Source organism: Lutra lutra, chromosome 1 (genome assembly GCF_902655055.1).
Source record: "Lutra lutra chromosome 1, mLutLut1.2, whole genome shotgun sequence".
Lineage (NCBI taxonomy): Eukaryota > Metazoa > Chordata > Mammalia > Carnivora > Mustelidae > Lutra > Lutra lutra.
Window position 1 is genome coordinate 77,736,595 of NC_062278.1, and position 72,089 is coordinate 77,808,683.

Sequence of the window (72,089 nt, forward strand, 5' to 3'; positions counted from 1 at the left end):
TTCCTCCAGTGTGATAAGCATTGATACTCTCTGAGCGGGGGTGTCTGTGCACACGTGGAAAGGAGCCCCGACTGGCCTGGCCGTGGAGCTGTGTTTGCAGCCCCAAAGCCAGCAGGGGGCCCCGTGTCCCCGAGAGAATGTGAGCCTGCTGGCTGCCACCTGGGGAAGGAGGTCGGACACCGCATAATGAGCGTCATTCCCTGGCGCCTTTGATCCTCACAGAACCACAAAGAAGTCCTGTCCAGCTCGCTCTTCTAAAGGTTACACAGGCCACTGTGACCACACATTTCATCTGAGACAAGAGAGGGAGACAACGTGAGTGCACTCTTCTGAGGACCCAGATTGTATCCTGTTTTATTTTTGTGTGTGGCACAATTTCAGGGATCGGCAGTCCTGCCTCTACTTCCCACCCAGGGACTATTGTTAGTTTGCCTATTAGGTTCTCATTAGATTTTCAGCCGCTGCTCCGAGTTTTCTCTTTGTGCAGAACAGAGAACAACCAGGGACTTGTTTCCTAAAGAAGAGAGCTTGGTGTTAGAAGTTTTTCAAACCTTTGAGAAGAGAGGGAGGTCAAATGAGAATGCGGGGACCTGGCCTTCCGGGATCTCAGGCCAATTACCCACTTCGGGGAAGGTCCTTGTGCCTTCCTGCCCGCTCCCAGCCACCAATGCTTCTGTGTTTAACTGTTGCATGAAGCCTTCCAGCACCAGCTCCACTGGCCTGCGCTAAAATAATCATCCCCTTCATCGCTAGACTGACCTGTGGGTTTTCTAGAAACTCTCCAGGTACGGGGCGCCTGCATAGCTCAGTCGGTTATGCGTCTAACTCCTGGTTTCAGCTCAGGTCAAGATCTCAGGGTCTTGAGGGGCGCCTGGGTGGCTCAGTGGGTTAAAGCCTCTGCCTTCGGCTCAGGTCATGATCCCAGGATCCTGGGATCAAGCCCCACATCGGGTTCCCTGCTCAGCAGGGAGCCTGCTTCCCTCTCTCTCTCTGCCTGCCTCTCTGCCTACTTGTGATCTCTGTCAAATAAATAAATAAAATCTTAAAAAAAAAAAAAATCTCAGGGTCTTGAGATCGAGCCCTGCATCCGGCTCTGCACTAAGTACAGAGTGTGCTTGAGATTCTGTCTGGCCCCTCCCCCACTAAAAATAAATAAATAAATAAATAAATATTTTTTAAAACTTCTCCAGGTATATTTCCTGAATGAAGGCATAGGGACAGGCATCTGGAAACTGTGTTCTGATGTCAGCCTGTGGGCACAGATCACTATCAGAGCAATTTACTCACCACGGATACAAATAGTTGTTTGTTTCTTATAAATTGTTCCAAAAGGGGAAAAGTTTTTTTGATTTTTTTGTTTTGTTTTGTTTTTTAATGAGCACTTTCAGGACGTCTCGTATAGGGCCTAAGTACACAGTGGCTGTGGTGAGGGGACTGGTGGTGTCTTCTGTCTCTCTCTGGGGGATAGAAGGAGAATCTGTTTCAGGCTCAGTTGTGGTCTTTGGTCAGCTGCAGATGAATTTCATGGATAATTCAGGAAAATGAAAATGGACTTGGGTCATGCTTTGTGACAGACCAAAAACTAAGATGCAATGTTACCAATGATACCATCATGATCCCAGAATGTAATGCAATTTTCATAATTGGGAATTAGTGCTTAAAGACACTAAAGTTAGAAACAACAGCCCCAATGAGTCATTTTGTATTGTTTACTAGGAAGAATAATTTTTCATGATTCCTTTGTGGTCCCAGCAATTATGTCTGTTGAAAGTACTGTGTTTCCTTTTTTTTTTTTTTTTCCCTTTAGAGGTTTGCCAATTTTGACCACGAGGAATGGATAATAAGATTGTGCTTTAAACAAACTTTTATTTTTTTTTTATTTTTTTTTTTTATTTTTTAAAGATTTTATTTATTCATTTGACAGAGAGAGATCACAAGCAGGCAGAGAGGCAGGCAGAGAGAGAGAAGGAAGCAGGCTCCCCGCTGAGCAGAGAGCCCGATGCGGGGCTCGATCCCAGGACCCTGAGATCATGACCTGAGCCGAAGGCAGCGGCTTAACCCACTGAGCCACCCAGGCGCCCCTAAACAAACTTTTAAAAAAGTATGTTGGTACTTTTTATCAATGCTCGTTTAATGCACTGTCATTTTAGGAAAGTGATTCCAGCTCTGTTTCCTGATATCTCTGGCAACAAATGTGTGGATATATCAGAAATAGTATTTGTTTGTATAAAAATATATTCCTCATGCCTTTTGATTCCTCCTTGATAGAGCAGGCATTTTGCACTTGATATGCAGAGGGTAACAAATGGTCCATTTTAGTCAACTGCCTAAAGAACCCAATTCACCTGGGGGGCTCAGTCGGTTGAGCACCGGCTCAGGTCCTGATCTCAGGGTCCTCAGATTCAGTCCCGTGTAGGGCTCCTCGCTCAGTGGGGAATCTGTTTGGGATTCTCTCTCCCATTGTCCCTCCCCCTTCCCTGCACTTAAAACAAGCAGCCGCTCATGCTTTCTCTTTCTCTCTCCCAAATAAATAAATAAATACAATCTTAAAAAAAAAAAAAAAAAAAAAAAAGAACCCAGTTCCCACCAGGTAAAACAACCTTTCAAAACCTTCCTTTTTCTCCCCTTCCTTTCCAGCCTGTACCCTTCGTATATCACTTGTAAACACTGCCGTGGAGGGTTTGGGTGCTTTAATTGGTGCATCTAAAAGGATGGACAAAATTAACCATTTCCAAGTGACCAAAGCCAGTCTGCTCCCTTACTTGGAAGATTACAGAAGTATTTGCCTTTCAGTACATTAGATCTGCAGCTACATTAGTTGTCTCTGTGCCTTTGGATTTTGCAAAAGGAAACTGAAATCCAGCAAGTCGTATTAGGAGCCCATTCAAAAAGTGAACAAAAAAGCAAATGAAAACAACCCAGAACGAAGTGGTGTATTTTTCACTTTGCGTTTTGTAGGCATAAGTCCCTTCTTTATAATTTGCTATTTTTTCTGAGAGGTGGTGGATTTTCACTTCAGAGGCAAACAGTATCATGACAAGACAGCCACAGGATCCTGCAACAGAAGGAACAAACAACGTGTTGGCACAAATATTTCCTGATTGTAAGGGACAGGGAAGGGGGTCAGTGTGCAAACTAAAGAAAGCCTTTACCATCATCCTCATTTGCATTCCTCTGCAAAAAATGCATCATTTCAAATTGGTAATCATGAGCCTGATTCTCCAACTGGTGGGTGGTAGGGCCTGAGTTATGTCTCTGCATGAAGACTTGGTGGGAGGGGGAAGGGGAGAGCCTAGCTGATCTCACCAAGGCTGGGAGATGTTCTTTTCTGATGATGAGAAGACTGCATTGCTGGGGACCTTAAGAGCACAGTGGTGGAATGAGGCTACAAAGCAGCCACTGCTGTGATGTGGCTTCAAGAGAACAAATTTATCTATACTTCACAGGCCACATGGGACAAATGTCAGTCATACAGCCCTGTTGTGAAAGAGTCTAGGGCTTCCTTCAGAAGGGCTGCTTGCCTTCCTCTCTCCACCAGCTCCCACCTGGCCATAACTGCACACAGGAGTCCCTAGGCAAAAGGAGCCATAGATAAGGTATTGAGGCAAACCGTATTTGTTCTCCATGTTCCTAACAGAACTCAGGATTTTTACCTGGGCATGTGGCTGCCTTGAATAAAGGCTACATTTTTAGTTGAGGAGGGGTGGGATGTAGGAGCAAGAACGTTTCCTTGAAGTCTGCATGTATCAGCCCTTTCTTTTCCCCCTCCTCCTTCCGGTAGCTGAAATATGGATGCAATGGCTGGAGCTCCAGCAGGTGTTTTGGAGCAGGTGGCCTCAGAAATGCAAGCCATATGCTATAGAAAAACAAGAAAGGCAGAGTCTGGATCCCAGACACCTGGAGCTACCTGACCAACTGTGGACTTCAAATTCTAGGTTTTTATGTGAAAGAAAAATAAATCCCTATTTTGTTTAGTCCACTGTTGTTATTTCCGCCTCATTTACCACTCATCGGTAGCCTAATCTAATCTTGACTGGTGCAGCTGAAGTCTGGGGTGAGCTCTCTTCAGGGAGGGGCTCTTCATACTGAGTGCTGCCTGGAAATTCTGATAGGTCCTCTCCCACTGAGGACGCAGAATGGGAGACCCCCAGATGGGCAGACGGCACAGGGGGCAGAAGCAGGCGACCAGATCAGGAGCACCGTGGGTAGCCCAGGATGCCAGGGACTTCCATGGCTAGTGCTGCTTCCCAAGCCACCACCTTGGGGTTTCACTTAATATGAGATTTGCTGAGATGCCCTTCTGACTTAAGTCAAACCAGTTTGGATTCAGACCCTGATTCTTCCTCTTATTCTGTGAAATTAGACAATTTGAATCTCCAGCTCTCCATTTTCTCATGTATAAAATGTGGATAATAAATGTGATGCCCAATTAGCATTTGTCACTAAAATTGACACATATAAACGTTTACTAATCAGTAGCTCTTCCTATGAATTTTAGGTTTTCCTCTCATCTTGCAAGTCTTTACCATAATCCCTTACCTTGCCCCACCACACACCAAAGAAACCTGACTATACCAGACAGGCCACCCAAAAGAATGCATCACAGTGCCATGTTCCTCCAAACACTCTCCCATTAGGTTTATGACTCCTTTAGGAGGGGTAAGTAAGTGCTCCTCGCTCTTCAATTACAGTTAATTCAAACACCCTGGGAGCAGCAACATAGTGGCTTAAGTTCCCATTCTTTAATTCACTCATTCATTTATTCTATTTGACTTGTTATGTGCCAAGCACCAGGACAGTGGTGGAGATTTCAACATTAAAGAAAACGCATATGATTTCTCCTCTAACAGAGAGTATAGTCGGACAGGGTAAGACAATTATAAACCCGTTGCACTGAGTGTAAGAGCTGGGGAGGGACAGATGGCTGTTACTGAGAGGGTGGGCAGCATCATGGAAGGTTCTTTGGAAGCAGCTACAGGAAAAGTCAGCTGAGTGAAGGGAGGCTGGACTATGTGGGGAGAGTGGTCTGGACATGAGGAGCTATAATGCAAATGATGTCCTCCATTCTTTTCCCAAAGGCCAGGTTTGGGGTGGGGTCGAGGAAGAGAATGGATCGTGTGAGGGTAAGGGGTGAGGGGTGGGATGAGCAGAGAAAAAGAAATCACATTTTTTTCTATTTTAGAATTTCACAGAGGACTGGCCCATCAGCTTGATCACCATATATACCCCCTGAATAATCAAATGATCTCGTTTTCTTGAAACTTCACTTCTCGCCAGCCTTAGAGCAGCAGTTGAGAATATTCCTTTGTAAAACTGGTCAGCCTATTTTTGTATTCTGAACTTAAAACCAGAGCTCTCCCCTGGCAAAACCGTATTATTCCTTTCTTGTTAGAGCCAACAAAAAGGCTGCAATGCTGTTTTCTCTTTATCTTTTATTTGAAAATTGTGGAGAAAATGCCATTGCTTTTACCAGAGAGCCTTCTTTGTCTGAGGAGATGGTGAATTTCAGACAGAAGCGAAACACTGTATTTCCTTCGTGCTTGAAAGGAAAATTCAAGCTCAGTTTCCTTTTCAAGTAGTTAAATATTTTAAAGGTACTACTTTGTTAAGGAGACAGCATCATAGTGAGACTGTATTTCAAATTCCTAAAGTAAAGGTTGCGTGGGGTATCTTCAGACTCACAGCCTTTCTCCACTGCAAATCGTCCAAGCGTGCGAGCTCCCAGAACAGAGTGCATGGTCCAGTAGTTGGGAGAATGGTCTGGGATTCTGCACTGGATTCTGGAGTAGACCATGAGGTCACCCTTGTCCTTTTAAAGGTGGAGCATAGCTACCTAGCTTGAGTTTCTGCCCCCCCTCGTGACTATGAAGAGAAGTAAAGGGAAACGACTCACCGTGACATCAGGGTTTTTTTGCTTCCCTCTGTCCGTGGCTCTAAAAGACATATGGGACCAAGGATAACTACGATTTATGGACCAAAAGATACTCATGAAGTATATCTTCTTTTGGTGGCCAGGCTACTAGGCACATGGAGAGAAGTGTGTAAGGGATGGGAGTGATGCTGGAAATAGGGCTTGGCACTTGTCTAATATGCCCTTCAGTTCCCAGCAAGGGGGCTCCTGCCATGGCTCCCACATTTGGAGGGTACTGCTCACTCTCTCTCTTCTAGAAAGACCCTTCCCACAAGGAGAGGAATCCTTGAAGTCAATGGGATGAGCCCATCTTCTGTCTCTGACCCATGTTCTAGCCCATACCCTCGGGACCTGGGAATTCCCTCCCCAAACAGCTTTGAGCACATTCCCAGGACTGCATGAGCATCTGATCTTCCGTGGACAGATTTTGTGGCTGATGTGCAGAGCCCCGAAGCCTGAGGATGGCCAAGGAACAGCTACTCCGAGGGCACTGTTTGGATACTCAGGGTATCCTGAGGCCCATTACAGGGCAGTGCAGTGGAACCAAGCAAAGGAAGGGAGGTGGACAGACAGCAGCCTGTTGTCCTCCATCACTACATTCAGGTCCAAAATTCTAAATGTGAATCTGGCCTTCCAGGCCTTTATGGAGAGATGTTTGTCAAAGCAGGAGGATAAAACATGTCTCATTGAATAGTTTATTTGCTTATAACTTTAAAATGTTTGGACATGGGGTAGGTGGGCTGTCATTAACACTTTTGCTCAAGGCCTCTCAAACGTTTGGGTAAAATCTGCATGCTTCCTGCTTCCTTCTCCCAGTTATCCAGGCATCTGAGGAGTCCAAACTCAGCGGGGGTCACCGGGACAGATGCCTCACTTGTTCGTCTGACCAACATCACTCCTGCTTATCAGAAAGGTTAGAGCACACGAGATGTAGGAAAGCCTGCCAAAACTTGCTCCAGCTAGAATTTGGAACATAACCAGGCACAGGACCCAGGTTTTGCTGCCTTGCCTCTCACTGAAAGACCAGCCATTTTCCTTTATGTGTTTGATTGCCCTGCCATCTGGCTGGAACTGTAATATTTTTCCCCCTTTAATGACTGATGACTGAGTTAATCCCTGACTGAAAAGGATAGCTGAGGTATACGGCTGTCACACAATGAATTACAGTCAATTAACAAACATTTGTAATGTGCTAGACACTGCACACTCATGACCGTCCTCTGGCAGCTGTCGGGGACTGAAGAATTGGATGCCTCTCTCCTCCAGCCCTTGTACAGAGCAAAGGGCACAGCCAATGGGAAAGCTGCCTCTTCATCTATGGCTGACCCTGAAGGTGACTATGCCTTTAGGGGTGGGAACGTCCTGCCAGGATCCGTGAGGGACCAGGAGACCTGGGGTTTCAGTGAAAATATGTCCTCAGGGTGAAAAAAGAAAAAAAGAGCTTTCATACATTCTCCTATTATCACCAAGATTGTATTTTGGGAAATAATAAATTAGAATTTCAGTTCCATTTAAAGTAATGGCCAACCTTTCCAGAAAGCTAGCACGTCATCTTTAAACTCTCTTATAGATGACAAATATTAGAGGCATTCCATTTCCTCCACAGAATGATAAATTGATAATTTCCTTCTTTAAGGAGTCTTGAAAGATGATAAATGGGGGCGGGAAAGCCACAGCTTTGCAGGTGTAGGTGCTAATTTTCTGTGAAATCATGCAATCTCGGTAGAGAGCCAGCCAGCAAAGGTGAGGTCTCCAGCAATAATTTCTTCCACAAATAAAAGGAGTTCTGGCTGCCAGTGGTATGGAGACCAATGGCTGCCATCTAGAAGAGGGGCAGAGGGACAAGGAAAGCAAGCAAATACCTAAGAGTAGATTTTGAGGTCACGATGGGGAGCAATCTGGTCACACGTTTCCGAAGAGTCGGGTCCTCTCTTTGTCTTCTGGACTGGAGAGTGGAAGAGCCCACCTCCGACTCACGTTTTACAAATGTCACAATGGTGAGAGTGGGATTGGTGCAGAGAAGAAATGACCTAAAAACAGCAGTCTTTCTAGAACCTGAATTGCCTTTCAGAAAAGACTACTCTTTGTTGCCAGGAAAGACACAGAGCCAATTCTGCTTTAGTCGTTTATCCAACAAATACTTATCGTGTGCCTAGTGCATTGCTGCGGGCACTGGGATAGAGCCCCCGATGCCCCCACAGAAATCCCTGTCCTGGGGGCACCGCCAGTGGTGAGGACAGTGGAAAAGTGGCAACAAACAACAAGCCCATCAAGGGCACTCTAGTGCTTATCAGAGCGCGATGTGCTCGAAGGAGAATAAGGGGGGTGGACGGGGCAGGCCTCAGGGACAGGGTGATATTTTAGGCCTCTCAAACAAAGTCAGGGATTGAGAAAGTAGCTAACTGAGGGGAATAGCATTTCGGGGTGCGGGAACAGCCTGTGCGGAGGCCCCAGGGGGCCTGGGCTGAGAGAGAGGCAGGGAGCCGGGCAGAGAGGAGTAAGAGGTGAGTCGTGTGTGGGGCCTCGGTGGGCGGAGGGGGGTGGGAGGAGCAACAGGTGGAGTTTGGAGGTCCTAGCAAGGACTGGGCTTTGGTTCTAGATCAAACAGAAAGGAAGACACGTGTGCATGTTCTGAATAGGATAGGAGTCTGTTTGCCATTGTGATGGAACAAGATTGAGCATCTCCCCTCCCCAGGTCATGGCCCGGTACGGGGCACATGTTGGATGTGGAGTTGGATGGCTCTTTTCTGGCTCCCTCAACATGAGTAACCTGGAGCACTGTCCTCCTGCTCTCCTGCTGCCCCCTGCACCTCCAAACAGGAGCCCTGGTCCTTTGCCATCACAGGCTGGCTAGTATTACTTCTCTCCTTCTGTGGCCGCCTTTCTAAAGTCTATGCTGAGAAACTAGCAGAATATTTTTGTTGCTGACTTCTCCTACCACCAATCCTGTCCTTCCTCAGGTCCAGTGGCTCTGATGCCTGGACATCCCTGTATCTGCTTCTTGGACTTCGGGTAGGTGCTCCTTGGTAAGGATGGAAGTCAAGACCCAGGTAGCCAGTGACCACCGGTTGCAGAATAATATGCCCTAGACATAGTACAAGGGCTGGGATACTAGGAGTACTAAAGCTGATATATAATGCAAGCCTTCTTCTATTTCTGTCCTGCTCTTTATTTTCTCATATGTTTCATGTGTGACTGTGTTTATTTATGTTCTATGCCACAGCTAGAATAATAAGAATTAGGCCCGTATTAGGAACCTTCCCCTTTTATTTATTTATTTTTTAAAGATTTATTTATTTATTGGAGAGAGAGAGAAAGAGCAGGGGGAAGAACAGAGGGAGATGGAGAGAGAGAATCTTAGGCAGACTTCGCGCTGAGCGCGGAGCCTAACAGACGGCGCGATCTCATGACCCTGAGATCATGACCTGAACCAAAATCAAGAGCGGATGCTTAACTGACTGCACCACCCAGGTGCCCCAGAAACGTCCCCCTTTTAAAGGAAGGCAGTTGTTGTATTTGTTCACTTTGCTTGGTATAACTCATAACATGACGCTCTATTTAAGAGAAGACACAGTAAATACAATTTGCACTAAGTCAGCACTTAGGAGGTTTTTAATCACCTCTAAAAGGCCCGAGTCAATACCTTTCATGTCATTTTCAGGGAGTATTTACTGAACTATTTAGGATGTTCTGTGATTGATCCATGGCACGTCTTCTACCTAGCCTGCTCCCTTTTCCTGGCAGATCTGGGACCTCGCCATCAATTGGGAAACTTCTGAATGGAATATAGAAATCATGGAATAGAATGGAATATAGAAAGGCAGATATTCATACGTCAGTGCTCTGATGTGAGACAATGGATCTTCTGTGCTCAGCTGCTTCTTCTCTGGGGCCCTCTCTTTCTCTACCTTCTTAATTTGTGTACATCTCTCTCTCTCTCTCCTGTTGTATTATAAACCTTGGGGGAAGTGTTTTCCCCCTGCTTGACCCATTCTGCTTTCCCTTCCCATTACCTCTCCCTTTTATGCTTTCAAAAAGCTCACCATTCAGCCATTCTCTTGAAATATCCCAGTCTTATAGCCTCAGAAACAACATGGCCTCTTGGTTTTCCTTCCTCCTTTCTGGACACACCTAGTCAGTGCCTTTGCTGACCCCTCTTCCTTCCTCCTCATCGGTGTTCTTTAGGGATTGGTCTCACGCCAGTTTTTCTCTATCTACATTCTCTCTCATGTAGATGATCTCATCCATTTCCATTGCTTTAAATAATATCTATATCCTGACAATTCCTAAATTTATGTCTTTTGTCTAGACCTCTTCTCTGAGCTCCAGACTCATATATCCCACTGGCTACTCGCCATCTCTACTCAGATACCTCCTAGGATCTTAAACTTGACATACCACAAATAGAACATTGATTTCTAGTGCCAAGCTCTTCCTCCCAGCTCTTTCTGGCCTGAAACTCCAAGACCGTTCCTCCCCTTGTCTTATTCATCTTGGCTAATGCCACCACTGTCTACTTGCTTAAGCCACCTGCAAAAGGTTTTGGATTTACTCTCAAAATGTTTTTAGAATCCATTCATCTCTCTCCATGTCCAAGGCAATAGCCTAGTCTTTCGCCAGACATTTCTTAAAAGGTAAATCAGCTCTCCGACATCTTCTTAAAATCTTTCACAAGCTTCTCAGTGCAATTAGAATCAATTCTAAAAGATTTGCCATGACTTTTGAGATCTGAGTCTGACATTAAGTGGGATCAACAGGTCTTGCAAATGATTTTTTTTTTTCTTGGCCATTTCTCCCTCATTACCTACTCCAGGCACATGGGCCTTCTTTCAGTTCCTATGGCAAGCTGACCTCTTTCCCTAGACTGTTCACTTGTGCTTTCTCCTCTCCTTGGCTAAGTCTCTGGGGATCCTCAGCTCCTTTGTATCCTTGGAACTACTTGCTGACCACTGCATCAAAGCCCCCATCTCCCCTTTCCCTTCATTCTCTATTCTAATGTTTATCACCCTTATTGGAATGATTGTCTTCGTTAATTACTTAGGTACGCTTTTGTTTGCCTCTCCCACAAGACTGATTCCGTGAAGGCAGGACTGAGTGCCTGATGGGTTATGGCATTTAGCACTGGTGCCTATGATAATGGCGGGCACATAGCAGGCTGTCAGTCAGGGTTTGTTGAATAAGGGAAATGTATGCATCTCAATCAGTCGTTCTCAACACTGGTCACTCATTAGAATTACCAAGAGAGCTTACAAAAACACCTGTAGGTTCACCTGGGTGGCTCAGATGGTTAAGCATCTGCCTTCCACTCAGGTCATGATCCCAGGGTCCTCGGATTTAGTCCTACACTCAGCTCCCTGCTGAGTGGGAAGGCTGCTTTCCCTCTCCCACTCCTCCTGCTTGTGTTCCTGCTCTCTCCCTCCTCCAGTCAAATAAGTAAATAAATAAGTAATATCTTAAAAAAAACAAAACAAAACAACAAACAAAAAACCCTGTACCCAGACTCCACCCCCAGAGACTCCAATTTAATTAATGTAGCACGGGGCCTGGTGTCAGCATTTTTAGCAAGTTCTTCAAAGTATTCTAGTGTATAGTCCAGAAAGAGAATCACTGCCCAAAATGAAGTAAGGGGGACCATTAAGGTATTACTGAAATCCTAACTTGGGGAAAGATTTCTCAAATCTAGTTAATAATCGACAAGATGAGAAAGAGCAAATGGATTGAGTTGTGTGTGTCTTGTGAACAATGACAGCAGACAGAAATGCAGCATAAAGAAGGCTGAGGAATGTGATGGACCGAATTTGGAAGCTGTGAGAAGTGGCCCCAACATCTGGTCCAGGAGGGCAACAGATTATCAGGCCATGGCACGAGCCAGCTGTGGTGAATGAAATCTATGGTGGCCTCATCCGCAGGTGTATTCCTTTTCCCTCTTTGTCTCCGGGGTCTGGCACGCACAGGGGAACACAGAAGAGGATGCTCAGAGCACTGTTACTCCGGGCTTGTGAAAGGAAGACACCTTCCCTTTCCTTCTCCCCCATCTTCTTGCCTCAGGATGTCAAACCTTGGGTCCCCATCACCAAGGGGGTGGGCAGTAGACCCGAATGATATCAGCACAAGGAAAGGGGGAATCTTGGGGAACCCAAGGGTGAGTGAGAGAAGAAGAGAATAGAGGTCTAAGGTAGAAGGGGTTTTTCCTGCGGATTGTGAGGAAGGCCACCTGGGCAGCGAAACAGGGGAGGACACTTGGTGGAAGGGAGCTGCCCCTCCCCACTTCCCCCACTGTGGGCCTATAAGGGGGTCTCCAGTGGAGTGTGACTCATGCAGGAACAAAAGGACTTCCTCATACAGGCTCTCCCTTCTTTGGGTGTAAATCTGTTGGCTCAGAGTTACAGGGTTTGGGATGAGGCTGTAAGTCCCCATCCGTCCACAGTTAGGATATACAGCTGGGATCTCCATGAATGTTACAACTTGAGATAAACATTTCCAAAATGCCAGGGGCTTCTGGTTACTGTATGTGGACCGAACCAAAGGAGGTAGTCTGTGATTCAAGAGTGATCTGCTTACCCCAAAGGTCACCAACCATCAGTCCTTTTGACCCTTAAACACGCTTTGCTGTCCTGCATAGTTCTTAAAAAGTTACTGGGATTTTTGGCGCTTAAAAGATAAGGATTTGGGCCTAAAAAAGCAGATAGGGTGCAAACAGTAGGATTTTTTCTTCTGCACGACAGATCTGGAGCTAGCTCCTTCTTTTCCTTACTCCTCTTCTCTTCTTTCCCTCATCCACAAAGCTTTATTGAGGACCTGCTTTTGCAACAAGTTCAAAGATAAATAAGATATAATGTAAGCACAGGGTCTGTGTGTTCCCGCATATATTTCCATGCTCAGGTTTTCGTTGCATTAGACTTGGCCAAGGCCAAGATAAGATCTGGGACTTGGGTTAGATTCTGCATTCTCTGAGTCATCTTGCCTTTCAAATACCGGTAGTTCGGTCGTCCATTAGAACTGTCAAATAATTTGTCTTCCAAATGGGCTGCTCTTCTGAATTTCATTCAGAAGCTGGAGTGCGAGATCGTTGTGCCAGTTAATAAGCTGTTGTATTTCGGCTTCGAACCAGCGCTTTTTTCCCTCTGCTTTGTGATGCTGGGTCAAGACTGCCCTGACTCTAGTTCTGCCTTGTCAGCTGCTTCCAGTTCTGCTCTGTCCATACAGCGCTGGGGAGGCGGTGGGGGGGGGCGGGAAGCAGGGTACAGCAGTGGGGGCGGGGCTTCCCAAGCCCTTCCTACTCCCCAGAGCCACCGCTGGTGTGCGACAGCGTCATCTCCTCAAAGGTGTGACACCCAGAGCCCTGGCCTCTCTCAAGCAGCTAAGTTCTGGTAACTCCAAACTCTTCCCTCAGTTCCATAAACCCTGGGAATGGCAGCTGCTTTCTGAGATGACCATCTGCGAGTTAACTTAGGGTCCCCATTCCGTGTCACCAGTCCTCTAACACCTGTTTCACCAGTTCCTGACAGCCCTGGTCCTCGCACCTGAGCTTGCTTCGGAATCACCTAAAGACTTGTTGAATGCATTGCTCCCCCGACCCCAAGTGTTTGATGCCAGTAGCAGGTCTGGGGGGGGACCGGAGAATTTGCTTTTCTATCAAGTTTCCAGGTGAGGCAAATGCTGCCCATCTGGGGGACCCCACTTTAAGAACCACTGCTGATCATTGTATTCCCGTGATCAAAATCGTTCATATTCCCTGTTTTCTGGCTGGCCTCTGACTTAATAGCCTTCACTAAAATAGCACACCACCCAGATCTACCGGTTTGGTTTGGTATGTTGAGGGAGCAGGAGGTAATGCCAACATCTGCTTCTCACCTGGACCCATCCACAGTACTGAATCACTCTCTCAGTCTGTCTGTCCGCCCCCTGTACCGGTGCTCTTGCTCCTCTGCCCTAATTTCAAAGCCCTCAGCCTTCCTTTACAGAGTTCATCCCACCCCGCTCCGGCTCATGTCCTACCACCTCTGTAGGCCGGCTCTGCTCACCCCAGCCCATTGGAATTCTGACTTCTCTAAACTATACTAAGTGCGCACCCGACATCTCCTTCTGGGTTTGCTTTTTCAAGTCTGCAAACATATACTGAATTGTTTACTGTGCGTAGAGCCTCATGCTGGATGCTCTTGCTGGAGATACAAAGAGGAAAAAGACTTAGTCTGCCCTCCTGGGGTCACCATTTCTGCATGATTGAAAACTGTGCTATCCACTGGTGAGAGACATGAGGGAGAATGGCAGCAGAAACCCCACTCGAGAGAGAACCGCTTTGGTGAAGTGAATTACTCGATTGGCAAGAAGTGGATAAGGGAAGAAGCCAAGAAGTGTGCCCAAGTCCGAATGGATGAAGGCTGTACTGCCCTGTGAGCTGAGGGAGCCCCTGTTGACCCAGGACTCTGTTTTCTAGAGAGGGAGACGTGCAAGCTTGTGGCTGGCGTTGATCTGAGCTAGGGGAAGGGAGCAGGGGCCAGACGCAGCAGGGCCTGGGACCCGGGGGCAGCCAAAATGCAATGTCAGAGGAGAAGGAAACAGACTAATAGGGACTTTTCAATCTGCTGTTTGCTGGTGTGAGTTGTAATCTCTCTCGTCTCCTCATGAAATCCTTAAGAGAAATGTGGATACTTCCTGGGAATATGACAAAGTACTAAGTCTTTTGGTAAGTTTAAAATGGGATGAAATCAGAGACCTCCGATAGAAGAATAGCTACATGCAAGTTAGAGGTATAGTCTTGATTTTCTCGTGTTTCTCTTCTCCTGGTAAATATATCCTAAGCACCGTGTGGCACTATCCGGGGTTTCTATTCTTTTCCATCACCCTTGGTTTTTGAGTGGGATGTGTTTACTGATGAACTGGTTTCTGAGCTCAGAGTTTATTTTTTCTCAGTTACACCTATCATTAGGCTACACAAAATATCTGTGGGCCTGAATAGGACAACTCATGTGGGCAGAACACTGGTCTTTACTTTTTGTGGATGACTTTTACTTATTTTCCTGATTGTAAATAAATAAATGCATGCTACTGAACATTTGGAAATACTAAAAAGCATAAGAAAAAGTGAAAATCACCTATAATTTCACTACTTAGTGGTAATTACTATGAACAGAATGGGACTGTGTGTGTGTGTGTGTGTGTGTGTGTGTGCGCGTATCTATATGGAGGCTAGAAAGAGGATATGTACAATCCAAATATTTATATATGCTGTCTCTACTTACACATAATCAAATTCGGTTCATAAAATATTATAATTTTATTTATATTTATAAAATCATATACACTGTTTTAGTCACTTAACTTTTTGATACAAGCATGCATCCTTTTGATGACATCTTCAAAGATACAATTTAATGCCAGCATTTATGCATACAAAATATCATGATGCAGATCTCGAATTCCCTGTTGTTGGATAATCATGTTTCTCTCCACTTTGGCGATCAGATACAATGCTACAATGGACATCTGCGTCTATGTATAGTCACTTCGCATTTAGGTAGATCTGTCTTGACACCTTGGAAGGCACATTTTTCTGTGTGTCAGAGTAGAAGTGCTTTGAAGCAGAAGTAGAATTTTGTACTCAGGGGCACCTGGGTGGTTCAGTGGGTTAAGCCTCTGCCTTCAGCTCAGGTCATGATCTCGGGGTCCTGGGATCGAGCCCCGCATTGAGCTCTCTGCTCGGCAGGAAGCCTGCTTCCCCCTCTCTCTCTGCCTCCCTCTCTGCCTACTAGTGATCTCTCTCTGTCAAATAAATAAATAAAATCTTTAAAAAAAAAAAAAAGAATTTTGTGCTCACCTGAAATGAAGCTCAAAAGATACAATCCTAGTGGACCATGCAGGGTTTCAAAGGGCTTGCCAAAAGCATTGTACATGAAGAAGGCTGTTCCCACCATGGTCAGAACGACCAGGATCGTGGAGAAGAGGATGACATTGACGTGGATGCTCACAGGGATGGCTTGGAGCAAATCTGGGAAAACTAAAGATAAAACAAAGGTTAGAAGAAATTTCATTAGAGGTAGTCTGCAAATGCAGTTTCAAAAATTAAATCCTTCTTTTTAACTTCAAAAATCACTAAAATCCTTCAGATGAATACATTCTTACTTATTAATTTACAAGGGATTTAGAAAAAGGTTTAAACACAGGATTATTTTATAGAACTCACCAGTAAAGACCAACAAGGAGGAGATTTGGGGGAATTTTTTCTGCCCTTGGTCATATGTAATTACTTAACTAAACAAGTGGTGTCTTTATAACCAAAAACTGTACATGTTGATGACCAAACTTTTAATAACATTTCACAGTAGCCTTTTTAAAAAAAAATCTGTCTTGAAATGACATTTTGAGTTTGAGGATATCTGGGGGAGTTCAAACATCAGGAAGCATTTCTGTTTCCTTTGCTCCAAAAAAGAAAAAATTGTTCCTAGTCCACACCAAGATTAAAAAATGAGGTATTCTCAGTGAACTTCAATATTTTGATGTCGCACAAGCTGTGGGAAAATAATTTCTGGTGATACAAGAAATATTTTCCATTTAGAAAACATGCCAAATCTATTTCTAGATTTTGTGTTCAGGGCAAGTTTTTCTCGTTTGCAGAGGAAATGAAATACTTTATAAATGTAGGGTCTCTCTTATCTGGTGAGGCATCAGTATTCTTAGCATCAATAAACCTGGCAAGACCAATCCGGGGAAGTTTAGTTTCCCAAACATTTATCAAGTGCTTCTTAACTTATTTACTGAGCACCTAGTATGTGCCAGGCATTGCTCTAGGTGCTGGAAATAGAGCCATAAAACAAGAGAGACAAGGTCCCTGTTGTCTCATTGAGATTATAACCTAATGGGAGTAAACAGACAAGAATTAAACAGGCAAATTTCATAGCTTATCTCCAAAGATGGCCACCACCAATTCCTTCCTTCTACACACATGGTGCTTCCCCTTTAGAGGAATTTATTCTTCAGTCCCCTTGAACCTGGGCTGGTTTGTGACTGTTTTGGCCAACTGAATATGGCCCCAGAACTACAGCATGCCAGTCCCAGGCTAGCCTCTGAGAAGATCAGCGGTTCCTACGTCTTTTCTCTTGGAGGCTTGAGCAGTCATTCAGGAAGTCCGAGCTACTCTGCTGGAGAGAAAGGCCACCCAGAGGAGCAGCAGACATGGGAGGGAAGAGTCTTGGACGTCCAGCCCGGGAAAGCCTCTGGGCGACTTCAACCCCAGCTGCTATTTAACTGCAGCCCAAATGAGACTAAGGCAGGTGAACGTAGACCTTTTTCTTTCAAGCCCCTGACCTTTGGGGGGTTATAATGCAATAGTGACACTAAGACACTGTCACAAAATGCTGCTGCTATGCAGAAATGAAACAGGGCAATGGAATTTTGAGTGATTGAATGAGTGGATAAGGGTGGTCAGCAGTTAACTCCTGAGCTGGTACCTGAATGCCGGGAAGGAAGCCGCTGTATAAATACCCAGGGAAGAGCATTCCTGGGGAAAGGAACCCCCGCTGCGGGTGAGGCTGGGGAGTGAGAGGAAGGGAAGTGCCATTGCGAGACAGACTGCTGCACCCACTGGGTCCTGGTCAGCTGACCTCGGTAAGGAGTTGGCTTTTCATTCTAAATTCACCAGGAAGCTGCACGGGAGTTTCAAGTAAGAGAGGGACGCAGTCTCCTTCACGATGTGTTCCTGATTAGCAGGAATAAAGGGGGTGGGGGGCAAGGAGGAGGGCAGGCGTGGAAGCAGGGAGACCCAGAGGCACGGAGTATTCACAGTGGTGAGAGACAGGGGTGGACCTAAGGTGCAGCAGTAGAGGTGGCGAGCAGTTATCAGATTTGGAATCTATCTTGGAGATAGAAGATAGGACTTGTTGAAAGAAGGGAATCAAGGATAAACAACCAAATAAGTGGTGGTGTTATTAACTGACACAGACAAGTAGAAGGTGTGAGTCTGGGCAAGGGAGTGGGAAGTGAGGTTCTGTTTCAGATTTCTTTTTTGAAGATTTAAAAAAAAAATTTTATTTACTTATTTGGGAGAAAGAGAATGTGAGAGAGAGAGCCTGAGGGGAGAATCACACTCCCCTTTGAGCAGGGAGCCCCATGCGGGACTCAATCCTAGGGCTCTGGGATCGTGACCTGAGCCAAAGGAAGTTGCTTAACCAACTGAGCCACCCAGGTGCCCCTGTTTTAAATATTTTAGTTTAAGTTGCACCTAAGATATGCAAATAGAGGTTCCAAATAGGATTTATGTATCCAGAGGCCAGGGAGAAGGTGGAGGTATTTAGGGAAGTGGTACCAGGGTGAGGCAAGCAAGGTGCCTAGGGCATGAAATTTAAAGGGACAATCATTCTCTGGGGTCAGCCCCCTCTAGCACAAGCCCAGGAGTGAATCCTTAAATTTTATGACCTAAGGGCCTCCGTGACCTCAGGTATGTAAAGCCAGAGGAATGGCTCTCACCTGTGGAGAAACTGTAGCTAGAGGCTCCGCCACACTGACTTGCACAGGAGAGAAGAGAAACCAGCCAAGAAGCCTGAGAAAGAGAGCTTGTGAGTTAGGAACAAATCTATGGATGGGATAGTAAAGAAGCCAAGGGAAGAAAATATTCCAAACAATGACATGAATCTATAAGAACACGTATGGAATGATCATCAAAATATGTTAGGTGGAAAAACAAACAAATAGAAATGTGCATTCGGGGAAAAGCCAAAGGGGAATGTATGTAATAACAAATAATTAAGTACTCACCTGATTTTATTCTCTCAACAACCCGCCTACTACAGGAAAAACTGGGGCTCACACACCCAAGATTTGTACTTAATAAGTGGCAGAGATTTGAACTCCTGTCAGTTCTCTAAACCAGCATGCTAGAGCAGTCTCAGGGATAGGCATGCTTATCCAGGCAGACATTTCTAGAAGGCTATACACAAAACTTATAACAGTGCTTCTGGAGAAGGAGACTGAAGGATATTTCATTATGTACCTTTTGGATTTTTTTTTCTCTATCTTTTTTTTTTCTCTATAGAGATTTTATCTCTATCTTATTTTTCTCTATCTTTATCTCTATCTCTGTCTTTCTCTATTTTTATTTTTTCTCTATCTTTTTTATTTTTTCTCTATCTTAAGCATTCTCTAGTCAATGAATACATAAATACCTAAAAAATAATAATAATAATAAATGGATAATTGAAGACTGAAAACTCCTGTGCCTTCTAGAATAAAGGAGGCTTCAGAGACTTAATACTAGATGCAATGTATGGATACTGTTTGTGATTTGAACAGATGCTTTATGAAAGTCATTTTTGAGATAACCAGAGAAAATTGAACATGGACTGGGTATTCGATGGTATTACATAACTATTACTGATTTCGTCAGTTATGTTAATGGTATTGGGGTTGTACTTTAGATTTTTATTTATTTCATTTTAGTGATTGTACTTTTAAAATTCCTTAGCAATTAGAAATGATGTGGATGGGTAGGTTGAGAGGTAAAATAAGGAAATTCCTCAGCTACTGGGAGGAATGGCAGAGTGGCAATGTGGACATTCACGCTCTTGGATGGTAAGCCTCTGTTGTCCCCTCCCCCACCCCCGGGTTCTGGGGGCACAGAGTGAAGCAGTTAGTCTTGTTCCGTGATGCCCTGCCCACCTGAGCTCCCAGCTGCTGAGACGTACCATGGATCCAACCTGCTATTCTTAGCTCCATCAACTGTCGATTTGGTTTCTACTAGCAGTTATCAAAAAACGCCACATGGTCTATCTCCCCACCTGTTAAAGGTGGCAACCTCTGCGTCCCTGATAGGGTAGCTAGGTGAAGCCTGTCTGAAAATCAAGGCTGGTTACCAGTGGAACAAAGACAGAAAGAAATTGCACTGATTTGCCTCCTAGAAAGAAAAGCTAGGAGCTAAAACAAATTGTCACATGGAGCATTCTAATTCTTAGGAAGTCTCTTACAATTTCCACTGTGTTGAGAAAGTGACTCAGCAGGACACTAATCTTTGTGAGATATACAGTTACTTATACTTTCTCGGGGTTTCTGTTTTTGGTGAAAATGCTCTGAGTCTGTCATGACCAGCCAGCACTCTGGTAACAACCCTCCATTTTCCAACCAACGTTCCTGTGACTTTTGCTTGGCTGAAGCTGAGAACAGACCGTTCAAATAAATACAGGGAGGTGTCACTTTCATCATATTGGATATGGTGTATGGAGATGTAGGTTGGTTTGGTCTTTCCGTTCTTTTAGGTGTGGGATTATAACACAGGGAAAGGATTTGAACATTTTGAGCTGTGGCAGGGCTGTCATTAAATCCAGCAAGTCACTTCTGGCCTCCAGAAATTACTTAATTAGCTGTTGACAAGTGAAGGGGACATTAGCTGCCTGCCGATGCTGCGTTCGTAGGACAGGATTGGTCCAGTGCGTCTGGAATGACTCCTTGTCTTTCGTTCTCTTCTCACGGATTTCCTCTGCTCTGTGCATGAGTCCATGTATCTCGCTCTCCCCGTCCTCAGACCACCCCAGCCCGAGTGCCTTTCTTTTCTCTGCTCTTTCATCACCAAACTTCCTCAAAGAGCAATACCTGAGTAATAATAATAGGACTGAAAATAACAGCTAAAAATTATATAGTATTTGCTAGGTTCCAGGTCTTTACCTATATTACATAAATGAGAAACTAAAAGTCTTTTTATTTTTACAACATAAATTGAAACATAAATGAGAGATTTGAATTTTTTAATTCTTATGACAATATAAAGAAGGGACTATTTTATCCTCAATGTATAGATTAAAAAAAAAAAAAAAAAAAAGCCCTGAAGCACAGAGAAGTTAAATTGCCTAATGACACAGGGGATTGCTACCTTTGCCTTTTACTCCTCTTCCTCCTCCCATTTTTATTTTTTTTATTTTTTTTAAAGATTTTATTTTATTTATTTGACAGAGAGAGATCACAAGTAGATGGAGAGGCAGGCAGAGAGAGAGAGAGAAGCAGGATCTTTGCCGAGCAGAGAACCCGATGCGGGACTCGATCCCAGGACCCTGAGATCATGACCTGAGCCGAAGGCAGCGGCTTAACCCACTGAGCCACCCAGGCGCCCCCCTCCTCCCATTTTTAAGATTAAAGTAAAATAAACACAGTAAGAAAAGGGAGGAAAAAACTCTCCCTTTTTAGTGGTTATTTCTGTGAATTCTGACACTCGGTTATGCAATCACCGTCTCAATCAATAAATAGAACAATTTCACTGTTCCAGAAACTTCCGGTTTCCCCTTTGCCGTCCACCTGCCCCCTCACCCCACCCCCAGCTCCTGCATATGTAACTTGTAAGAAACTGGCAATTGTTTTCCAGAGTGACTGTGCTATTTCACCCTCCCACAACCGTGTATGAGTCCCAATCTTTCTGCATTCTTGCACTTGGCGGCTTTTAAAAATTGTAATCATTTAAATAGGTGTGTAGTTTACCTCATTTTAATTTTGCTTGGCATTTTCCAAATGACTAATGATAGTGAGCATCGTTTTGTGAGTTTATTTGCTTTCTATATATCTTTTTTGGTGAAGAGTGTTGATATCTTTGTGCATTTTTTATTGGATTGTTTCTTATTATTATTGAGTTCTGAGAATTCTTTATGCATGCTGGATATGAGCCCTGTATCAGATAAGTAATTCACAAATATTTTCTCCAAGTATGTGGCTTGTCTGTTCATTCTCTTATCAGTGCCTTTTGAAAAGCAGCTCTTATTTTTATGTATTCTAGTTTATCAATTGTTTTTCTTTTATGTATCATGTTTTAGATGTCAAATCGAAGAAGTCTTCTTTAAAGTTTGGGATTTGTAAAAGAATTCATCTCAACCCTGAACACGACAAAGCTCTTTTTTGTTAGCAGGGCAGGAGGATTAGGAAAAGATGGACTTGTTCCTCATTGTGTTTCTGTTCAAATGTCCAACTGTTCGTAGAGGAATTTTTAAAAATAAATGAAAAACATTATAACAATGAAATGGAAATTAAGATAAAAATGTCACCCGCAGTCCTACCAATATAAAAGCAAAATTTTTCTTTATTTTTGTTTCAAATCTTTGTCCATCTTAATATGTATTTCCTATATTATAATAATAATGCAATTTTGAAGTAATATTCTGTACTTCTCATTCAGAATATAAGCATTTTCCATGTTGCCTTCATAACTCATGTAGATAACACTGTGGATTTTCCAACAAACTAAGGCACTGCTGTCTGTCATGTTGTCTTCATTGTTTCTTTATTCTGCCTAATGCTGCAGTGAACATCTTCAAGCACATTCCTTCTTTCTTATTATGGAGGTGGATGACGAGCCGGACTAACTTTTCAGGAACGGAGTTACTTGGATCAGAGTGCTTTCTAAAAGAATGCTGTTATGTGTATGGGCGCCCGGGTGGCTCAGTGGGTTAAGCCTCTGCCTTCGGCTCAGGTCACGATCCCAGGGTCCTGGGATGGAGCCCTGCATCGGGCTCTCTGCTCCGTGGGGAGCCTGCTTCCCCCTCTCTCTCTGCTTGCCTCTGCCTACTCGTGACCTTTCTCTGTCAAATAAATCTTAAAAAAAAAAAAAAAAAGAATGCTGTACGCATATTGATAAAATGTAACCTAAAGAAGGTGAGTTATATTTTGTAACACATATGAAACTACTGGTTCAAAGCTCAATTTCTCTTCCCTGCAGTCTGCAAGCAGAGATTTCTGACAAGATATCTAATCAAAAACAGAAAACTAGAAAGAACTAGTCATTGAGGTCACTCTCCTAATAGCAGAATAGAAGGCACCTGTCACAGGAGGTTGGGGGGCAGGGAGGGAAGCAAATCCACATTGCGTAACTAGCCCTGTGTACAGAAAAAGGCTGTCATACCGTCATTCCTGCAGTCTGTTATTACAAAACACAGCTGAGTAAGGCATAAGCAAATGGCTTGGAGTGAAAATGCAGTCCCAGGAGAGCTCTCCATAGAAAATTTACCCTCCCGCAATCATTTGGGCTATGTTCCTTGCCTGTGTGCCCCCATTCCTACTTGGGCCTTTGATCTCTGGTTTACCACAACCCCCAGCCATTCTGCAAAGTCTTCTCCAGTCTTTCCCTTTTCTGTCCCTTGTCATATTCCAGTCCTTCCCCACTCTTAGGCACCTATCACACCCTCGTCTCCATTTCCCTCCGTGTGTGTGCCTGGCTTCCAGAAGGCCTGAAAACAGCCAGTGAATGGAACTCTTCCATTTCAAAGAGGAAATGGAGTCCATCGAGGGAATTCCCTCACCTTGCAGTTCCCTATTGCCATGCTTGGTTTGGTTCTCCCCAGCCTTACCTCCATTCTTAGTGAATTTTTTTCCCTCCTATGCAGTCTGGCCTTCTCCTGGTGCTGTCAGACTCATTTTCTACCTCACAGGGTCCCTTCTCAATCCTTTACCTACCTCTTTGGTCTGTCCTCAGCATTTTCCTCCCTACTGCTTTATCCTCTCAGTATAGAATCACACTCCGGACCCTCCCATTGTGAACATACCCACAGACACACACACACACACACACACACACACACACACACATGCACGCACAGAGAGAGAGGGAGAGAGAGAGAGAGGCATGCACGTGTATATGCTGGGCCATGGGTCGCCTCTAGGATCCTGACCACGGCCTTGCTCTGAGTTCTGGCCTTCTGTTCCTTCGTCAGCTCCTTCAAGGACTTCTCTTCCCCACCACTCTATCAGGACTGCCTTAGAAAAGGTCCCCCTTGACCTTGTGAAATTTAAAAAAAATCAAAGGATTATTATCACTTTCTCTTATTTGACACTGCTGCAGTGTTTGGGACTGCTGAACACTACTCCCCTTTGAAAGTTTCTCCTTCCTTGCTTTGACCTCTGCTGGTTCCCCTGCAGCTCACTGACCCTCCCTTCTCAGCCTGCTTGGCCAATCCCTCCTCCTCAACCCATAAGGGTTGGTGTTTTCTACAACCCACTCTTGTTCCCCTTCTCACTTGATTCCCTTTCCTAGGAGACCTCTCCTTCCAGTGTAGCTCCCACTACCACCTCTAATCTGGGGATTCCCTCTTCTCAACCTTCATTCCCAGTCGTTCCCATGACTTCCAAACTGCACAGCTGATGGACATTTCTTGTTGCTGGCCTATAAGTGGACCTCAGTAAACATGACCAAAAAGAATTTCATCTTCCCTCTAAACTTTCTCCTTCTGTATTGATCTCCGTGAATTGCTACAGCTCTCTGTCCTGCAGAAACCTGGGGTTCACCTCATGTCACTAAGATCTGTTGATTTTTTGCTTCTGCTTATTTGGGAACTACTTCCCCTCCTTTGCAGCCCTCTGGCAATGCTCTGGCTTGGGCCACCAAATAGGGGACAGAGGAGCCCTTGACTGGCCTCCTCACCTCCCTTTTAGTCTTCCTCCATTCATCTCTTGCCTTGTCACATACCTGCTTAGTAAGGCTTCCCCTTGCCTGCAATATCAAGTGCACTGCCTCAGGACAGCACACTCTCCCCTTCTGATCCCTGACTTCCTCCCTAGCCTTGCCTTTCTGCTCCTTTCTCTAACGTCCTCTGTACTCTGGCCACAATAAGCTCTTCATAATTCCGCTCATGCTATTCCTTTGCTCAGAATGGCTTCTTCAATGCCGTGGAGTGAACTCAAACTCTAAACCTTAAGATCTCTCTCCCAATTCCCCTGTGACTTGCCCTGACAAAGAGCAATTCTCCTCGTTGGAGCATTCAGAATAAAAACCATAATGGTGATAGTAATTAGTGCTCTTCAGCCATCTACGATCCCGGTTCTTCCCCATTCTGGGCACTCTTGCATGTCCTGGCCCCTCTGAAGTTAGATGAGGCTGTAGAACAACCTTTCCCAGTAAAGTATACAAGGGGAAGTAGCATGTGTCCGTGCCAGGTCAGAGGATTTCGATGTCAGAGGGAGAGCCTCCATGATTCTTACCCTCCGTTCTAACAGCTGGCGACGTTCCAGATGGTGGCTGCACCCTGGAATGGGCCTCCAGCGGATCCCTGATGAACATGTACTGTGAGCAAGAAATCAATCTTTGCTGATTCACCCATGCGGCATGAACCTCCTTGTTATTAAAACATAATGTAGTCCCTCTTGACTGACGTACCTGTGCGCCTTTACAAATTGTCAGTTAGCTAAAAACCCTTTTGCCAGATTCTTCATTATTCATGGACCGGCACCCTCTCTTTCCCTTCATAACTGCAGAGTCTAGAATGTTTAGGCACAAAATAGACCCCAGTAATTTTTCCCCCCTGGGGGTGGGGGGTGAGGGCACATATACTCTAACTTACAAAGAATTTGTGTCTTACATGTAGAGTCCTGCTGTTTTCAATAGATCATTGGAGATTAATAAGGATAAGATAAAGAACCATGTTTTTACAAACTAAGTATGTTCCTTTATTACTTGCCATTAATCCATGTTTTATTTGCTATCTCTTAACATATGGCTTTCATTTCAGCTGCCTTACGATTTATTTCTATCTGCTGGGTTCCTCTGTTGTGTTTTATCCTGAAACTTTGTTCTCCTTTTTAGCCAATACTGATTCCAGTCTAACAGTCCTGTCTTTTACCCTACAGTTCTTTTTTTTTTTTTTAAGATTTTATTTATTTATTTGACAGAGAGAAATCACAAGTAGGCAGAGAGGCAGGCAGAGAGAGAGAGGAGGAAGCAGGCTCCCTGCTGAGCAGAAAGCCCGATGCGGGGCTCGAACCCAGGACCTGGGATCATGACCCGAGCTGAAGGCAGCGGCTCAACCCACTGAGCCACCCAGGCGCCCTACCCTACAGTTCTTAAACAGGAGTTTAGTCAATCCAATCTAAACCTGTACTGAGGCATTAACCAAGAGTATTAGGTAGTTAGACTATCATGCAACACCAAAGCAAGGACAGAGCAGCTGGTGGGAAGAGAGACAAAGAGCCAGACCTTAACTGAAAAGCAGTATGACAGGTTGAAAAAAAGCTTTTGGCTTTTGGAGTTAGGAAAGTTTGGAATTTATTTGGTTTTGCCATTTACTGCTCATGTTAGCCTCTGTATACCTCGACTCCTTTATGTGTAAATGTGAGTAGTGATGGAAATGTTGCAGAACTTTCAAGAGACACAAGTGAAATCGTTTCTGTGGATGCTCTATGTACATTGGAAGTAACTGCTTAAAATTTTTTTTAAACATGATGAGAATGGCAGGGGAGTTGTATTTTCACCAAGAGGAGTGGATAGAAGAACCCAATGCTGTGAGAGTGTCTGCATTTTCAAATCTCGTGATCAGTCACTGGGGCTGGGAGGGAGCACTTTGGCTCACAGGTGGCCAGAGTACTTATCTGTACATTGAGACCAAAGATTCTTCTCGCCCCCTGCCCCCCATAGGAGTCCCTAGATACATGGAATTCAGGCAAACTGTCTCTCTTGAAGCTCAGTTTTTTACTTTATTCCCTCCCTGACCAGGTGGGTGACTATTCCTGTAAATAATCCAGGGACTTTAGATTTATAGCTAATTACTTATTTGGTACCTGTCACACACTTTCCTCAGCACCTGATATATTGTTTTCATTCTCATTTCTATTTCCCTTGTGCTATTTCTTGGACATTCTCTATGTAATGACTTATCTTAAATGATTTTTAGGCTGATGACACACCTCTAAAGAGGACCCTTGATAATCTCTTTGGAAGGAGCAGAGCCCTTCCACAGGAGACAGGCAGGTGAAGACCAAAATGTTGATTTTATTTCTGAGAAAGTGCTGGAGAACATGGCTTAGATTTTACACCAAGTTCTGTTGAATTAGTCAGCCTCACCCACCCAGTCACAGGTGGGGCTGGACAGCTGAAAGCCTCCCAGTCCGGGACAGAGCTGGCTCCCTTATCCTGACCAGGTAGAGAGCAGGTTCCTATACCTGGTTTTGGGCAGACTTGGAAAGGGGGGAAGGCCCTAGGGCTGAGAGCCTCGTATCCTGTTTCTTACTCAAACTCCTCAATCCAATCTCTCATTCCCTCTGAGGCCAGGAGAGTGTAAGGAAAGTGAGACCCTTCATGGAAATACACAGCTAAAGGAGTAGAAGATAAGGATCCCCAAACTTCCCACCTGTGCGGAAACAGTGCTAAGTACAGCTCCGGGGCTCCTCGCTGCCCTCCTTCTGATGGTCTTGCCCTTCCCTAATGTGGAGAGCGCCAGACCCCTCACCTTCTCCCACCTTTCGTGGCCATCATCCACCTCAGTAATTCTCAGCCTTGGATACTACTGGAATCTCCCAGGGAGCTTCTAAAACCTTCCAATCCTCAGGCCCCACCTCCAGAGATCCCAGTTCGATTTGCCTGGGATGCAGCCTTAGCATCCAAAGTTTTAGAGACTCTCCAGGTGATTCTAAAGTGCAGCCAGGGTTAGAGACCCCTGACCTGATGGCATAGGTTTCACCAACCCTTTTCACCTTCCTCTAGCCAGATGTAAAATGCAGGTAACCCCATCTGTGAAGCTCCCAGAAAGAAGGCAGTCTCTGCCAATGTCAACAATGGTGCAGCAACTGCTTCCTAGATTAAAGCCATCTGGTAGCTTCCGAGGTCCTGCTTCCTTCTCAACTCATCCTTCTCCACATAAAACGTGTGTAAAAAGAGAAGTTGTATCTGGCCCCTTGGTGCTCAGCAATTCATTTTCTTAAAAGGGAATAAGAGGGAAGATTTCTTTCTTCTTACAGATATGCTCTTGATCTGACTTTGCCCTCAGCCCGTCTGCAGTCAGTGGTTAGGAAAATCCAGGGAAAGCCATTCCCTGACGTAAGCTCAGTGCATTCACTTCCTCTAATATCAGCCATCATCTCACACCCAGGTATGGAGGCAGGCTTCCATCTGATGGCTGCATGGTCAGGGAGAAGGAAATCCATGACCCCAGCACTTCAGAGGAGGAGACCTGATGGTAAGACAGAACTGTTTAAAAGACCATTTTTCAGTACCTTGCCCAAATTTCTCTCAGCTGATGTGTGTCTACCTGCCTCAGCCCATTTCAGAGGAAGCCCCACCAGTGAGCCTTACTCAGCCATGGCAGCTGAGGGACGACAGCTGCTTCGGTGCATATGTGTGTCTGACAACAGAACCCATTTAACTGCTCCAAATCCACAGGGTATGATTATGTTGGGGTAATAACTCCTGAGAATGGCTTTGCTACAGTTATAACATGCTGAGAGGGAGCGAAATATGAATCCTGCATAAATTAGTCTGCCAGGTACAGTTTGCTATTAGTCAGCTCCATCATACCTGGAATCAAAGTGTATCAGCTCCCAGCCAGTCTGGGTAGTTCGGTGCACGACTGGATTGAAAGGCGAATTTGTTTAATCTAATTTAAATAAGTCTTGTGTAAAAAAAAAAAAAAAAAAAGTCTTTAACTTTTGAAACCCCTGATCTCATTCAGAGATAAAAATGAGTTTTCATTTTTTCATTTTTTTTTAAATGAGATTTTAACTTACACTCTAAATCTAACCCATTGGCTCCTCATAAATCACCAGATTTTAAAGTGAAACGAATGCTGGGGACCTGCTTTTCTTTTCGTCCCTGCCTGTTCTGAAACTGTTCATGACACCACAGGAAGGAGCCTACAGTTTTGGTCTTTGCTGCGGTGACATTATGTTGCAGTCCAAGCCACTTTGAAGATCTTACCACGAAGGTTTTCACTGGCAGTGCACTTACATCAGCTAGCCACATGTGCAATCAGATATCTCCTCTCTCGGCAGAAATTATCAACATCAAGGTAATATGATGACATAACCCAAAGATTAGCCATAAGCATGTGACCAGCTCAACCTAGATTTTTTTTTCAGCCTAGATTATTAAACAGGCTTTGACTTGACGATTTTACCTTCCAAAGGTCAAAGATTAGGGCTTAGACATCAGGGCCACCGAAATGTGAGATAAAGAGGCAGCACAGGAATTCAAGTCATAAGGCCAAGGACCTTTACATGGATATACAAGTTCCAGGTGTTGGGAAGTACTGACATTGTCTAACTGGCTGGTGAAACTGAAAGTACTCTTGTATTTTCTTCATTTCTTTGTGTCCTTTTTGCATATGATAAGGAGACAGAACTGGCAATATCCTACGGGTCTGAATTTCAGTCTCAGGTCGGCTACCCACTCGATCTGTGACCTTGAGAAATTTGTGACCTCTCTGAGTTTACAGTTTCCATTTTGGTTCAAAAGGAATAGCATCGTCACACCTCCCATATAAGGGCTAGAGATGATTTAGGCACCCAGGAAATGGGCAGCTGAAATAAGTATTTTTTCTTTGGAGGTTGTCTAAACATCCTTTGGGAAGATGAGTTACCTCAGAGGTTAGAAGAGAAAGCACAGCAGCAAATTGTAAGAATGATCTGGAGTCCTTCACCAATCGGTAAAGTTCACACACATCAGGGTTAAGTTCCAGAAGCCCCAAGCTTCATGTCTCAGCTGAGCCCCAGTCAGTGACTTTACGGCTGTTAGGGTGGAGAGTGATTTCAAGGAAAGGAAGGTGTGTGCTTGAGTGTGTGTGTGTGTGTGTGCATGTGTGCACACACATGTGCAAAACTCTAATAGGTGAGGCTGGTTCTGTGAGGGATTCTTCCTGGTAAGGGAACTGGAAGTAGTTGCTAAGGAGGAAGGACACATGTCTTTTCTTGGCCAATATTTCTCACGAATTTGAGGATGATGTCTCCTCCTTTTGGATGAAGAAAACTCTGAGAGTATTAAACATACTGCTCATTCCTAAATCTTTGCCATTATCAGGAAATCAATGCAGGAAGGAGGAGTTTTCCCAGTAAGAATGGAAGAGAAGTTTCCAGAAAAAAAATGGAGGGCATAGGAGGTCAGCCTTTCACTGTATTTTGACCTTCGTTTTGGCTTTCTCAATAACGCCATTAGATGGTGTGGGTGTTTATGGCTGTTCCCGCTAACCCACCTCCCTAGAATCCCAAAACATTCCATTCTTCATTTTCTCCTCCTTTAACCTGCAGTTTCCCACACAAATGGTAAAAGGTTTTGACAGGGAGGAAGAGAAGTATTTGTTTTGATAACAAAATTCCTTGGGTCCTGATAAATGGTAGGTATTTCCAAATACTTTAAAAATCATGAGCTTTGAGGACCAAAGAGTAAAGGCACACAAAACTCACCACTTCTGAAGAGAGTGGCTGGAATCTGTCAGCAGAGACTTCAACCGACAGAGTAGAAGGGTCAAGCCATTTTAAAGCTGGAAGGACCTTGTTTAGAACAGCCAGCCTCTCATTACATAGCTCGTAAAGTGTCCTAACTAGAAGAGATGTTAGAAATCACCCAGTTTCATCTCCCATTTTATAGATGGAAGAACTGAACACGGATGAAACGTGATTTGCTTCAAATCTAATCCCCAGTGAGGGACACAGACCTGCCTCAACCCAGATTACTTAATCTCATATGCCTGTTTACCAAACATTTCTCAAGCACCTCTTTGTGACTCACTGGTGGGAGTGTAGAGATGAGGAATACCCAGCGCCCCCACTTCCGAGGGCCGAGGATCTCCTTACAAAGAAATACACATTCTCAAATACTTATGATCCAAGGTGACTTGAAATAATGGAGTGAACATCGAGGTCTGGGAAGGACAAAACAGGAAACAATTATTTGGCCAAGAAAAGTTGAAGAGTTTCCCTTCACACTGGTGCTTCTCAATCATTACTATCTTCGAATCCCACCATCACTTTTTTATTCCCCCCAATGGAAGGAAAACAAAATTTCTATTTGATGGACTGTTTGAATGGGTGAGATCCGTTATGAGGATCCAGAGCTAATAGGCAGTGGGGAGGCAAAAATGGTACAACTGTCTTTCCCCTTTCCTCCCACCAGGGCATCTTCCCGGGTCAACTCCATAGGTTTCCCTCCCGACAGACAGTCCATTAAGGAAGGGAGGAGAGACAGGCAGTGTTATCAGAAGGGGTACATTAAGACCTTGGCAGCTCTGCCATGGGCAGGAGGGGTGAGAAAAGAGAAGCAGGTTATGCAGAATGGTGAGGGGTAGAACACCTGGGGCAGGTGGGGGAGTCACGCTTGCAGGAGACCCTGGAGGTACAGCGCCGACTTTCGGGAGTGGAGGCAGAGACCCTGAGTCTTAACGGTTGTGCCCCAAAATCTGTTTGAGGAGCCCTCTGCTTGCTGACACAGTAGTTTCAACATCCCCTCTGTAATGTGGGTGATGGACCTCATCTGGTAAAGAAAGTCTGCTTTTTTAAAAATATGAAGTAGACTAACTCTCTGTTAAGCTTTCTAACAAATTTTCAATCCTAAGGTCTCAATTAAAATGCTTTAAAAGGATGACTGAAGTTGCAAGCTGTGATACACGATTGGTTAGATATTATTTCCAAAAAAAAAAAACAACAAAAAAAGCCACCTCCATATGTTTTTATCAGCTCATTGAACTATCTTGGCAATAAATAGATCAGCATATCTAGGAATGATTGATGCCATATGATTCTTGGGTTTCGTATTTGATGATGCTCTGCAGTGTTTCGAATCACCAAAACAGAAACCCACCCACACACATTAAGCTCAAAACTGTTTTTGAGTTTTTCTTTTGATGGCTACAGTTGGAGTTTAAACAGCATCATTAAAATTTTACAGGTGACATATCAGGAAAAATTAAGCCCACCAGTTGTGTTTCCTTGAAAGGAAAACCGTCCTTCATTATAATGAATGAAATTATGTGCTAGGTATGAATGCTAGTGACCTCTGGAAAATGAAGCGCTGACCCATAAATGGATGAGAATGAGCCAGAGTAAACGAGGCAGAAGTTTTCCCAGCATAACTGTGCATGCTGGCAGGGAAGACTCTTGCTATAATTAAAAGAGATAGAGTAGTTAACAGGGAATATTTAATAGGAACAAACATGACAACAGTGCCTAATATTTTTCTGGTCCGTTCTTTAACCTCATGTTATACTATGTGCCTGGGTTTTAAAAGTGACATGTGCATTGTCCATAAAAATAACACGTAAACTTGTACAGCAGAATCAAGCAAAAATTCATTTAGAATATGGATAGGGACACTGTCGATGCCCAGTTTACTTAGAGTAAATCTTTAGCTAAATTGGCACTGTCCCATTGTGATAGCTATTAGCTACGCTGAAATGGAGAGGGAGCATTTGAAATGTGGCTCATTTGGGTTGAGATGGGCAGTTAAGTGTAAATACAGACAAGATTGCAAAGACTAAGCCCTTGGGGAAAAAAAGTGAAATATCTCCTATCTTATACTGACTACATGTTAAAATGACAGTATTCTGGATATCTTGGGTTAAAGAAAAGTATCCTTAAAATTCATTTCACTTGGGGCGCCTGGGTAGCTCAGTGGGTTAAGCCTCTGTCTTCAGCTCAGGTCATGATCTCAGGGTCCTGGGATCGAACCCCACATCGGGCTCTTTGCTCAGTGGGGAGCCTGCTTCCCTTCCTTCTCTCTCTGCCTGCCTCTCTGCCTGCTTGTGATCTCTGTCTGTCAAATAAATAAAAATCTTAAAAAAAATAATAAAGGAACATTGGTTAGGAAGCTTTTATCACAAGAGAGCTGTTTATCTAAATGAGCATTATGCTTTTTAGGGACTCTCTTAGAAGTGTTCAGTTTTCCCAACTTTCTCTCATGTTCCGCTGAAAGAGATACTTCTATGCTTAGGCAGAAAAAGTGATGCTTACGTCTACTTTGCCAGCTCTCATGGAAATTAATGAGGTTTTCACAGCTCTAGCACCTAGAAAGTTTCTGTAGAGAGGTTGTCATCCCAGAACAGACAGATATTAGCTTTTCTTTACAAGGCTGGGGGCAGATCATGGGGATGAATGCAATTCTGGGCCAGGTGATGGTGTGGTTTTAGACCCCACTGATTCTGAGTCCTCACAAAAACAAAGGGAGGGACAGGTGACTAGAGCAAGCACATCACAGAGGGGGCCAGCAGAGAACACAGCCATAAAAACGCGTGTCGAACCACCGAGGAATGTAGCTGTGTGAGGAAAAACTAAGATGAAATATGCTTAGTGTCTAGTAAGTGTTCAGAGAACATATTGTTTTGAAACCCGTCCTGGGGTATGAGTAAAGTTTATCTCTATTTCACTGTACAAAATACAAAGGCTTCAGAAAAATTCACTGTCTGTTCCCTGCTTTTGTCGAAATTCGTTTGTGAGAAGCTTTACTCACACTTTAGCTGCCGATGACTCATGGTTAAATCATTTCACTCATCTTTTTTCCTTTTTTATTTTTTAATACAGTTGGAAATCATGTGATATTTGGCTTTGTTCTCTTTCCCCCCTAAGGAAAGCTAAGCAACTCTAACAGCCCCATTACCTTAATGAACTAAAGCCATTCAGTGAAAAGAGTTGGTATTCACTTCATCAAATCTAGTGATGATAATTTTTTGAAAAGCTGAAGACTAATTCTTGGGGATTTTTTGGAGCCCTGTGACAATTCTTATTCTCTAATAACGTATGTGAGTGAACGTTGGTGTCCAATGACTGCTAAGAAGATATAAGGAATGTTGCAGAAATATAAATAGGCCAGCTCTGAAATTTAATTAGACACTGCATAGGTTAATAATAAATTCAATTAATTTAGCTTTCTACCTATGCTAGAGAAAAAAAAATACCCAGGCAAAATAATAATTCATTTTAAATGCCTCAATTGGTAACCTCCTTTCCTGAAGAGTGATTTATGCAGTAATTTACTGGCTGTTTCTTCATAAGATTGTTCCAAACCAGCCTTTTTGAAATAATAATAATTTCTGAATGTGTGTTGTGAGAGATATAACAAATGACTTCTTATTAATTTTCATTTAATGAGTTGCCTATTCACATGGTAATTTTTTAAAAATTCTCTTCTTAAGATAAACAGGTTATAATACTGTGGGTAACACTTCCATTTCACAAAAATCGAACAGGAAAATCTGTCTCATATTCTCTACATGATTTGAAGATCAATCTGATGCAAATTTTTTATACTAAATAGGCATCTATTTCTTTCCCAGTTAGCATAGCAGATCATTTTAAATTTCTATAGCCAAGTGATTCAAATTGGTTAAAAAAATTTTTTAAAAAGAATATTAACAGCAAGAAAGGTCCTAGCAGGGATAATACAGGGTAGACAGGGTACAAAGTCATGAGCAAGGTAGAAAAGCAGCTAGAGTTGGTTAAGGAGCCCATGACACTGATCTTTTTTGTTTTTTTTTAAGTGCAAAATGAACATCCTCTCTTACAGCTTTTATTTCTCCAAGCCGCCCCTCTTCTTTTTAAAAGATACCAAAATTTCTAGCATAGATATTAATATTTAAGAACTTAATTGCTTATCCTCTCAAAGTTTAATTCCATAGCAGCTCATTAACTATAAGTTGTCATTAAATAAAACCAGAATGAAATAATTAATAAAAACAAAATAATAAAAACTAAGAAGAGGAAATTGCTCGGAAAAGACCCAAAAGGTTCCCATCTGTTTTAAAAGGCCGGCGATAGCCAGGGCAAAGCTCTTAAAAACAATCCCTTGCAACAGTTGTAAGAGTATGCCTAAAGTATTAAATAATTCAAATGCAATTGTTACTTACGGGAGAACCGAAAGGGCCTTGCTCCCAGCCCACACTGCCTCACACCCTCTCCATGGAAAAGCCCGTACTGCATCTCGCCCGTGAACTTGTCCAGCTCCTGCCCAGAGGCATTGACGAGCAGAGCCCCTGTTTTGCAGAGGAAGGTGGCTTTGATCCACAACGGTGTCCCCAGGGCTGTCACCACTCCAAGGGCACACACGAAGCTTAACACCCCAGCCATGCAAAAAATGACTTTCTTTTGTTGGTTTGGCATGATGAGAAATGGCTTTTGTGAGGGTGAGGTTCAAAAACGAGACCTTGGGACTGACGAGAAGTGACTGCCCTTTTGGCTGCATTTATTACAGTGGCTGAATGGACAGATCCCAGCCGATCAGGAACCTTCACCCTCGACGGTGGTTCTTGTCAGCAGAATGCCAGGATGGAAGCTTCTCTTCATACCTTCTTGACTTCTCTCCTTTTCTGCTGTTGCTTCTCTCAAATTTGAAATCTTTGGACTGAGAATCTGTAAACTAAAACCTTTCACACTGCCTTTGAGTATCTCCTCTTGTGTTACCTGGTAACAAAGGTCTAAGATAACAGATGGAGTCCTCCGGTAATCTGATAAATGCCTCCCCCTTCCCCCAGCCTTTTGTCTGATTGGGTGAGTTGAAACCTTCAGGAACAGGCTTGGCTCCCATGGTAAATTTTCAGCAACTCAAGAACCTCTTTTATTGTTGTGTTTTTGTTTTTGGTAGGGGTTGAAGAGTTTGGACAGAAGAAGAAGATATGTATATTTATTGATTTTACATATTATTGATTTTGAAAAATGTTAATTGGGGGCACTTCGGTGGCTTAGTCAGTTAAGTGTCTGCCTTTGGTTCAGGTGGTGATCTCAAGGTCCTGGGATCAAGTCCCATATTGGGCTCTCTGCTCCACAGGGAGTCTGCTTTTCCCTCTACCCCTACCCCCTACTTGTGCTCTCTCTCTCTCTCATGCTCTTTCTCTCTCTCTCTCTCTTATGCTCTCTCTCTCTCTCTCTCTCTCTCTCTCGTGCTCTCTTTATCTCTCAAATAAATAAATGAATAAATAAAGTCTTTTTAAAAGATGATATTCATAATAGGATAAAATATTGAACCGAGTTGGATGTCTTAGACCAACCATCTAGGCTTGTTATTCTAACCTCTTTTCTCCCAGATCCATGATTTGGAATCAGTGTGTCAACAGAGAAGTGGATTCCAATTTTTACTGGCTCACAGAAGCAAGTATCTAGATTTCTAAAAGCTTTCCTTCAAAATGCTTGGCTGCTTCAGGACTATGCAAAGAAATAAGGTTCTGAATCTGAGAAGTATCAGAATCTATAAAGAAGACAAGAGCATTGTCATGGAGAGGAGAAATTGTCCTCAGATAGCTGGCTCTATGACTTCACCACAGAAAAGCAAGGGTCCAGCAGAAGTCATCAGTTAGGGAGACAAGAGACAAAGTCATGAGCAAGATTAAATAGCAAAATGAATCCAGTTACATTGTCAAGATTTGAAAATTAATGTTCAGAATTTAGTAACAGCTTTTTTTTTTTTTTTTTTTTTTTAAAGATTTTATTTATTTATTTGACAGAGAGAGATCACAAGTAGACGGAGAGGCAGGCAGAGAGAGAGAGAGAGGGAAGCAGGCTTCTTGCTGAGCAGAGAGCCCGATATGGGACTCGATCCCAGGACCCTGAGATCATGACCTGAGCCGAAGGCAGCGGCTTAACCCACTGAGCCACCCAGGCGCCCAGTAACAGCTTTTTTTAAAAAAAGATTTTATTCACTTATTTTTTAATTTTTATTTTTTTAAGATTTTATTTATTTATTTGACAGAGACACAGCAAAAGAGGGAACACAAGCCGGGGGAGTGGGAGAGGGAGAAGCAGGCCTCTGGCTGAGCCAGGAGCCTGATGCAGGGCTTGATCCCGATGCAGGGCTTGATCCCAGGACCCTGGGATCATGACCTGAGCCAAAGGCAGACACCTTAACAACTGAACCACTCAGGCGTCCCTATTCACTTATTTAAAGAGAGGCGGGGGAGGGTCTCAAGTAGACCCCCTATTGAGCATGGAGCCTTACTCAGGGCTCAATCTCATGACCCTGACATCACGACTTGAGTGAAATCAGGAGTCCGTGCTCAACCAACTGAGCCACCCGGGCATTCCATAATAGCTTTTTAACTCAACATTCCCAATGAGATTTTTCCTTCTGCAAAGAGATAGAGGCTGTGAATGTGTATGTGTGTTAAGTTTTGCTAAATATCTATTGTATGCCACATTATTGTGCTGGGCTCTGACCTGCAAAATTAACTTTTAGTGAGAATTTAGTATGTATGGTAGGTATATTGTTAAGTATTTTACCTAAATTATCTTACTTAGTCCTCACAATTACCATATACAGTGATGATGAAGGTGGTGATGGAAATGATCTTCTCCGTTATAGATGAGGACACTGAGGCTCAGATAGATCAAGCAACTTGCCCAAGAGGGTAGTGGAGCCAGGATTCAAACCTGGGTCTTTTTTTTTTTTTTTAAGGGTTTATTTATTTATTTTAGAGAGAGAGTGAGAGAGAAAGAGCATGAGTTGGGGGGAGGGAGGGAGGACCAGAGGGGAAAGGAGAGGAGGAGGGAGAGGGAGCAAAAAGAATCTCAGGCAGACTCTGTGCTGAGCTAAGCATGGAGCCTGACTTGGGGCTCGATCTCACAACCCTGAGATCACATCCTGACCGGAAACCAGGAGTCAGAGGCTTAACTGACTGACCCAGGAGTCCCTCAAACCTGGGTCTTCTAATCTTGAGGTTTATGTTGCTATCCTAAGCAAAGCCATTGGCCTTGAAGAGTAGACAAGCTCTTCATTTTGGGTTGAGTTGGGCTGGGAGCAATAAAGGCAGAGTAGCTCATTATTCATTGCATAGCTTGGATGCTTAGAGAACACAGATATCTGCAAATAATCTTTTCCTAGCTGGTCAAAAGCACATATTTATGGTAGTTTCTATTCTCTTGATCTACCTTTAAGCATGTCAGCTTAAGAGAAATTAATAAAGGAAGATGTTATTTATGCCTTTGTCAGCATAAATGAGTCTATGTTATATGCACTTTGAGGGGGACTTTGAGGTACAGTCCTGGACTTCCTAGCACAGCTCCCCTCTGTTAGTGGCTGCCAAAGGCTGTCTTGTTAAAGGTAGACAACTAAGTATAGAACTGATCCCAAAAGGCCAATGTATCTTCAAGGTAGGAAAGAGGCAACATAAGCCATGACCACAGAAGAACAGGGCACACCCTAGATTCCCCAGAGGAACTCAAAATTAGGTTTACAATATAGGTAAGTTTTTTTTTTTATTTCATGTAACTTGACACACACAATAAGCAACTCACCGTAGGTTATGTGCCCTCCCAATGAGTTCTCCACTGGATTTAGAATAATTGCCATCACGATCCACTGGCAAAAGAAGGGAATAGCGATGGCCACAGTAAGTGGTTATCTGGGGGTACACATCCTGTGCCCCTCCAGAAACCCTAGTTTAAGATATCTAAGAAGAGCCGGCATCTCTTTCTGCCCACAGGCCCTGTCCTCATGCTTTAACCAAGCCACCTTTTTGCATTAAAAAAAAAAAAAAGATGTCTAAGAAGACTTATGCTAATTAAATCAACATAAGAGACAGAACATTTCCAAGCCTGGGAGCAGAAATGACCTACCTTAATCAATACTATTAATACATCTACAGAAATAATATGGTAAGGAGGAGTAGTTGGCATTGGACAGTGGTTTAATGAACTAAACGCAGTCACGTGTATGGAAAGTGGTTCAAAAAAAAAAAGTCCTGACTCTGGACATAGAGAGCGTTCAGATCACAGCAGTTCTTATGTGTGCATTGGTCTACAGTGAAGTTTTCCCTGACCTGGAGAAACATGAGAAAAAGAAATAGAACAGAGTGAGTTCTTTTATTGTAAAATTGTGTCCTTAATTTTTGTTCTTAAAATTTTCTTTCTTTAATGAAGTAATAATAGTTGAATTTTTAATATCCTTACTTGGCAAATTAAAAAATTGGCAAACCTCTATCTGTTCTAAGTTTGAATGGCCAACCACTGGTCCAGGATACACAAAAGCTTGGACCCCTGTGTGGAAAGGATGAATCCTCAGGCTCATGGCAAGTGGGTGGATGGCCTCTATTCTAACCCAGTGGTTCTCAGCCTTGGGTGTTGATCCAAATCTCTTGAGAAGATTTTTAAAATATCAGTGTCTGCATCCTAATCCTTGAGATTCAGATTTATTTGATTTTAGAGTATGATCTTAGTGTTGAAGCACCTTAGGTGGTTGCAATGGACAGTCAAGGCTGAAAACGGTCCTCTTCTCATCCAATTGCTAACTAGGCTTTGTGCATGCAAACAGGAACATCTGGCCACTAGAGAGGAATATTCTGATTATAAACCAAGAAACAGGTACTACCATTTATAGCTCAAATTTCCCAAATTTTGTTCAGCACCAAGAGCATGGTCTTGTCAAAATGTCCTGATGGGGGGCACCTGGGTGGCTCAGTGGGTTAAGCCTCTGCCTTCAGCTCAGGTCATGATCTCAGGGTCCTGGGATCAAGCCCCACATCGAGCTTTCTGCTCGGCAGGAAGCCTGCTTCCCCCTCTCTCTCTGCCTCCCTCTCTGCCTACTTGTGATCTCTCTCTCTGTGTCAAATAAATAAATAAAATCTTTAAAAAAGGAAAAGATAAAAAATGTCCTGATGGGTCAGGTTTCAGCATATCTAAGAGTAAAGACTCAGCCCAGGATCATAGGTTTACCCCAAGTCACCATGAGAATGTCAACGGTGATGTGTCCTGCTTGCGAAGCAGCACCCCTTGGGTCCTACGCCCACCCCACCTCCTCTATGCAGCTTCCTTTCAAACTTCAATGTCAACCACCCACAGGTTCATAGTAGTGTGTGTGATCCGCCCTCTGAGAGGGATATAATAGAACCTGGCAGTCATTATGCTTGACAGCCTCCTTTTGAAATTTCATCTTAAATGTCTTGAATGACAGTGATGACACCATTTTCCTTGCAGCCTCTCTGAGAATTTGAGTCATTAATGTCAGCAAGTTTTCACCAAGTATCCTACTGAAATCTTTACTTCTCTCAATCTTAATAGGAATACATTTGGTGACATAAGAAAATGGAATAGGCCTTTCTACCCTCCCTCGTGACCCCTTTCAGGTGCTGGCTGATGATATAATTCTTCTCTGTGACTGGAAACAATACAGACAAAGGAATACAGTTGCAGACTTGGCTTTTACTTTCAGTAGAGCATGTGTGCCTCTTCTCGTACGAATTTGACTTCCTTGGTTTTTCCCCTTATGGTTGTTCAAAAGTGAAAGCAAAAAACAAAAACAAGATAAAACAGTCCAAATTCAAAGGTGTGGGAATTCTCACCTGATTTGTGCCCTGAGAGTAAGAGCATGGTGCCATGAGCAAGGAGCACTGGGGAGAAAGATGTGATCCAGGGTCTGGTTCCAGATCCAACACTAGATGAAGAATTCCTTAATTTCTCTGGCGTTCATTTTACTCATTTATGAGAAGAGAGGTCTTGGCTGCATAGGTGATTCTTAAATTATTTTTAACCAGAGAAAGCATTTCCTCAACTGAACTTCTGGGTGAAATAAGAGCTAAAAATTGAGCTTTATACTGGAAGGAGTGGGGATTATGGAGCTCTGCAGTGGGGTCCCCTCACTCCTTTATCCCGAAGAGCCCCCACTTGCAACCCTAAAATCAGATCTGAGATGTACAATGATAAGCATGGGCCACATGATCCTTTAGCTAAAATTTTTTTTACACGTTGTAAGATTCAAATTTGTCCGTTTGCTAGATTATTTCTCTTTTTTCCCTTTGCTATACTAACCTATGAGATATTACAGAATATTGTATTGCTTAGAGACACTAGATGGTTGATTATTCCAATTATTAATTTTTAGATTTTTTTAATGAGAGTTTTTGGGGTTTTGTCCAATTTGTCACTGGTAATACTGATTTTGATTTTCTTCCAAATGGATCATTATACTCCAAGGCCTCTCCAAGAGGGATTCGACAAGGGTTTATCAGGCTTCCTATTCTAAGACAAGAGGCCTTTGTGAATCTATCCCATTTTTCTCATCTTTAAAGCAAAATCTGGCAAATTTGATTGACGTTTCTTGACTAATTCAAGTTGCTGGTGATCCTCAAGTAGCATTGTAATTCTCTAATGACTGTAAGGGGTAAAAAAAAAAAACACTCCACAGAAAGAATTGATTGATTTATTAGGGGGAAAATTACCACATGTGCTAGACCTTGATTGCAGCTAATATTTGTAGAGCTAATTGCTTGAACTAGAGGATTAAAAGGGTTGAGGGAAGGGAAGAAAAAGAAAACAAAGTTCTTTTGGAATACAGATGAAGTCACAGTGGATTTGGACTGAGAGGGTGAATTCAGTGCAGGGATTTTCAGGGTTGGTGATGATGGTGAAGACATTTAAAGTGAATGCAAGAGCTGGGCTTCCGTGACAGAGCCGCCACGGAGAGAGCCAAGGTGGAAGATAATTGTCATCCCTATCAAAGGAGACATGTGACACCCTCTGATTTTTCTAGGTTTCTAGCTGGTATCACAGACAGAGGCTATGCTGATACCCAAACCTCACTTACCAGAATCCTGACCTATTATAGGAAGGAGAGAAAAGTTACCTAAAGGGGCGAAGAAGGAAGACACAATTTGAGACCCTTCCTTTAACAATAATAGAAGGACCAGATTCCCGGCACAGGGAGATCGACAATAATTTTCCTCATTGATACAACGTGGGAGAGATGTGTTACAATGGTAAACTTTGGAGTGGTTTGATTCTGTCATTCCTATCACTGTATAAATGTTTTCTTTTGTGTGGGTGTGTGACTCTTAAAATACTGATAATTTCTTTGATGACTTATATCAAAATAATAGTATCAATATTAACAAAAACACAATACCTATTGGGGTTTACTCTATCCTGTGTGCTTTCCATGGGTCAACTCATTTCTTTTCAGACATACTGAGGCAATTATTAGGTTTCCTGCCCCTCTTCGGTTAAGATGTTCCAGGTAGTAAGATAGCTTAATTTTTAGTCAGACGGATTACAAAATCTCCTAAAATATTCTCGTAATGAAGAACTGTATCATAGCACAATTAGGCGGATTTATATTTTAACAAATCTCTGGAAATGAGGAGTGTTGACTTACCGAGCTATGCTAGCTAAAGAGATCTTCAGACTGATTCACCCATACATTATTATTTTTTTTAAGATTTTACTTATTTATTTGACAGATCACAAGTAGGCAGAGAGAGAGGGGGAAGCAGGCTCCCTGTGGAGCAGAGAGCCCAAAGTGGGGCTCGATTCCAGGACCCTGGGATCGTGACCTGAGCCAAAGGCAGAGGCTTTAACCCACTGAGCCACTCAGGCACCCCTCACCCATACATTATTATCAGTGACTCACATAAAAACAGAGACTATATCTCATCCAAAAATTTAGCTTCCTACCAAACCTTTATTTGAGCCCTGACTATGGACAGAGACTGCTAAAAATAATTGATGACCAAAAGGAGATTCAAGATTATTTTAATGTTCCTAAGGAGCAAAGCAATGAGATGTCTTCAGGTTTAAACATGTAATTGCCTAGGGGAATCTGGATTGGCAGGCCTTCCTGTGAGAAGACAATTAGCTAGACAATGAGCTCGACAGGAGCCAACAGTGAGAAGTGCCAAGTGCCAAGTGTTACTATGGGGAGACATTGGAGACATCCACCTTTGGGGTGATTGCCCAGCCCTGGGTCCTTTCTTGGTAAAATTCCTTTAATGCCCTCGGATAAAAATTCTGTGGCAGCCAGCTTTGCACTCTAACTCGTGCTTTCCAACCTACTTGGGTTAGCAATAGATGTCTGGGCCAGTCAGAATCCATCTCCTGAAAGCTGAGACATCGTACTGAGAGACGCAAGGCCAAAGCACGGGAGGCGTCTGCACAGAGGAGGCAGCGTCTCTTCCCATAAAGAAGGCCTTGAATTGCCCTCTTTTCCAAAGCTGCCTGCTCCCTTTTTCTACTAGCTGTCCCCCTTCTCCTTCCTAGAAATCAAATGTAGGGCTCTGCTTTCAAAGCGTTCTTACTCTCTTACCTTTCTGTTTTCTGAAGCACGGACTTCAATGTTTCCTGCTATCTGGTTGTGGGTGCAGTGCCCCAGGTGAGACCGGCTGTCCAGTCACCTGAGTGAAGGACCTGTGGTGGCTGCCTTGGACCCCACCTATCGTGTGTGAACACATGTGTGTTAGCACCCCCCATCCCCAGGTTTAGGGCCTCTGTGTCCACCACTGCCCTAGCTCTGGGGGGAGCCTCCTCTCAGGCTGGTCTTGTCTGGTCCCTCCTTCATCAGGGATGGCACTCCCCTTTCTGTGGTCACTACCTCACAGGTGTCAGGGCCTCACCCTCCAACCCTAGAGGAATCACAAGAATCTGGATTGCTGAACTTCCCCGGATTGACTTCAAAGAAAGGAACAGAGTTCTGGAGCGCAGACAGGCGAGATCTTCTGTATCTGCTGTTGGCAGCGTGCTGGCTACTGTCCCATGCGGGCCTCATTAGCCGCCATGAGAAGGACTGCGTAACAGTGTGATTATGGGACATGACGTCCTTTCTGAGTCCTAGCTCCAGCTGATGCTCCCAGTACAGCCTCTCCTGAGTATTGTGTCCCTCCCTCTTCTTCGCTTTCCCAGACTACAGTGTCTCTTAGCAAATCTGCAAGGGGTATGCACGCCTTACTCAGATCTGACTCGTTCTACCCCGTCTCAGGATAGAGCACACATGAACTGATCCTTCAAATATCTTTCCTTCTACCACAGCTACTCATATTTTCTCTCTCTCTCTTTCATCCTCAGTTTAATTAGCAAAAATAAATATTTTGTCCATCCATGAGAAGATCCTGAATGAAATGCATATTTATGTACCTTAGAAAAACAATATTGTCCCCTTGGATGGTAAAATATAGGCTAGGCACTAGGGCATGAAATGTTAAAACTAAACATTTTTTTTAAAACTAAACATTTTAAACCTGGTGGCCAAGAGATTTCATTAAATGCTTATAAAGTAAGGCAAAATTTCAAGATTAAAATTTTCTTTCCGGGACATTCAGATTGAAATGAATATAAGATCTTTTTTATTTTAAATTTTGGAAAATTAAAAATTATATTCTTGAAAATTTTATTCTTAACAATTCTTTAAGAATTTTAATTCTTCAGAATTATATTCTTGAAAAAATAATAAAGGCAAACTATAGACAAAGCAACCTAGAGGGCTATGAATGCCTTATCTTTAAAGTCTCTTTCCAAAGGCACCTGGGTGGCTCAGTCAGTTAAGCATCCGACTCTTGATTTCAGCTCAGGTCATGATCTCAGGGCTGTGAGATAAGCCCCATGATAGGCTCTGCACTGAGCGTGGAAGATGCTTAAGATTCTCTCTCTCCTTCCCCCTCTGCCCTTACCCCCTTGCTCTCTCAATAATTGATTGATTAATTGATTAAGTAAGTAAGAAGTGTCCTTCCAAGATGGTAGCCACAGATGGGTTAGGGGGTGGTAAGTGCTAGGAAACCCAAGGTGGACTGGGAATAGCCTCCCATACTGGGAAGCCAAAACTCTTGACTTGTCATGTGCTAAAAATCACCAGCAAGCCAGACACAGACGATACTGTGTCTTTAAATGATGGAAAATGCCTGGGCACTGAGCCATGGGCACTACTGAGGAGAGATGAACATTGAATGAATCTGGGATCTTTAGGAAGAAAAACCAAGCTGCACTCCTCGCCTTCACTTCTATTGGAATGAAACCTAGGCTAGCCAGTGACTTTTTCATATTAATGACACAGAGATGTTTTATCATTATGTAAAAGATTATTTTAACAAAGTTATTCAAAAGGAAAAGCCTGAGGGGAAAAAACCTGAGGGGAGCCTGAGTGGCTTCCTTTGTTAAACTGCCAGTTGATTTGGGCTCAGGTCATAATTTCAGGGTCCTGGGATAGAGCCTCAAGTCAGACTCCATGCTCAGTAGGGTGTCTGTTTAAGGATTCTCACTCTCCCTCTTCCTCTGCCCCACTCCCGGCTCTCCTTCACTCTTTCTCATTCTCTCAAATAAATGAATCTCAAAAAAAAAAAAAAAATTAAAAGAACAACCACACTATATTGAAAAATTAGAAATTTATTATATATCTAAATGTAAAGCCTAAAATATAAAACCTCCAGATGAAAACATAGGAAAAATCTTTCTGACCTTCAGTTAGGTAAAGAGTTCTTAGAAGAAGAAGAAGAGTTCAAAAAGAGTATAAAAAATAAAGTTAAGAACAAATTGATAAAAAGTCCTGCCCTTTGGAGGGCACTATAAGAAATGAAAAAGTAAGTCATAGATTTGGATAAAATACATAAAAAATACATATCCGACAAAGGACTAGTGTACAGAATATATACAAAAAATCCTCAAGACTCAGAAAAAAACACCCTGATTTTTAAAAAGTGGACAAAATATTTGAACAGATGCTTCATCAAAGAAGACATATGGGTGACAAATAATCCCATGAAAAGATGCTCAATACCATCAGTCAAAATAAAACCATGATAGAATATCACAACCCACTTAATAAGATGATTTAAATTAAACAACAACAACAACCTGACAATACCAAGTCCGAGCACAAAAGCAAAACAACTGAAACTCTAATGTGTGTTGATGCGATTGCAAAATGGCACAGCTGCTTTGGGAGAGAGTTTTAGCTGTTCCTTAAAGATGTCAACATACACTTGTGATATAACCCAGTCATCCTGCTCCAGATATGTACCAAAGAGAGCTGAAAGCATATGGCTGCAAAAAAACTTGTACACAAATGTTTGTAGTGGTTTTATTTATAATTGCCTCCAAATGGAAATAACCAAAATGTCCATCAACTGTGTGTGGGTAAACAGTGTGGTACATCCGTACAACCGAATACTACTCGGGAAGAAAAAGGAACAAACTACTGACACATGCGGGGCACCTGGGTGGCTCAGTGGGTTAAAGCCTCTGCCTTCAGCTCAGGTCATGATCTCAGTGTCCTGGGATCAAGCCCCACATCCGGCTCTCTGCTCAGCTGGAAGCCTGCTTCCTCTTCTCTCTCTGCCAACTGTGATCTCTGTCTGTCAAATAAATAAATAAAATCTTTAAAAAAAAAAAAAAACTACTGACACATGCATCAAAATGGGTGAATCTCAAATGTTTCTTGCCAAGTGAAAGGAGACTCAACTGTATGACTTCACTTATATGACATCTGGAAAGGGTGAAACGATTGGGACAAAAATTATGCCAATAATTTTCAGGGGCTGAGGGCACCTGAGGGGCTCAGTTGTTAACCGTCTGCCTTCGGCTCAGGTCATGATCCCGGGGTCCTAGGGTGGAGCCCCGCATCTGCTCCTTGCTCAGCAGGGAGCCGGCTTCTCCCTCTCCCTCTGCTCCTCCCCCCTGCTTGTGCTCTTTCTTTTTCTCAAATAAATAAACAAAATCTTTAAAAAATAATAAATATCAGGGGCTGGAAAAGGGGGGAAGGCATTGACTCTTAAGAGGCAGGAGGGAATTTTGTGGGGTGATGATCATGGCAGGGTTACATGCCTGAAAGATTTTGTCATAATTTCTGGAACTGTATACCTAAAGAGGAAGAATTCCACTACATGTAAATTAAACCCTAAAAAAGGGAACGCAATTTGAATATCTTGGAATGCCAACGCTCAGCATATAGCTCTCCAGATATTTTCTCATGCAAGAAGTTAAACATGAATTAACCTCTTTCTTAGAATAGAAAAACAGGATATTCTAGTCAACTTAATATTTTGCTTACCAGAGTTTCCGTATATACTACTACATAGAGAAATCACTGCTTCCAAAAGAATTATAATTCAAGAAATCTTTCTTTCATTATAATTCCAGAAGACTTTCTTTCAAAATTTGTTCTACAAAAATATTCAATGTATTTTGGCATTAATTCAATGTATTTTGGCAACTCAGAAGACCTGGGTTAGACTATGTAGGTCCTGTGACTGACTAACTTATCCAATGACCCTGGGCAGGGGGTATAGCTCAGTGGTAGAGCATTTGACTGCAATGACCCTGGGCAAGTAGCTTTCCTCTTTGGTTTTTATTTTTTTCTTCTTCCCACAAGTAGATTTGATATCATTCATTCTACTTTTTTTTTTTAATTTATTTATTTCTTTGGGAGAGAGAGAGAGAGAGAAAATGAGCATGGGGGATGGGCAGAGGGAGAAGCATACTCTCTGGTGAGTGGGGAGCCTGATGCAGGGCTCGATTCCAGGACTCTGAGATCATAACCTGAGCTGAAGGCAGACACTTAACTGACCGAGCCACCCAGGTGTTCTGACATGATTCATACTTCTTAACCTTTTCTCTGCCTATGTGGGTGCAAATAAAGAACACTGTCATTGGGAAGAGCTTTCATCTGCTCAATCCTGAGCCTTTCCCTTCTCTTTTATGGCACCCTTGTCACTCCTCAGATCAGGCCTTTTGCAACTACCCCCTCCTCTGCCAGATTCTGTCCATTAAGACCTTCTTTCAGTGCCACCTCCAGAATATACGCTGATGCTGACCATGTGTTACTGTGTCCCCTGCTATCACCCTTGTTGATTACTATTGTCTCTGGCCTGGACTCTTGCAATTGCCTCTTAACTTCTCTCCCTTGTGTAATTCATTCTCAATTCAAGAGACACAGTGATCCTTTATAAATGTAAATGTAAATCAGATCTCACCACACTCCTGGTAGATGCATTCCGGTGACTTCCCAATGCACTGGTAATACAATCTGGACTCTGCTGTGTCCCACAAACCCCTCTGTGGTCCAGCCCATCTAGCAAAGACATCTCCTCTTATCACTCTTCCTAGCCTCAGCACACAAGCCTGCTTTCTGTCTTGGGACCCTGAATGTTTGTGTCAGCCTCAGGGACTTTGCTCTTGCCCTTCCCTCTGCTAGCAGTGACTCCCCCACCCCAGACATTCCAATAGTTGGTCCCTCCTCCCTGTTCAGAATTCAACTCCAGTATGACCTTCTCAGATGGTCTTTCCTGGACCACCCTACCTAGACAGTACATCTTGACCAGCCACGCTCTAGCCCATGTCTCCGTTTTATTTTCTTCATGTTGCTACCTAAAATTGTATTATAGGATTTATTTGTTAGTCAACTTGACTACTGTTGTTTTTCCCACTAAAATGTGAGTTCCACAACAACAGGGAACTTTTCTTATTCCCCATTATAGCCGCGGGGCAGGGAACAGCTACCTCCTGACCCAGGGTGGACCTCAAAACCAATAAGTTCCATTAACTGCCAGAATAAGTGTACGTATGTATGCAAACTGAGCCCTAGAGACAAAATGTTTCTCTAGATCAGAAGTGGGAAGAGCAAGCAATGCCTGGCTGAAATTGTCTGTCTAAAGTCTTTGTAGAATAAGTGGCATTAATATGTCTAAAAAGAATATGTATCAATCAGAAGAATCAGCAAAGAAAATTTAAGAGGCTGTAGGGAGAAAAAAGTTAGCAATGTAACTTCAGCTCCTGGGAGAGGTAGGTTTTGGTCTTTAAACCTGAGGTATTGAGTGCCTGACCTAGGGGTGTCTGGTTTGATGGATGGCTACAGCCCTTAAAAAAGAGACTCAGCCAGCCCCGCTGCTCTGACCACAGTTGTCTGCTCTGGGTTGTAATCAAGTTTCTGTGTGGATTCTTCTGTTCAGTCGAAGGTGCTGTCCAGTGCAAGTCATTGGCAGGTCCCTTTGGAATTTCTAGTCTTTTTGCTTTAAATAAGGAAACTGGTGTGCTGATTTTATTCTTCAGTCTTGTGTGACCTTCATGGGAGTCTACCTGCATAATCAAAGCCCTAACAAAACCCAGGTAAGATATCTGCAGTGCTGAGGATCTGACTCTGGAAGGCAGTGCCCTGGTGAAGTAACCGTTCTGGGCCACCACCCTTCCCATTTATTTTCTTCATGATAGGACTCTTTCTCCCTCCTCCGTACCTACCCTTTCTTCCCATCTTCTACCTATCTATCTGTCCATCTAATCATCATCATTTCTCTGTTTCTCAGGGTCCCAGAAGGAATCTTTGGCTCACTCAAATATAGTCATCTAAGCAGGAGAGTTTAATAAAGGGACAATTCACAAAATTATGGGCAGGGTTTAGGGCAATTACAAGGGATGATGCCATCCTCTGTGAGAACTGAAAGGGACTGGGGAGGGCACAGTTTTCAGAATCTACAGATAGAGAAGGCCATGTAGAGAGGGCCACCTGACAGCTCCTGTGCTCTTTTGCTGACTTCTGGAATCTGCCATGATCCCATAGGAAAAAAGATGAGACAATAACTACCTTGACCTGACTCTCCTCTGATTTGCTCCTGGTGCTCCCTTTGGCCAAATACAAATGGAAACCAAAGGTTAGTTTCTCAGGACATAGGGCAGGCTGAAGAAGAGTAGAAAATGGATGTGAAAGGCAAATGTAAGAATTCCTCATAGCTATCACTATTTGTCTATCCATCCATCTACCATCTATCCTATCTGAAAGAGTAAAGCATATGAATAGTTTATAAAATTAAATGATAAAAGCCCTGTCCATGCACATAGCTGCAGCCACTTGCCCCTCCCCAGGATGGACACATTCTCTCCTTCATCTCAGATCTAGTAGCAGTTCTCCTCTGCCTCCTTATTGTACACCCTATCCTGACAACCACCAGTCCAAGATGCAAAAGGGTAACATTGCTAAGTTCGGTCTCCCCGTACGCCAGGGGTAGAACAAAGAACTTAAGATCTGTCTTGTGCTGTAACCAACCTGGGCAATTTACCCTCAGCCATGATGCAGCTCCAAATATCTCAGTTGGACAGGGTTTCCTTGCCCAGATATTTTTTTCATTGTTCTGTCACTCCAAATCAACACCCCAGTTAAGCCATTCTTGAATTTATCCTACCCAATAGTAACCAGAAGTTAGGAATGATCATACATTTAAAAATGGGAAATAATAACAGAATGGGATAATAACATATGAAATAGTTGAACATATGAAATATATGAAATGACATATGAAATAGTGCCTAACATATAATAAAGACTCAAGAAGGTTAGCTATTCTTTACTATAATAATTATTGTTCATATTATAATTACTTTCTGAACTGGGGATATGCCTCATTGGAAAGAGTTAAAACATTAAGCAGCATTTAAGAAAAACCAATGGGCCAAGAATTAACACTTGCTACATATTTGTTTCTATTTTTTTTTGTCAAGTTAAACATAATAAACACAAAATTACATCTTTGAAAGATTTAGACTTACTTTTTTTCTTACCTGATGTTCTAGTATGCTTAGTTACCATGCTGATAATATCTTTTGATACAGGTTTCTCTGTAACTTTAGAAAGATTTAGGATTCTTTTTTTTTTTAATTTTTAAAAAAATTTTTTCTAAAGATTTTATTTATTTATTTGACAGACAGATCACGAGTAGGCAGAGAGGCAGGCAGAGAGAAGGGAGGAAGCAGGCTCCCTGCTGAGCAGGGAGCCTGATGTGGGACTCGATCCCAGGACACTGGGATCATGAGCTGAGCCGAAGGCAGAGGCTTAACCCACTGATCCACCATGGGCCCCAAGATTTAGAATTCTTAAATGGGGCAATTTTATTTATTTCATTTTACTCTTTTTTGTCCTTTATAGCAGCTCCCAACCAGTGAATTCCCTCTGAGAATACACAGACCTTATTGTGTGCAATATGATACACACACACACACAAAAAAAATTATATACACATAATTGGTGTGTGTGTGTGTGTGTGTGTGTGTGAGTGATCCCTTTTAGCTGCAGGTGCATATGCCATCAAAACTGTCTCTTCATATCCTGTGATATGTGCCTTATTTTAATTTGTAGAAGTAATACTATCCAGGTGACAGGAGAAAGAAAAATTTCTGTAGCTCATTCTCCAATTGAAAGCTGATGTACATAAAAACAATCCTGTTGGCATTTCCAGGGCATTGACTACGAAAGAGAACATATTTTATAGTTAACTTTGGAGATGGACATAACTCTACCATAGGGAAATCATGAATAAGGTAGGCTTATCAATTTCATTGCGTGAAAGTTAACACTTGGACGTCATGCAGCAGTCTTTGGGTTCTGTGAATGACTGTGCTGGATGACTGTGACAGAGCCCAGAATGAACTCCCAGAGATGTGGTTTTTGGGAGAAGTGTCATCACCCAAACTGTCCTGCTTCCTGAAACTTTGCCCAGTGATGCAATACTCACGGTTGATTGCAAAGATTCTCTCCAGAAACTTCAATGATTTGGCAAGATGTCTTTGTAGCAGTAGAGTGCTCTTTGTGTTTCAAAATTAACTGAGTTGGGCATGGGCACAGAAGATTATCTGAAGGAACACACCAAAATATTAACAGTAGCCTTGGCGGGGAAGGAGGAAACGGAGGAAGGACTTTCACTTGTTACTTCTTCCACTTTCTCACTTTCTGCATCCAGGTCCTGTAGCAACCCAGACCCTGCACCTGCTGTCCCACTTGTCTCCTTGAAAGCTGTTCCCTGATTTGGCTTTCTTTCAGAGCCCCTGTTCTTTTTACCCCATGTGAAGTCTTCCTGGTTCCCCCAGACGGGGTTGACTCCTCCTTCTCTAAGTGACTGATTAGTGCATCGTCACACTTTATGGTAATGACTTAACACCTTTCCCCCAACACTGTTGTTTCTTTGAGAGCAAAGAACTTACTTATTTTGCTTATATGTTTATATTTTTAATTCTAACATCCCCAGCATTTTCTACAGGATAAATGTTTTTGATGGAATGTTTACGCTGGATAAATGAATGAGTGAACGAGTGAGTGAAGGAATGAATCCAGGGAACATAGACTAGGAAGTACCCAATGTGTGGTCCAGTTTCATTTCTGATATTCTGCCCAGGTCTTATTTTTCCTCTCACCTTAATGGCATATTGGCACTCCCCAGGTCTGTAATTCTAACGTAATGATTTTTCAGCTCCTGTGGGGAGCCTAGGAGCAACCCTGGAGGCCAGTGCCACCTCTAATGGTTTTTTGCTCCATCATGGTCTTTAGCTTAAAGATGGTGCCACTTTGAAAAGATTGCTTAACTTCTCTGTGCCTGAATTTCCCCAGCTGCAATAAGAGATTCATAACTTAGTTACCTCATAGAGTATTGATGAGGCTTAAATCAGATAACGTATACAGAGTTTTTAGAACAATGCCTAGCAGACAGAACATGTAATAAATGTTCAATAAATATGATGATGGTGATGATGTTTCCTTGATATTACTGAGGGAGGGGGCACTTGGCCCATTTCTGCATGGGAGGAGGGTAAACTAAGAGGCCTACTGTGAATTGCTCTATTCTGTAAAGATTAATAAAGTACTGTATCATTGTGTTACATGATCAACATAGAAGTTGTAAGCATAGACAAATTCAATCGTGCCATGAGTTAGGTTTCTAAAGCAGTACAGTGAACCAAGGCAATTTAAAATGTTAAGTGACTACTCTCATATGTCTAAAAAAATACCGTCACTAGAAATTTTATCATTACTGGAATACTCTGTCCCTTTGAAATATTAGATCTTCTAATACAAGTCATGTAAACCTTACAGTGAATGAATTAAGTACACCTTTCCCTGAGAGCAGTGTCGATGGGCAGAATGTCGGTGCAGGGGGCCTATGGGATGGAGACAGAGGAGAAGAGTGGCCTGCAAGGAATTGTCAGATGTGACAGCCCAGGGACCACACCCCTTTTTCGCAAGGCTGACAAGCCGGCCCAACATTCTAAAATGCAGACTGGCCTCAACCAGGGTTCTGCTCACGGACAGCATTGTTATGGTTGCTGGAAACACATGCCCAGGACCGCTGGCTTAGGTTCTGGCTGCCTAGCCACCCACTCTTTGACCAGCTGTCTTGTTTTCCAGATCGGCAAGGATTTTAGCTGCAAGTGACAGAAATGCCAATCATACACTGGCTTAGGCATCAAGGGAATTATTTGGGCTCATTCAGCTGGAAAGATCAGGAGTAGTGATGGCTTCAGGGTTCAAAGGAACTCATCCAGGCTCAGTTTCATTCCTTCCCTTGTCTCAGCCTTTTACTCAGGCTTCATGGTTGCATGGTGACGATAGCTTTAGTCTCTACACCCCCTCAGGTGCAAGGGGCATGAGAATGGAGGTCAGGTTTGCTTCAGAAATCTCAAAAAACAAAACTCCTTGTGTCTCTTTGTCTCTAAGAGGTCACTGTGCCCACCTCTGAAGAAATTGCTCTGGCCAGGGAAAATGCAAGTTCTGATAGGCCACAAATAAATGGAAAGACATCCTGTGTTCATGGAGTGGAAGACTTAACATTGCTAAGATGTTGATACTGTTCAAAGTGATTTATAGGTTTAATGTAATTCCTATGAAAATCCCAAAGGCCTAGAAAAATTCATCCTTAACTGTATGTGGGATTTCAAGGGACCTTGAAAAGCCAACAGAATTTTTAAAAAGAAATAAAAAGAATTTTAAGAAAGAACAACATAAAGGACTTACACTTCCTGATCTTAAAACACACTACAAAGCTATAGTCATCCAGATAGTATGAAACTGGCATAAAGGCAGACACACAGACCAGTGGAATAGAACAGAGAGACCAGAAATAAAGCCTTGCTTTCGGTCAACTGTTCGACAAAGATACCAAGACCACACAATGGAGAAAGGAAAGTTTCTTCAACAAATGGTATTAGGACAATTGGATATCTGTGTTTAAAAAAAATAGACAAATGGGAATACATTAAACTTAAAACTTTTGTACATCAAAGAACACAATCAGCAGAGTGAAAAAGCAATCTAAGGAATGGGAGAAAATATTTGCAAATCATATACCTGATAAAATCTAATATCCAAAATATATAAAGATCTCCTATAACTCAACCGCAATGACAAAACCAAATAACCTGATTTATAAATGGCCAAAGACTGGAATAGATATTTCTTCAAAGAAGACAAACATGGCCAATAGGCATATGAAAAGATACTCAAAATCACCAAGAAATTCAAATCAAGGGGCGCCTGGGTGGCTCAATGGGTTAAGCTTCTTTCTGTAGCTCAGATCATGATCTCAGGGTTCTGGGATCGAGTCCTGCATCTGGCTTTCTGCTTGGCAAGGAACCTGCTTCTCCCTCTCTCTCTCCCTCTACCTTCCTCTCTGCCTACTTGTGATATCTCTCTCTGTCAAATAAATAAATAAAATCTTAAAAAAAAAAAAGAAATTCAAATCAAAACCACAATGAAATATCACCAAAATTCCTCACACCCATTAGGATTTCTGTTATTTAAAAAATAAAAATTAAAAAAAAAACAGAAACAAAAAAACCCAAAAATATCTAGAAAATAGCAAGTGTTGGCAAGAACATGAAGACACTGGAAATCTTGTGCACTTTTGATGGGAATGTAAAACGGTGTAGCCACTATGGAAAATGGCACAGAGGTTTCTCAGAAAATTAAAAATAAAACTATCATATATATGATCCAACAATCCCATTTCTGGGTATATATCCAAAGAAATCCAAAGCAGAGTCCTGAAGACATATTTGCACACCCAAGTTCATAGCAGCATTATTAACCCTGATAGCTAAGAGGTGGAAGCAAACCAAACGTCCATCCAAAAATGAGTGAATAAGCAAAATGTGGCCTGTACATACAATGGAATATTATTCAGTGTTGAAAGGGAAGGAAATCCTGTCACATGCTGCAGTATGGATGAACCTTGAGGACATTATGTTAAGTGAAATAAGCCAGCCACAAAAATCAAATACTGCATGATTCCACTTCCGTGCTATATCTAAAGTACTCAAATTCATAGATACAGAAAGTAGCATAGTGGTTACTAGGGTCTGGGAGGAGGGGAAAGAGGGAGGTGTTTAATGGGTATAGAGTTTCAGTTTTGCGAGATGAAAAGTTCTGGAGATCTGTTTCATAATAATGTGAATATACTTAACACTCCTGAACTTGTACATTTAAAAAATGGCTGGAATGGTAAAGTTTGTTATATGTTTCCTACCACAATTTTAAAAGTACCTATCCTGGGGATGCCTGGGTTGAGCATCTGCCTTTGGCTCAGGTCATGACCCAGGGTCCTGGGTTCGAGTTCTGCATCAGGCTCCTTGCTCAGTGGGGAGCCTTCTTCTCCCTGTCTGACGCTCCCTCTGCTTGTGTGCTCTCTCTCTCTCTTTCACAAATAAATAAATATGTATATGTAATATTTATTTATTTATTTTAAAGAGACATTAAAAAGTTCCTATCCTAAGTCCCATTATCAGGTTAATTAAATCGGGTAGAGTGGGGCTAGGACTTCAATATTATTTAAAGGCTCCCTGGATTATTTTATGGTATAGTCAGGTCTCCAAGTAGCTGCCCTACTCTCTAATCTTGAATCTAATTCATCTGCCCAGTTCTCCCTCCTTCTCCAGTTACTGCTAGGGGCAGGCTTTACCCTTTCATGCAGAGGAGAATGGCATCAGAAGTTTGCTTCATTCAGCTCTGGGCTGGGCTGCAGATTCTAGATGGGCCACCAAATCATCTCCGTAGATTAGAAGCAGGGCATTAGTGAACTCCATATACAACACTTCATGGAACTTCTGGGTGGGCCAAAATAGGAAATGCCTAGTATAGCTCCCAGTGAGATCCCAGGCCAAGCCAGGATTTCTCTTAGGGGTAGTTAGCAGAAGGAAGAAAGCAGACAGAGAGGAAAGAGACAGTAGTAGCCCAGAGCGCTTCCCATAGAATAGAAGGCACAGTGGGCAGCAGGAGGAAAGTGGCCACTTAAGATGGGCTGGTTAGGGTAGGACAGAAAGTCCCAGAAGCCTGAAACAGAAAGCTGAAGGAAGGGAGAGGGGAAACAATATAATTTCTTTCTGTCTAAAACTGGACCTATTTAATTCATTTTTGAGGAGAAGGGAGTTGGGGGAAATTGGAGGGGGAGATGAACCATGAGAGATTGTGGAGGGGTGGGGGGTGGGGGGTGGGTGAGCCTGGTGGTGGGTATTAAGGAGGGCATGGATTGCATGGAGCACTGGGTGTGATGCATAAACAATGAATTCTGGAACACTGAAAAGAAATTTTAAAAAAATTTAAAAACTGCTGGGGTGATAGTGGGGAAGAGAGTAGGGAGCAAGAGTGAGCAGAGAACAATCAATATTCAAAAATCTTACTTCTTAATGCACCAGTGGATTGAATTCAGGCTTTAGCATAATTTAATTAAATGGACTATTGTTTTTCTTTCTCACCAGTTTTAGTGAGAGTGTTACAAGTACCGAGGTGAGCAGAATTATGTTCTAATTCAAGTAGATCTATCTGCCTCAAAGCCAACGAAGCCTCTGGAAACAGAGAGAGCTTTCATACCAATTTCATATTCAGCAGGGTGTGGGCACACAGAACGATGCATGTTACCTGCTTGGTTTCCAGTTTCCAGAAAGCAGGAGCAATGTGTTGGACAAGTTGAAAATTTTTTTAAATTACAGCTGGGTTTGTTCATAGGACATATTAGCTAGGTGGTTTTGGAACAGGACTATGTAATTGGTGATTCTGCAACTCTTTCTTCCAAAAAATGTGTTCAGATTTGATTTTCCTTTGAAAATGTACAAGTTCAAGCACGTTCACATTGTTGTGAAACAAACCTCCAGAACTTTTTTGTCTTGTAAAACGGAAACTCTGTACCCATTAAACAGCTCCCCTTTATCCCTCCTCCCAGACCCTGGTAACCACTACTACTTTCTCTCTCTATGAATTTGATTACTTTAGCTATATCATATAAGTGGAATCATGCAGTATCTGGTTTTTATGATTGGCTTATTTCACTTAGCATAATGTCCTCAAGGTTCATTCATATTCATTTTCATATTAAGTGTCAGTTGTGCGATAACAGGCTAGAAGTTTCAGATAGACTGTCCTACATTAATTCCCACAACAATACCCATTTTACAGTTTTGGAAACTGAGACTCAGGGATATTTTTATCAATTTTTCAGGGGCTTTACTTAGCTAATAAATAGCAGAACTGGGATTTAAAGCCTGTTATTTCGAGCTCCAGAGCCAATAGTCCTTCTGTTGGTTAACCCAGATTTTGAAGAACGGTGGAGCTAAGGCATGTAATTCCTTTGATTCAACTTTCACAGAGTCACACTTGGATCACAGATACAAATATGAGTCCTCAAACTCAGAGGGCCCCCCAAATTTTAATTTCTATACATTAACTTAATCATCGGTTAAGCCTCCACCCTGATTAGGCGTTCTACTAATTTCTGTTGAAGTGCTCATGTCCCAAGCCAAGCGTTCTCCCACCCTGCCGTGCACACAGCTATTTCCATCCTGTGCTTTGGCCTCGCTGCCCCTTGGCACATCATGGCAGCAGCTTGGGGCCCAGCCACTGAGTTCTGCTCCAGTCCATGCGGGCTTGATTCTATGCTTCTTGAATTCTGCTCCCCAGGGAAGTAGTCATCTCTCACCTCAAAGTTTGGTCTCCACAATGGGTTTAGATTTTTGGAAATAATAGTCAGAAAAGATGAGGGATGCCTGCCTCAAAAAGTTGTTGTTGTAAAGACTAAATGAATTGTCTGTAAATGCTCAGCACAGTACCAGATGCATGCAAGGTGCTCTATAAATATTAGCTATTAACACATATTTTAGAATATATTTACATGTACTTTTTTCTAGTTTTTACCTATGTGGCTTACGAAATGTATGTAAATACATAAGATTTGTAATAGCTTGCGTGTAAGCAGTGCTGATATTGTTTTATGCCCCACAGACACAAAATTTTACTGTTCTGTTTCACACAATTCCCATAAAAAAAAAAGAGGAGGAAAGTATGATGCTGTTACAATTGAATGTAATGAATTACACAGTCTAATCTTGCTCCTTCCGTCGTGTCTAGGCATCGCTGAGAACTCAATACTCCCCTTACAGTTTTACACATACGATGACTGGAAGAATTTTCCAGAGACTCGTTTCCAGCTCTGTTTCTGTCAACTCACGTTTCTCCCGCCACAGCCACATATGCAGTATGATATGCTCCAGGTCAGTGTCGAATCATGTAAGATTCCTTTGTTTCACCATCGATTCCACAGTAGATAGAAGGAGCATTCCTGGGAGGCATTCCTATGCTGGGATGATTGTAAGCCACCCCCAAATATCCCACTGAATCCAAATTAAGTGTGACCCCCAACTCAGCTTCTTGTTAGCCAGATCCAAAAAATTCCCACCAATGACTCAGTGCCACTTGATAAGAAGGGAAATGTGATGGTAAGGAAGTTGGAATGGAAAGATACACTGATCTTTTTTTTATTATTATTAACATAATGTGTTATTGGTTTCAGGGGTACAGGTTTGTGATTCATCAGTCTTACACGATTCACAGCATTCACCATAGCACATACTCTCCCTAATGTCCATCACCATAGCACATACTCTCCCTAATGTCCATCACCCAGCCACCCTATCCCTCCCACCCCTCTCCCCTCCAGCAACCCTCAGTTTGTTTCCTGAGATTAAGAGTCTCTTATGGTTGTCTCCCTCTCTGGTTTCATCTTATTTCATTTTTCCCTCCCTTCCCCTATGATCCTCTGTCTTGTTTCTCAATTTCCTCATATCAGTGAGATCATATGATAATTGTCTTTCTCTGATTGACTTATTTCACTAAGCGTAATACCCTCTAGTTCCATCCACATGGTTGCAAATGGCAAGATTTCATTTATTTTGATGGCTGCATAGTATTCCATTGTGTATATATACCACATCTTCTTTATCCATTCATCTGTTGATGGACATCTAGGTTCTTTCCATAGTTTGGCTATTGTGGACGTTGCTGCTATAAACATTGGGGTGCATGTGCCCCTTCAGATCACTACATTTGCATCTTTAGGGTAAATACCTAGTAGTGCAATTGCTGGGTCATAGGGTAGCTCTATTTTCAACTTTTTGAGGAACCTCCATGCTGTTTTCCAGAGTAGTTGCACCAGCTTGCATTCCCACCAACAGTGTAGGAGGGTTCCCCTTTCTCCACAAGGAGATACTAATCTTAATGAATCTTTTTTTTTTTTTAATTATTTATTTATTTATTTGTCAGAGAGAGAGAGGGAGAGAGAGCAAGCACAGGCAGACAGAATGGCAGGCAGAGGCAGAGGGAGAAGCAGGCTCCCTGATGAGCAAGGAGCCCGATGTGGGACTCGATCCCAGGACGCTGGGATCATGACCTGAGCCAAAGGCAGCTGCTTAACCAACTGAGCCACCCAGGCGTCCCTAATCTTAATGAATCTTAATGAAGGTCAATTTATCTTACAACTACAAATCTTCCAAAAGTTTTGGAAGATCCCCCAAGGACCTTGAAAGATGTCTGTGCAGGTGAGAGGCCCTGAAGCTTCCTCCTGACTATTTTCATGGTACGTTGCAAGTATTTTGTGAACAAAAGACTGTGCCTCACACATCCAACGAATGATTACCATGGCTGGCGGTTGACTTGTAATGGGGGTTGTCGAGATACCTGGGCTAACTCTTGTCCACAAGCCTTCTCCAACTCACGCACACTTTCTCGGCCCTTCTCTGACTTGTTCCACACCCAGGAAGCTCACCTCTATGTTTTGCCTTTACAGACTTCCTAGCCCCTGTCTTCCTGTGGGCTTTAGCCAGCAAAAGCCACCAGCAGGCGTTTGCTGAGTGAGGACAGACTGGGGTACTTATCACCACCCACTGCTTGCCCCAGTTTTCTTCTGTTCTTACCCTGTCTGCCTACAGCTCCAGCTCCTCTCCCAGAACCACAGAGCTTGCTAGGTCCGCAAAACACCACTTCTGCCCTTTGTTCTCCTCAGGCTATAAGTAGCATAAACTTCCTGCTGCTTTAGTCCCTTGTTGTCTCACTCTCCCTTGTTGGGTTTCCTTAACCTATTCACACCTCTGTAACTAGTCCCTTCTTTAAATCCTTCCAGTCAGTCCTTCTGAGTGTCAGTTTCCTGCTGGATTCCCACTGGCTACCTTGTTCTGACCCCAATACGATGGCCTGTGATCATTTATGGCTGTATTGCTTTCTCTTTCTCCTGATATCCCAAGATCAAAAGTGTTGCTTAATTTCTTCTCAGAGTGAGTCACAAAAAATGTGTACCTGAAGTCATCTGCCCCTCCCTCATCACAGTTGTAAACCTGTCTGAGCCCCACGTGTCACTTGGAAAAGAGCTCTGCTTATTGACCCTGCTGTGAATTTCCCTTGGGGCTGACAGGTCCCTCAGAATATTTAGCCTCTTTTTAAAGTCTTGAAGTTTCCATATGTGTTTATGTAACCACTTAGCTCTGTCCTATGTAGCTCTAGGGAAATTTGCTGCACTCATTGAAAGTTGAATTGTCCCATCATATTACATAAGATGAAATCCTGACCCCATTCAACTGCCAGAGCAAATAGCCAGAGAAGACATTAAATGAGAACTGATTTTCAATCCAGAGATCCCTTTCCATTCATGAGTCCTTTAGGGTTTCTCCCAGGCTGCACAGATGGCTGTTTTTCAAAACGAATATAGTTTTTCTCTCCCCTTAAGAAATACTCAATCTGGACATTAGAAATATTTCTGAGAGTGGGGAGGAACACAGGAAAAACACTAGCACTATGTTTATCTTTATTAAGAGAAAGGGTAAAGAATGAGCGGATATAGAACATTCTTATGTCTTCCTCATACAACTGCAGGTGAGATCTCCAGAGATTGTCTTTAAAGGGCCCCAGACCAGGGCTCGCTATGACAATACTGGTTTCGAAAGCCCTCCTTAGGTTCTTGCCCCATCTGACGGTCATGGCCTCCCATGGAGGGGATGCACTACTTGAATGTTTCGAGGAGGCTCACACCTGAGTCTGTTAGGCCTCACTGTTGATCTTCTGTCTCTCCTGCCACTATTTGTTGGTGCTTGTGATTGGGGAGGCTCTTTTGAGCTGCTCAAGATACTGAAGTGAATATAACAAGGTCCTTGCCCTCTTTACGGAGGAGCTTACATTCTAGCAGGTGAGGCAGAAAAAGAAACAACTAGGCAACTATATACAGACATATAGTATAATTTTAGTGCTAAGTACCCCAAGTATTAGTACTGCAAAGAAAATTTATCATACCCGATAAATATCTTCATCATGTTGGTGTACAGAAAATAGTTAATATACGGGGCTCCTGGCTGGCTCAGTTTGAAGACTATGCGACTCTTGATCTTGAGTTTGGGAGTTTGAGTGCCATGTTGGGTGTAGAGATTGCAATAAACAAACAAACAAACAAACTTGAAAGAAAAGGAAAAGTTGCCATAGCAGGTTTGAGGCTGTCATGCTTAAAAAGGCTGCTTGCAAGGTTCACCATTGGCTAGAGTCTGGGAGTTGAATGGTAAACTGTTCTCTACGCTGATAGAAAACAAAGAGGTAAGAGTAGCTCAGTATGCCAAAACGGTCTAAACACCTGCTCTCCCTCTGGTAGTCTAGAAGTTGGGTGTGTGTTATGCACAGGGTGTCTATGTGACCAGCTCCCAGTAAAAACCCTGAGTCTCTAATGAGCTTTCTTGGAAAACATTTCACACTGGATGTCACAATTCATTGTGGGAGGAATGAACTGCATCCTGGGTGACTCCATTGGGAGAGGTTCTTTTGTGCCTGGAAGATCGAGCCTGGTTTCCCTCAGACTTCACCTCAAGTGCCTTTTCCCTTTGCTGACTTTGCTTTGTATGCTTTTACTATAATCAACCATAGCCATGAGTACGATTATTCACTGAGTCCTTTGAGTCCTTCTAGTGAGTCACTAAACATAGGGGTGGTCTTAGGGACCCATGACACAATTGGGCTAAAGAATCAACAAGTTGGAAGATGGTGGTAGGGTAGCTTAGAGCACCACATAAAAAACTATTGTGAGTTTTTTAAGGTTTTATTTATGTTGAGAGAGAGAAAGAATGCACATGCTCGTGCTTGAGCAAGGGGAGAGGCAGAGAGAGAGAGAAGCTCAAACAGACTCCATGCTGAGCATGGAGTCCAACTAGAAATGGTTCTCAAGACTCTCAGGTTATGACCTGAGCTGAAATCTAAAGTCAGACACTCAACAGACTGTGCCATCCAAGCACCCCTAGGTTGGGTCTTAATAAAGCTGTTACTTAAAACAAGCAAACAAAAAATAACCACAACAAAAAAACTGGGGTAAGTCCTAGGGAATATTTAGGGGAAGCTATCAGCATCCCAGCCAATGGACACCCTGCCGTTTGCATAACCTAAAATATATAGCCAAACCTCATACTCAGAGAAGGTAATTTTGTGGAATGAGAGGATAAATGGATTCTTATTTACAGATTTTTGAAAATCATATTATTTTGTGTTTTCTTTTTTCATCATGGTAAGTGTACTCTTTAATCTCTACCCGTATTTAACCCATCTCCCTACCCACCTCCCCTCTGGTAACTAACAGTTTCTTCTCTATAGTTAAGAGCATGTTTCTTGGTTTCTCTCTCTCTTTTTTTTTTACTTTGTTCGTTTGTTTTGTTTCTGAAATTCCACATATGAGTGAGATCATATGGTATTTGTCTTTCTCTGACAGACTTATGTTGTTCAACATTATACTCTCTAGCTCCAACCATGTCATTGCAAATGGTCAGATTTCGTTCTTTTTTATGGCTCAATAATACTTCATTGTGTGTGTGTGTGTGTCACCCATTCTTTATCCATTTGCTGAATCTAACTGATGGACACTTGCGCTGCTTCCATAGTTTGGCCATTATAAATAATGCTGCAACAAATATATGGGGTCCCTAGATCCTTTTGAACTAGTGTTTTTGTATTTTGAAGGTAAATACCCAATAGTAGGATTCCTAGATTCTAGGATAGCTCTATTTTTATTTTTATTTTTTTTATTCATTTACTTGACAAATAGAGATCACAAGTAGGCAGAGAGGCAGACAGAGAGAGAGAGAGGAGGAAGCAGGCTCCCTGCTGAGCAGAGAGCCTGATGTGTGGCTTGATCCCAGGACCCCGGGATCATGACCTGAGCCGAAGGCAGAGGCTTTAACCCAGTGAGCCACCCAGGCACCCCATTGATAGTTCTATTTTTAATTTTTTGAGGAAACTCCTTACTGTTTTCAGAGTTGCTGCCCCAGTACACATTCCCACCAACAGTGTACAAGGGTTCCTTTTTCTCCACATTCTTGCCAATACCTGTTGTTTCTTGAGTTTTTAATTTTGGCCTTTCTGACAGGTATGAGGTGATATCTCATTGTACTTTTTTTGTTTTTTGTATTTTGTGGTTTTTTTTTTATTTCTTTTCGGTGTAACAGAATTCATTGTTTATGCACCATACCCAGTGCTCCATGCAATACGTGCCCTCCATAATGCCCACCACCAGGCTCCCCAACCTCCCACCCCCCACTTTAATTGGCATTTCCCTGCTGATGAGTGATGTTGAGCATCTTTTCATGTGTCTGTTGGCCAGCTATATGTCTTCTTTGGAAAAATGTCTATTTGTGTCTTCTGCCCATTTTTGAATTGGATTATTTGTTTGGGGGTATTCAGTTGTAGTGTATTTTGGATATTAACCCCTTATCAGATATGTTATTTATGAATATCTTCTCCCATTCAGTAGGTTGCCTTTAGTTTCGTTGCTTGTTTTCTTCACTGTGCAGAAGCTTCTTATTTTTATGTAATCCCAATTGTTTAATTTTGCTTTTATTTCCCTTGCCTCAGGAGACATATCTAGAAAAATGTTACTATAGCCAATGTCAGAGAGATTACTGCCTGTGCTTTCTTTGAAGATTTTTATGGTTTCAGGTCTTGAACCCATCTTGAGTTTATTTTTGTGTATGGTGAAAGAAAGTAGTCCAGTTTCATTGTTTTGCATGTAGCTATCCCATTTTTCTCAACACTTTTTGTTAATGAGACTTTTTCTCATTAGATATTCTTTCCTCCTTTGTTGAAGATGAATTGACCATATACTTATAGGTTTATTTCTGGATTTTCTGTTCTATTCCATTGATCAATGAGTCTGTTTTTATGCCATTACCATACTGTTTTAATTACTACAGCTTTGTAATAGAACTTGAAACCTGGAACTGTGATACCTCCAGCTTTGTTTTTCTTTTTCAAGATTGCTTTGGCTATTCAGGATCTTTTGTGGTTCCATAGAAATTTTAGGATTCTTTGTTCTAACTCTGTGAAAGATGCTATTGGTATTTTGGTAAGTATTGCATTGAATCTGTAGATTGCTTTGGGTAGTATGGGCACTTTAACAGTATTTGTTCTCCCAATCCATGAACATGTAATAACTTTCCATTTATTTGTCATCTTGAATTTCTTTCATCAGTGTTTTATAGTTTTCAGAATACAGGTCTTTCTCCTCCTTGGTTAAGTTCATTCCTAGATATTTCATCGTTTTTGGTGCAATTGTCAATGGGACTTCTTCCTTAATTTCACTTTCTACTGCTTCATTATTTTTTTTTCTACTGCTTCATTATTAATGTACATAAATGCAACAGATTTCTGTACATTGATTGTGTATCCTGTGACTTTACTGAATTCATTTATCAGTTCTAGTAATTTTTTGGTGGCATCTTTAGGGTTTTCTGTATATAGTGTCATGTCACCTGCAAATAATGAGAGTTTTACTTCTTCCTTCCCAGTTTAGATGTCTCTCATTTCTTTTTCTCGTCTGATTGCTATCGTTAGGATTTCCAGTGCTATGTTGAATAAAGATGGTCAGAGTGGACATCCTTATTTTGTTCCTGACCTTAGGGGAAAAGCTCTCAGTTTTTCCCTATTGAATATGATGTTTGCTGTGAGTTTTTCATATAAAGCCTTTATTATGTTGGATATGTTCTCTCTATACCTACTCTGCAGAGAGTTTTTAATCATGAATGGATGTTGTACTTTGTCAGATGCTTTTTCTGCATATATTGAAGTGATCATATGGTTTTTACCCATTCTCTTATTCATATGACATATCATGATTGTTTTGCAAATATTAAACCACCCCTGTATCCCAGGAATAAATCCCCCTGATCATGATGAATGATTTTTTAGAATATATTATTGGATTTGGTTTGCTAATATTTTGTTGATGATTTTTGTTTCTATATTCATAGGAGATATTGGCCTATAGTCCTCTTTTTCTGTGGCATTACTATCTGGTTTTGGTATCGGGTTAAATTGGCCTCATAGAATGAATTTGGAAGTTTTCTTTCCTCTTCTATTTTTTGGACTAGTTTGAGAAGAATGGAAATTAACTGTTCCTTAAATGTTTGGTAGAATTCACCTATGAAGCCTAGTGTCCTGGACTTTTGTTTGTTGGGAGTTTTTTGATTACTGACTCCATTTTTTTCCTGGTGATTGGTCTGTTCAAATTTTCTACTTCTTCCTGCTTTAGTTCTGGTAGTTATATTTTCTAGGAATTTGTTCATTTCTTCTAAGTTGTCCAGTTTTTTCACATATAGGTGTTCATATATTTTGTTACAATTTTTTGTATTTCTGTAGTCTTGATTGTTATTTCTCCTCTTTCATTGGTAATTTTGTTTATTTGGGTCCTCTCTTCTTCTAAAATGAATCATATTAGAGATTTATCAATTTTATTGATCTTCTCAAAGAAGCTTCTCTTGATTCCATTGATCTGTTCTTTTTTTAAAATTTCTATATCATTTATTTTTGCTCTAATCTTTATTATTTCCTACCTTTTGCTGGGTTTGGGTTTTGTTTATTCTTCTTTTACTAGCTCCTTTGGGTATAAGATTAAGTTATTTCAGATTTTTCTTGCTTCTCAAGGTAGGCCTGTGTTGTTATATATTTCCCTCCTATAACCACTTTTGCTGCATCCCAAAGATTTTGAGACACTGTGTTTTCATTTTCATTTGTTGCCATGTAATTTTTTATTTCTTCTTTGACTTCTTGGTTGACCCATTCATTGTTTAATAGCATGTTATTTAACCTCCATGTATTTTTGCTCATCTCAGATTTATTCCTTGTGATTGATTTCAAGTTCATGGCATTGTGGTCAGAAAAAAGTGTATGGTATAACTTTTTTTGAATTTGTTGAGACTTGTTTTGTGCCTTAATATGTGATTTATTCTAGAAAATGTTCCATGTGCACTTGAAAAGAATGTGTATTCTGCTGTTTGGGGATGGATTGTTCTGAATATGTATGTTAAATCTATCTGGTCAAGTGTGTTATTCAAAGCCACTGTTTCCTTGTTGATTTTCTATTTGGATGATTTGTTCATTGACACAAATGGGGTATTCAAGTCCCCTATTATTATTACTATTATTATATTACTATTGATTATTTTTTGTTATTAACTGTTTTATGTATTTGGGTGTTCCCAAGTTGGGTGCATAATATTTATAACCATTATGTCTTTTTGTTGAAGCAGTCCCTTTATTATATAGTGTCCTTCTTTGTCTCTTGTTTCAAAGTCTACTTTATCTGAGGGCACCAAGATAACTCAGTTGGTTAAGCATCCATCTTGATTTCAGTTCAGGTCATGACCTCATGAAATTAGGATAGAGCCCCACATTGGGCTCTATGCTCAGCAGGGAGTCTGCTTGAGATTCTCTCTCTCCTCTCCCTCTGCCCTACCCCCACTCATGCTCATTCTCTCTCTCTCTTTCTCAAATAAATATGTAAATCTTTATAAAGTCTGTTTTATCTGATAGAAGCATTGCTACCCCAGCTTTCTTTTGGCATGCATTTGCATGGTAAATATTTCTTCATTCCCTCACTTTCAGTCTGCAGGTATCCCTAGATCTGAAGTGAGTATCTTGTAGGCAGCACATAGATGTGTTTTGTTTTTTTATCCACTCTGTCACCTTTTGTATTTTGCCTTTTTTTTTTTAAGAGAGAGAGAGAGAGTGCAACAAGGGGGAGTTGGGGGAGGGCAGAGGGTAAGAGAGAATTTTTTTTTTTAAGATTTTATTTATTTATTTGACAGACAGAGTTCACAAGTAGGCAGAGAGGCAGGCAGAGAGAGGGAGAAGCAGACTCCCCACTAAGCAGAGAGACCGATGCGGGGCTCGATCCCTGGACCCTGGGACCATGACCTGAGCTGAAGGCAGAGGCTTAACCCTCTGAGCCACCCAGACGCCCCAGTAAGAGAGAATCTTAAGTAGGCTCCATACCCAGCATGGAACCTCAGGACCCTGAGATCATAACCTGAGCCAAAATCAAGAGTCAGATGCTTAACCAGCTGAGCCACCTAGGTTCCCCATCCTATGTCTTTTGATTGGAGTGTTTAGTGCATTCACATTCAAACTAATTATTGATGATATGTATTTTATTGCCATTTTGTTTCTTGTTCTGTGTTTGTTTTTGTAGTTTTTCTCTGTTCCTTTCTTTTCTTGCTCTCTTTCATGGTTTGTTGGCTTTCTTCAGTGATATACTTGGATCCCTTTCTCTTTATTCTTTGCATATCTATTACTGGTTTTTGATTTGTGGTTACCATTAGGTTTGTATAATACATCATCTACATAAAATAGTCTATATTAAGTTGATGGTTGCTTAAGTTTAAACCCATTCTTTACTGTTCTCCCTCCCACATTTTAGGTATCTGGTGTCATATTTTACATCCTTTTATTTTATGAATTCCTTGACTGATTTTTACAGAAATACTAATTTTTACTGCTTTTGTGTTTTTTTTCTTTTCATACTCTCCCTTATGGCCTCTCCTTTCCACTCGAAGTGTCCCCTTTAGGGGCACTTGGGTGACTCAGTCAGTTAAGTGTCTGCCTTCGGCCCAGGTCGTGATCCTAGGGTCCTGGGATCTAGCCCTACATCAGGCTCCCTGCTCAGCGTGGAGCCTGCTTCTTCCTCTCCCTCTGCTCCTCCCTCCCCACCTGCCTCCACTCACTCTTTCTTCTGCTCTCTCTCCCTCTCTCAAATAAATAAACAAAATCTTTTTTTTTTTTTAAGTGTCCCCTTCAGTATTGCTTGTAGGGCTGGCTTAGTGGTCATAAACTTCTTTAGCTTTTGTTTATCTGAGAAACTCTTTATCTCTCCTTCTCTTCTGAATGGTAATCTTGCTGGATAGAGAATTCTTGGTTACAGATTTTTCCTTTTCAGCACTTTCAATATATCATGGCACTTGCTTCTGGCCTGCAAAGTGTCTGCTGAAAAATCCACTGATAGTCTTATGGGGATTCCTTTGTATGTAATTGTCTTCTTTTCTCTTGCTGCTTTTAAAATTCTCTATCACTATCTTTTGCCATTGTGATTTCTACTTATCTGGGTGTGGGTTGAATTTAAGAGAATTTCTTTGTCCCCTGGATCTGGATATCCGTTTCCAACCCCAGATTAAGGAAGTTTTCCAATATTATTTCTTCAAATAAGTTTCTGCCCCCTTTTCTCTCTCTTCCTCTGAAATCCCTATAACGTGGTTGTTATTATTTGATGGATTCACTGAGCTCCTTAAAACAACTCTCAATTTGCATAATTTTCTTTCCTCCCCTTTGTTCAACTCGGTTATATTCCATTACTCTGTCTTCCAGGTCAGTAATTCATTCTTCTGCTTCATCTAGTCTGCTATTTATTCCATGAAGAGTATTTTTAATTTCATTTACTGCATTCTTATTCTCTGATTGATTCTTTTCTATTTCTGTGTTAAGGGACTCAATTTCTCCACTCTTTTCTATAGTCCAGTGAGTATTTTTATGATCAATTCTTTAAATTCTCTATGGGGCATATTACTTTAATCTGTTTTGCTTTTGTCTTTGGTTGTGATTTGGTCCTGTTCCTTCATTTGGGAGATGTTTATCTCCTTATTTTGTCTGACTTTCTGTCTGTTGCTGTATATTAGAAAAGTCAGTTACTTCTCATAACAATAATAGCCTTATGATGTAGAGGTCCTATAGTCCCCTGCAGTGCAGTGTCCCCTGTTCCCTAGGGCCTGGTGCTTCAGGGAGTGTTCCCTATATGGTTTGTGTGTTCTCTGCTATTGAGGCTGGCCTCTTTTTCCTTCAGTCCCATTGTCTGCAGAGGCTGTCTTTGTTTATTGTGGGCAGCAAGGTGTGCAATAGTCTCCTTGCAAAAGGAGACCTGCCTCTGCTTCTGCCAGAACTGAGGTCCTGCAAAACACATGGGCCAGGAGATGTGGTGCAGCAGTTTTCTCCTTGGGGTAGGACAGGGAGGTGTGTTGGTACAAGCAAGTTAGGTAAGGAGTGTTGGTGCAGCATTGGTTACTAATGATGGCCATAGTTTGTGCTGGGTGGTGGGGGAGGGAAATGGTGCCTGCCAGTTCCTTTGCTCCTGGAGATATCTCCCAGTTTACAGACTTTTAAAAATTTATATGGACTCAGCTTAAGTGGAGGAATTGTGATCATATAACTAGCCAATGGTAAAGATTTCTTTTTAAAGATTTATTTATTTATTTATTTATTTATTTATTTATTTGAAAGAGAGAGAGAGAGAGAAAGAGCAGAGAGGAGGGGCAGAGGGAGAGAGAGAGAGAGAATCTTAAGCAGATTTCCTACTGAATGTGGAGCCAACATGGGGCTCAGTCCCATGACCCAGAGATCAAGACCTGAGCCAAAAATCAAGAGTCAGATGCCCAGCCAACTGAGCCACCCAGGCTCCCCAACCAATGGTTAAGGTTTTATTTATTTTTTTTTAAAGATTTTATTTATTTATTTGACAGAGAGAAATCACAAGTAGGCAGAGAGGCAGGCAGAGAGAGAGGAGGAAGCAGGCTCCCTGCTGAGCAGAAAGCCCGATGCGGGGCTCGAACCCAGGACCTGGGATCATGACCTGAGCCGAAGGCAGCGGCTTAACCCACTGAGCCACCCAGGCACCCCAATGGTTAAGGTTTTAAACCTCTCAATTTGTCTTAACATTTTTCAGCAAAATAGACGTGGTTTTGAGGCTAGTGTTTACCTGGAAGTTAAACAATAAGATGAAACTTTGGTAGAGTTATTGTCTTATAATTTCTCTGTCCATTTAGTTTCTTTTTTAAAAAAGGCCTAGAATTTCAGTAGCAAGGTGGAAAGTATGGTTGGGAGTGGGTATGTCCCCTAGCGTTTATAGTACCAAGAAGGAGAGATTTACAAGTAGGGCCACAGACACAACTCCCAAAGCAAAGGAGGGGAAGGTCTGATTCCAGGCAAGTTTCTTGGTTCCAGTGTTGCAATTATCCTCTTCTTTTTTTGTTTTATTCTTCACATTTCCTTCTTTTTTAATGTCTTTCTCTCTCTCTCTCTCCTTTCAGACTTTTCCCTTCCTCTCTTCTCTCTTATCTTATTTTCCTTTCTTTTGTCTCCTCTGTCCCTGACTCTTACCTTCTCCTTAATCCGTACCACCTTCTTTCTAGCTCCTTCCTGATAACATCTTCTTGATTCAAGTTTTAACCCTCCCCTTGGCTGGGCTTTGGACTCTACCTCTGACAATGCTTTGTATCTCCTCAAAACATACTCAACTACTCTGGATCAGACTGAGCACTATCAGTCAGCTGAAAACTGGAAAAATTGATTGTAGTAAGAGCCTTCTTAAGCCAAATAATATCTTGCTCCTGTTGCCAAAACTTGGGAAATGTATAAAAGGTGGCACCAAAGGTTCAGTTGAGGTCTCTAAAGCATTAATGCCTAAGAAACAACAGTGATACATGCTTTTTCACAGGTCTGTATTTTTAGCTATAGTATTTTCCACCCCTAATGATAGTATTGCCATGTGCAGAGTAAATACACTGATTACTTAAGCATGTTCCTCAGGGGCTAGAGACAATCACTCAACTATCCAGACTGGTGTCACTAAATTCCCAACATCCAGCCTTGGGGCCACTCAACAACCCTTTTCATGGTCCTCAGTGAGCCCCTACCCCCATTCTTACCCAAGAACCCTGACAATCCTTCACCATTCTTTTTTTATTATTTATTTAGTTAGTTAGTTCAGACAGAGAGCAAAAGAGAGTGTGTGCATGGGGAGGGACAGAGAGAGAAGGAGAGGGAGAAAAGCAGACTCCCTGCTGAGCACAGAGCCCCATGTGGGGATCAACACGGGGCTTACTTCCACAACCTTAAGATCATAACCCCAGAAATCACAAACTCAGAGTCAGACATTTCACCCACTGAGCCACCTAGGCACCCCAATCCTTTACCATTCTGGAGATCTTTGCCTGCCATCACAGTTTTCCTAATTAGCAGATAACCCTCCCTCTATTTTATTAAGAATGTGATTGGATAAGAGATTTGACATTACAAATTTACCTTCTCCCACCATTTTCTCCTCTACCTTTTGTGGGGATAAAGAGTTCCTTTTTCACTTTAAAGCCAGCCCCTTCAATCATACTCTTTTTTTTATTTTTTATTTTTTTATTAACATATAATGTATTATTAGCCCCAGGGGTACAGGTCTGTGAATCACCGGGTTTACACACTTCATAGCACATATCTTCCCCAATATCCATAACCCCACCACCCTCTCCCTCCCCACTTCCCCCCGGCAACCCTCAGTTTTTTTTGTGAGATTAAGAGTTTCTTATGGTTTGTCTCCCTCCCAATCCCATCTTGTTTCATTTATTCTTTTCCTACCCCACAAACTCCCCGACGTTGCCTCTCAACTTCCTCATATCAGGGAGATCATATGATAATTGTCTTTCTCTGATTGACTTATTTCGCTAAGCATAATACCCTCTAGTTCCATCCACATTGTTGCAAATGGCAAGATTTAATTTCTTTTGATGGCTGCATAGTATTCCATTGTGTGTGTGTGTGTGTGTGTGTGTGTGTGTGTGTGTGTGTATACCACATCTTCTTTATCCATTCATCTGTTGATGGACATCAAGGTTCTTTCCATAGTTTGGCTACTGTGGACATTGCTGCTATAAACATTCGGGTGCACATGCCCCTTCGGATCACTACATTTGTATCTTTAGTGTAAATATCCAGTAATGCAGTTGCTGGGTCATAGGGTAGCTCTATTTTCAACTTTTTGAGGAACCTCCATGCTGTTTTCCAGAGTGGTTGCACCAACTTGCATACCCACCAACAGTATAGGAGGGTTCCTCTTTCTCCACATCCTCGCCAGCATCTGTCATTTCCTGACTTGTTAATTTTAGCCATTCTGACTGGTGAGAGGTGGTATCTCACTGTGGTTTTGATTTGTATTTCCCTGATGCCGAGTGTTCATTTATACTCTTGATCTCATTCCCTCCCATTTCTAGTACTTTCTTCTATGCATTTTCATCTCTCTTATATGTACCAATTTTTCTTTCTACTGGCTTTAAAAAAAATCTATGCCTAAATTGGGGTCAAACTCACAACCCCTAGATCAAGAGTTGCATCCTCTACCAACTGAGCCAGCTAGGCACCCCTCTTTCTACTGGCTCTTTGCATATAAATATGTTCAAAGATTACTTTCTGGGGAAGAATAATCTTATTTGGCCCTTTCCACTTCTGGATACTACCCTGGTCTCTGATTTCCTTTCTAGTCAAGTTTCTGGAAAGAGAAAAATTAACTTGTTTCTCCATTTGTCACATCCCATTCATTCCTCACATCCCTGAGATCTCACTTCCATTATCCATCCCTCCGTTGAAGATTATTCTGGCAAAGATCTCTAGTGTTCCTCATAT

At 42.3% G+C, this 72,089-nt stretch overlaps 1 protein-coding gene across 1 annotated transcript; it reads right to left on the reverse strand.

Annotated features, from left to right (window-relative positions):
• Positions 1 to 2,789: 2,789 nt before the first annotated feature.
• CLRN1 (clarin 1) lies at positions 2,790 to 34,714 on the reverse strand. The gene is made up of 3 exons (XM_047693241.1): positions 34,462 to 34,714; positions 15,729 to 15,908; positions 2,790 to 3,055 (listed from the first exon to the last, which is right to left on the reverse strand). The coding sequence occupies exons 1-3, from the start codon at positions 34,712 to 34,714 to the stop codon at positions 2,790 to 2,792; spliced, it is 699 nt and encodes a 232-aa protein (XP_047549197.1).
• Between the last annotated feature and the right edge of the window lie 37,375 nt (positions 34,715 to 72,089).

Bases quoted from the DNA above. Each gene is read 5' to 3' on its own strand.
- CLRN1 (XM_047693241.1), bottom strand. From the start codon at position 34,714: ATGCCAAACCAACAAAAGAAAGTCATTTTTTGCATGGCTGGGGTGTTA. The intron at 15,909-34,461 runs GTAAGTAACAAT...TTTTATCTTTAG, and splicing joins AAGGCCCTTTCGGTTCTCCC to TTTTCCCAGATTTGCTCCAA. The intron at 3,056-15,728 runs GTGAGCACAAAA...CTTCTGTTGCAG, and splicing joins TCTTTTGAGCTTCATTTCAG to GATCCTGTGGCTGTCTTGTC.